Source organism: Chanodichthys erythropterus, chromosome 10 (assembly GCF_024489055.1).
Source record: "Chanodichthys erythropterus isolate Z2021 chromosome 10, ASM2448905v1, whole genome shotgun sequence".
NCBI lineage: Eukaryota > Metazoa > Chordata > Actinopteri > Cypriniformes > Xenocyprididae > Chanodichthys > Chanodichthys erythropterus.
Genome location: NC_090230.1, coordinates 55658358 through 55729223, shown reverse-complemented (window position 1 = coordinate 55729223; position 70866 = coordinate 55658358). Strand labels below are relative to the sequence as shown.

The following is a 70866-nucleotide window of genomic DNA, read 5'->3' as shown; positions in this document are numbered from 1 at the left end:
TCTCTGTATTCAAATTCCACAATAGCCCAAAGAGAGCATAAATCCCAGCATTAAAAGCAGTCCAAACTCTTAGGTTATACAGTAAATCCCTTTACAATCCATGGAATATCTTCTCTCATGCACCCAGAGAACCCTTTTGAGTGTAATGAACAGTCTTGTTCCTCAAAATAGGGCATTTTGCAGACATGGAAAGACTGCTTCTGCTAACACACCCTAATAACTACTTCTTTGCCTTAATATAGGGTAAAACTTTAGGGAAAACTCCCTTTCACCCTCTATTGGCTAGGATGAAAAGCATATCAGTTGGTTAAACTGTTACAACGGATAAGTCTTTCACAATGAAATCAATGAGATGCATTTAAAAATATATGGGGAGAATATTTGTTTCATACCAGATTTAAATCTAAGTGGCTAACAATGATTTCTGGGAGTTGAGCAGCAGAAGTTTTTACCATTCTAGTCTGAAGCAAGCTCTGAGCGCATATGTGGAGCAGTTTTGCCCATGCTATTGTACTGCAGAAATTTTGCAGTAATAAATTCCCTGAACTGTTTTTTTTTTTTTTTTTTTTTTTCCACTCTAGGTTTGCTGGTCAGTTGAAGGTATCACTGATTTCAGATTTTCCTGTCCAAACAAAATGTGGTTGCTTTAGGGGCCGTTTACAAGAGTCTTTTGCGGTCTTGTTCGTTATTTCAAATGTAGATGGCGACAAGCGCACTCTTAATAGGCCGGGGTTTTCCACACGTTTTTATACATGACTTGAACGGCCCCTTATGTCAGCTAGATGACCTTTTTCTGTCTTAAGTCTGTTGATCTAGACTAGAATTGCCTACAGTGGGAGTAGACCAAACTTTCTTTATTTTCCAACTTTTACTCTGTATTTACGGTCTTCTCCACTTTCTAAATACAGTGCCATTTTTCAGAGATTTATTCTATATCTGGTGTAAGAATGAAATGCTATCCATAACCTAACAAGACCCCACCTGCTCCATGTCTTGTGACAGCTATATCCAGACCAGCTCAGACAAGCTGTAAGAGTCCCTCTGTACTGTGTCTGGGAACGTCAGTATGCGTGTCTCAGGGGCAGCTGTGTGATGGCAGAAGAGACTGTCCTGATGGATCTGATGAAGCTTCTTGTATAGATGCATGTGATTCTCCAGGTAAAACACCTTGGGTGTTTTGATGTTCTTGAATGGTTTAAACTGGTTTAGTTTGTCTCCCAGCCTGATCACATAAGTGCCCCAAAGCCTTCTAAAACTACCAAACGGGTTCGGCATTAAAGGGTTAGTTCACCAAAAAATTAAATTTCTGTCATTAATTACTCTCCCTCATGTCGTCCTACACCTGTAAGACCTTTGTTCATCTTCGGAACACATTAAGATATTTTTGATAAAATACAATGGCTCAGTGAGTCCTGCATCGCCAGCAATAACACTCCCTTTTTCAATGCCCAGAAAGCTACTAAAAACATTTAAAACTATTCATGTGACTACAGTGGTTCGACCTTAACAGTATAAAGCAACAAATACTTTTTGACAAAATAGTGACTCTTAAATATATGATTTCTAAACACTGCTTCATGAAGCTTTGAAGCTTTACGAATCATTTGTTTTGAATCAGTGGTTCGGAGCACATATCAAACTGCCAAAGTTATGTGAACTAATGAAGTTTCAAAACACTTATGACTTAACAAAGCCTCGTTTACTGAAATCATTTGATTTTGGCACTCTGAACCACTGATTTGAAACAAATGATTTGTAAAGCATTGAAGCTTCATGAAGCAGTGTTTTGAAATTGCCCATCACTAGATATTGTTGAATAAAGTTATTTTGGTAAGGCGCACAAAAAGTATTTTCGTCACTTTATAATATTAAGGTTGAACCACTGTAGTCACATGAACTGTTTTAACTATGTTTTTAGTTGCTTTCTGGCCATTGATAAAGGGAGTGTTATTGCTGGTGATGCAGGCCTCACTGAGCCATTGGAATTAATCATTATAATCAAATAATATCTTAATTTGTGTTCTGAAGATGAACGAAGGTCCTTATGGGTGTGGAACGACATGAGGGTGAGTAATTAATGACAGAATTTTCATTTGAGTGAACTAACCTTTTAAGATCAGCAAACAACCTTAGGCTGATTTTAGTCCTTCTCTTTCTCCATCTCCTCATGTTCCTTCTTTCTTCTCCTTGTTCTCCTGCTTGTTTTCCTCTGCCGCCTCCTTCACTTTTTTTTTCTCCTTTCTCATACTCCTTATTCTGTGTCGTCCTCTGTCTCCTTATCCTTCTCCTGCTCCTCTTCTTCCTTCACCTTTTTCTCTTCTTTGTCTTTTGGCTTTTTCTCCTCCTCGTCTTCTGCTTCCTCATTCTCCCTTCTCATCGTCCTCCCTTTCTGCCTTCTACTTTTCCTCTTCCATATTTTTCTTCTCATCTTCTGCCGCCTCGTTCTTCTCCTTGTCCTTTGCCTCACTGTTTTCCTTCTCCTTCATATTTTGCCTGCTTGTTCTCCTCCTCCTCATCTTTTGCTTCCTTGTTCTTTTTTTTTCTCCTACTCTTCTGCCTCCTCATCCTAGTTCTTCTCATTGTCCTCTGCCGCCTCATGCTTTTCATCCTTCTCTTCCTTGTCCCCACCCTTCTCCTCCTTCCTTCACTTGTTTTTCTCACCATCCTCTTCCTCCTCTTCTACCTCCTCTTTCTCCTCCTCCTACTTGTTCTCCTTGTCCTGTGCCTCCTTCTCCTAGTTCTTCTTCCTCCTACTAAGCTTTTGCCTTCTCATTTTCTTCCTTTTTCCTCCTTTTGTGCCTCCTTGTTTTTTTTCCCATCCTCTGCCACCTCATCCACTTCATCCTTCTCTTCCTTCACCTTTTTCTCATCTTTGGCTTCTGCCTTTTACTTTTCCTCCTCATCTTCTGCCTCGTTCTTCTCCTGCTTGTTCTTCTCCTACTTGTTCTCCTTGTCCTTTGCCTCATTGTTCCCTTCTCCTTGGTATTTCACCTCCTTGTTCTCCTCCTGATCTACTGCCTCCTCATCCTAGTTCTTATCATTGTCCTCTGCCTCCTTATCCTTCTCATCCTCCTCTTCCTTCACCATTTTTTCCTCTGTCTTTGGCCTCCTTGTCCTCACCCTTCTCCTCCTCTTCCTTCACCTTTATGACCATCTTCCTCCTCCTCCTCTTCTACCTCCTTTCTCCTCCTCTTTGTTCTCCTCCTACTTGTTTTTCTTGTCCTTCTCCTCATACTCAGCTTCTGCCTCCTCATTTTCTTCCTTTTTCACCTCCCTTTCTGCCTCGTTTTTCTTCTCATCCTCTGCCACCTCATCCACTTCATCCTTCTCTTCCTTCACCTTTTTCTCATCTTTGGCATCCACCTTCTCATACTCCTCCAATGCCTTCTAGTTCTCCCTTTCTCCACATTTTTTTCTCCACTTTCTCTTCCTCCTCCTGCCTCCTCATTCACCTGTTTCTTTTTGTTCTTCTCCAACTTGTTCTTCTTCTCCTTCTTCATATTTTACCTCCTTGTTCTTACTTTTTTCCTCCTTTTTCTCCTCCCTCATCCTTTTCAGATTTTTTTTTTTTTTGTTATTCATACAGGTGAATTCCTGTGTAAGGACAGAAGGAAGTGTATTGAGGGAGCTCTGGTGTGTGATGGTCGCTCTCAATGCCTTGATGGTTCTGATGAGGTAAAATGTCCCACCATAGCGGCTAAAACTACAACAACAGCACCCTTCAAGTGTCGTGTGGGCTCTAAACCCTGTAAAGATGGACGTGAGTGTGTCCTGTACAGTCATGTATGTGATGGAGAGATGGACTGTAAAGATGGATCTGACGAAGAACATTGTGAACTTCAATGCAATCCTGGTGAGATGTTACCATGATTTCACAATATCAAGCCTAATTTAATTTTTGTCTTTACTTATATTTTCCTGGTATGCTGATTCATTCACAGGGATGTTTCAGTGTATTCAGGGAAAGAAGTGTATTGACTTCCGGCAAGTGTGTGATGGGACTCCTCAGTGTCCGGATAACTCGGATGAAGCAGGCTGCTGGAAACCCACCAAGAGCTGCAGCATCCGCTGTGATGGGAACACCCACTGTATCCCAGAGGTGTTCATCTGTAATGGTATGAGGGACTGTTGGGATGGCTCGGATGAAGCTGACTGTGGTGAGTCTGCTTTAGAAGCATCACAAATGTCACATTTGCTTCTACATATGGGATCTGAAAAGTAATTTTGCACCACTGGTCTCAACAAAAAAATGAAATGCAAAAAAAAAAAAAGTTTTGATTGAAGTAACAAGGAAAGTCTGATCTTTCCAATTATGATGTTTGTGCTCTAAACTGTAAGATATAATAATGCTGATTCATCAATAATAATAATAATAATAATATTTTATTTATTTATTTATTTATTTTTTAACAATTGCCAATGGTTGCAGCCATGCCAACTCCTCCATCACCGTGCAAAAGCCCTTATGTGGCTTGTCAGGGGACATCACTGTGCATTCTGCAGCGATATCTGTGTGATGGGAGACAGGACTGTCCTGATGGATCTGACGAGAGACCGTGCCTCCGCAACTGCCCATATCGCAGTAATAAACACATTATGTTTTTCTGGTAACATGTATTCATTGAGATAAAGTACTTGCTATCTTATAACTTCACAATCTTTTTTTTTTTTTTTTTTTTTTTTTTTGCTTGCCAGGTGATTTCATGTGTAATGACAGGAGGAAGTGTGTGGAGAGAGATCTGGTGTGTGATGGACGCTCTCACTGCCTTGACCGTTCAGATGAGATGGGATGTCCCACCATGGCTGCTAAAACCTCAGCCGCAGCATCATTAAAGTGTCGAGTTGGCTCTAAACCCTGTAAGGATGGACATGAGTGCGTCCTGTACAGTCATGTGTGTGATGGAGAAATGGACTGTAAGGATGGATCGGATGAAGCTGACTGTGATTTTAATTGCAAAACAGGTAGTCAAACCAGAGGTGATTTTATACAAACACTTCATGAATAATTCTGAATTGTGTACAGTTATTTATGGAGTATATATGCATTATGAAAATAATGTCTGTTTATGGTTATATATATTCTATATAGTTTGTTTGTTTGTTTACATTTGTTTATTTATATTCATCTATTTTATTTATTTTTGGTTTTATTTATATACAAACCTGCCTGAATGATCTTTATTATTAGGGGCCAAAGGGACCTATTGAATCTGTTAGTCGTCATATTCCTCTTCTTTCTCTTCCTCTTCCTCTTCAAGTCTATGGCAGCCTGTAGAACCGTAGGTTAAAGTTGTGAAATTTGGCACACAGAGGGACAGTCTGAACATTAACCACATAAAAAAATTCAAGTTTACTCTGACATCACTATATCCTCTCAACGCTTTAATGTATCCAGACCGAACTTGGTGTGTGTTATAACAACCATGACCTGAGGATACATGCAGTTTTGGCGCAGTGCCACCTAGTGGTCTGGAGATTCGAGATTTTTTTTTTTTTTTTTTTTTTTTTTTTCTTCTGAATGGTTTGGCCAAAAAAATTGCTCTCTTTAGATTTAGTACAGCAATCTGAGTCAAATGATGAGTTTTCCCATATCAGCCATTTTGGCCATCAGCCATGTTGAATTTTGTCGTAAAATGCTATATTTTTTGAATGCATTGGTGTATCGTTACGAAACTGTCATCGGTACCATGCCCTGAAGGTACTTAAGTTTTGAGATAGTGCCACCTTGTGGTCAAATTATGAAATATCCAAAAAATGCTAATAGCTTTTGAGTAATTTTGCCTGTTGTAATGAAATTGATTTTAATTCCTTGGGTCATGTTGAGAACATGAATACCAATTTTGCCTTAGTCAACTGATCTTCCTGTCCCCCATTTTTTACTTTCTTTACAAACGGTCTAGGAGGAGTTTTTGAAAGTAGGTTTTTATTTTCACCTAATTCACGTCAGATCATCTTCAGCCCATTACGGCAAAAAGTTATGGATTTTGTGTCAATAGACAAAAAATCTTTTTCTGAATACCACATCTATGAGTCTAAAGTAATAAGCAATTGTCACATTACAAGTGATTTGCATTTATTGGCTTTTAACCATTTGATTAAAATCGTCTCTATGTCCTTAGTCATTTTTGCAGATGGTCTGATGCTCACTACCTTGGCTTTTAGCTTTCCGTTCTGCTACTCTGGTGCTTGGCCCTTTAATTGCTGCTTCCAGCTATGTTATTATTTATTTATTTTTTATTTTAACAATTTGTTTTTTGACAGAAGTTACCTTTCACCTTTTAAATTGTTTGGTTTGATGCTTTTTTTGAAGAGACTTCTGACTTTGTAAAAACTATTTATTACTCATTCAAAAACTCTGAATTTGGTTTTGTTGCTTCTCAGGGGAGTTTCAGTGTGCCCATGGAAGAAAATGCATTGATGCAAAGCTTGTGTGCGATGGCAAACCACAATGTCAAGATTTGTCTGATGAGAGAGACTGCTTCACACGCAGCAAGAGCTGCAGCCATCGCTGTGACAACAAAACTCGCTGCATCCCAGAAAACTTCCTGTGTGATGGAGAGAAAGACTGTGTGGATGGCAGCGATGAATCTGACTGTGGTGGGTGTCTCTGATACTGAGATGTGATTTGTTTGTTTAGCTCTTGATTTAGTTGATCTAATCAGTAATTTCAATATCTTAATTGTTTTTTTTTTTTCTTCAGGGTACCCCACAAAGGTGGTGAAGTGCGAAAGTCCTTCTGTATTGTGTCGTGATGGGTCTCTGTGCATCCCTCACACTAGTCTCTGTGATGGCAAGAAAGATTGTCCTGATGGATATGATGAAACATTTTGCTTTGACAGTTGTCCCAACTCAGGTACTCAAAGGTTACTTCCTTAATTGCACAAGCTATGGCTTTATTACAAAAAAACTACATAAACTCACAATTCTTTCATTTTACTTTTAGGTGACTTTCTATGTAATGACAGGAGGAAGTGTGTGGAGAGAGATTTGGTGTGTGATGGCCGCTCTCACTGCATTGATGGTTCAGATGAGATGGGATGTCCCACTATGGCTGCTAAAACCTCAGCATCATTAAAGTGTCGCGTGGGCTCTAAACCCTGTGAGGATGGACGTGAGTGTGTCCTGTACAGTCATGTGTGTGATGGAGAGATGGACTGTAAAGACGGATCTGATGAACGAGGCTGTGAATATAAGTGTAAAGCAGGTAAAACGCATGAAATTGATTCCTAACTGCTTTCTGTAACAAAGACATGTGTAAGTGAAATATTTTTTCATAGATCAGTTCCAGTGCGCTCATGGGAGGATGTGTATCGACAAAAAGCAGGTGTGTGACGGCACACCTCAGTGTCAGGACCGCTCTGATGAAATGGACTGTTTCACTCGTTCACACGACTGCAAACACCAATGTGACAATAAAACTCGCTGCATCCCAGAAAGCTTCCTCTGTGATGGAGAGAAAGACTGTGTAGACGCCACTGATGAAGACAACTGCTGTGAGTTTTTTTTTGTGTGTTTGTTTTTTTTTAAACTGGTTGCTTAAAATGAAAATGCTTTATAATTTGTTTAAAACCAGCTTTTTGTTTTAAACATTTTTTTCTTGGATGTTTTTTTTTTTCTTGACCTTTTAGTGAAACTATTTCTTTTATAAAATGGTAAAAAAAAAATCTTCACATTCAAGTATATATTAAGTATGATGCAATGATGAAAAGTATACAATATGATGAAATTATAAAAGAAATCGGTAACACTTTACAATACGGTTCATTTGTTAAACATTAGTTAATGTATTAACTAACATGAACTAACAATGAGCAATACATTTGTTACTGTATTTACTAATCTTCGTTAGTGTTAGTTAATGAGAATAGTTGTTCATTGTTTGTTCATATTAGTTCACAGTGCATTAACTAATGTTAGCAAGCTTTTAATAATGTATTAGTAAATGTTGAAATTAACATTAACAAAGATTAATAAATGCTGTATAAGTGCAGTTCATTATTAGTTCATGTTAACTAATGAACCTTATTGTAAAGTGTTACCAAGAAATCTCTTGATTTCTATTTTTGATTTAATTTTTTTTAATGCAATTAAAAAAATGGTAACACTTTACAATAAGGTTCATTAGTTAACAATAGGTAACTACATTAGTTAACATGAACTAATAATGAACTGCACTAATACAGCATTTATTAATCTTTGTTCATGTTCATTTCCACATTTACTAATACATTATTAAAATCTTGTTAACATTAATGCACTGTGAACTAACAAACAATGAACTGTATTTTCATTAACATTAACGAAGATTAGTAAATATAGTAACAATTGTATTGCTCATGGTTAGTTCATGTTAGTTAATTAACTGTTTAACTAATGAATCTTAAAGTGTTACCAAAAAGAAATGCTTTATAAAAATGGGCTAAGACATTAAATGTACTCATTGGTTTTGTTTTTTAGCTCCCATTACTGGCCCGTCCATCAAAGACCCTTCTAAAATATCAACCCAGCCTGCTTGCACTAGCCCTTCTGTGTTTTGTCATGAAACCTCAAAATGCATCACACAATCCCAACTATGTGATGGGAAGACAGACTGTCCCAGTGGAGCTGATGAGCAGTTTTGCATATATTCATGTCCAGATCCAGGTAACGTGGAATTTGTTGTTTTCTTAAACGTTTTGTTTCAAAGTCCCATGTACATTTGAAATAAAGATTTTGTGCTCCCATCAGACCAGTTTCTGTGCAAGGACAGACGGAAGTGTGTTCGGAGAACCCTAGTGTGTGATGGTTACTCTCACTGCACTGATGGATCAGATGAGAAACAGTGTCCCACCTGTGCTTTACGTTGTGACCAAAATATGGTGTGCCTGACTAACAAGCAGCTCTGTGATGGAAAACCAGACTGTAGAGATGGTTCAGATGAGAGGAACTGTTGTAAGTACTCACGTGTAATCATTTACCTTTTTATTTAATCATTTGCATGTTGTTCGGAACCCATATAATTTTCTTTCTTTTGTGGAAAACAATGTTTAACAATGTCCTGGAAAAAAAAAAAAAAGAAAAAAAAAAAAAGTGCTATATTCAAAGTCTTCAGAAGCCATACTATAACTTGGAATGAGGAGCAGATAGAAATTGAAGTCATTTGTTAATTGAAAATTTGCGCAGGAGAAAGTCTGGAGCAACATGAAGATGAGTCTGATGACAGAATTTTCATATTTGGGTGACCTTTACCATTCAAATTTGTCAATCATCATGTTTTTTCTGTTTTTAGACACTGGTCGTGTGGCTGGAAGTGCTTCATTACCTCTGAAATGTCCCTTGGGATCCAAACCTTGTAGGGATGGGAAAGAGTGTGTCCTGTACAGCCATGTGTGTGATGGAGAGAAAGATTGCAAAGATGGATCTGATGAGAGGAACTGTGAGCGTAAATGTAAAAAAGGTACAATTTGCAGAAGAGTGAATTGTATTTCTAATGTAAAAGAGAATTAAACTGACCAAATTTACACATTTCAATAATTTAACCCTCCAGGCCAATTCCAATGCGCTCATGGCAGGAAGTGTATAGACATGAAGCTTGTATGTGACGGCACACCTCAGTGTCAGGACCGATCAGATGAAATCAACTGCATGAAGCACTCAGAGGAGTGCCGACACCCGTGTGACAATAAAACCCGCTGCATTCCTGAAACCTTCCTCTGTGATGGAGAGAGAGACTGTGTGGATGGCACTGATGAAGCCAACTGTGGTAGGTCAATGGTAGAAAGTGTTCATGGTAGTGAGGTAATGGGTAAAGATGTAGCTTCAGTCCCAAGGACTTACCCACAATCAATAATGAATTTGCCCTTAACCCTTATTATACACATACAGGTGCTGGTCATATAATTAGAATATCATCAAAAAGTTGATTTATTTGACTAATTCTATTCAAAAAATGCAAACTTGTATATTATATTCATTCATTACACACAGACTGATATATTTCAAATGTTTCTTTTATTTTTGATGATTATAACTGACAACTAAGGAAAATCCCAAATTCAGTATCTCAGAAAATTAGAATATTGTGAAAAGGTTCAATATTGAAGACACCTGGTGCCACACTCTAATCACCTAATTAACTCAAAACACCTGCAAAGGCCTTTAAATGGTCTCTCAGTCTAGTTCTGTAGGCTACACAATCATGGGGAAGACTGCTGACTTGACAGTTGTCCAAAAAACGACCATTGACACCTTGCACAAGTAATTGCAAAAGAGGCTGGCTGTTCACAGAGCTCTGTGTCCAAGCACATTAATAGAGAGGCGAAGGGAAGGAAAAGATGTGGTAGAAAAAAAGTGTACGAGCAATGGGGATAACCGCACCCTGGAGAGGATTGTGAAACAAAACCAATTCAAAATTGTGGGGGAGATTCACAAAGAGTGGACTGCAGTTGGAGTCAGTGCTTCAAGAACCACTACGCACAGACGTATGCAAGACATGGGTTTCAGCTGTCACATTCCTTGTGACAAGCCACTCTTGAACAACAGACAGCGTCAGAAGCGTCTTGCCTGGGCTAAAGACGAAAAGGATTGGACTGCTGCTGAGTGGTCCAAAGTTATGTTCTCTGATGAAAGTAAATTTTGCATTTCCTTTGGAAATCAGGGACCCAGAGTCTGGAGGAAGAGAGGAGAGGCACACAATCCACGTTGCTTGAGGTCCAGTGTAAAGTTTCCACAGTCAGTGATGGTTTGGGGTGCCATGTCATCTGCTGGTGTTGGTCCACTGTGTTTTCTGAGGTCCAAGGTCAACGCAGCCGTATACCAGGAAGTTTTAGAGCACTTCATGCTTCCTGCTGCTGACCAACTTTATGGAGATGCAGATTTCATTTTCAACAGGACTTGGCACCTGCACACAGTGCCAAAGCTACCAGTACCTGGTTTAAGGACCATGGTATCCCTGTTCTTAATTGGCCAGCAAACTCGCCTGACCTTAACCCAATAGAAAATCTATGAGGTATTGTGAAGAGGAAGATGCGATATGCCAGATCCAACAATGCAGAAGAGCTGAAGGCCACTATCAGAGCAACCTGGGCTCTCATAACACCTGAGCAGTGCCACAGACTGATCGACTCCATGCCACGCCGCATTGCTGCAGTAATTCAGGCAAAAGGAGCCCCAACTAAGTATTGAGTGCTGTACATGCTCATACTTTTCATGTTCATACTTTTCAGATGGCCAAGATTTCTAAAAATCCTTTCTTTGTATTGGTCTTAAGTAATATTCTAATTTTCTGAGATACTGAATTTGGGATTTTCCTTAGTTGTTAGTTATAATCATCGAAATTAAAAGAAATAAACATTTGAAATATATTATATTATATTATATTAGATTAGATTAGATTAGATTAGATTAGATTAGATTATTATATACACACAAAGCACTGCCCTGCTTTTTCCAAAGCATTATACTGTAAGTCTAAGTAGGTTGTAGAACTTTTACCACCAATGGACTCTACAATCATCTTCGCTTACAATGCTTTTGAGAAAAGCGGCCAAGGTCTGATTTTTATTAGTCTGGTAGTGTTAGTGTGGTATGTACATGTTTCCAACCGGTCAACATCCATATTCAACAATCCAACATATTGTGTAGGCTTTTATTTCTGCCTCATTTTTGTTCGTCCGAATAAATATGGCATCTACTCTGACAAAAGGCTTGTTTTAAGACCGTTGTTAGCTAAATAGTGCCCCTGGGACTTATCTTGTTTAAATCGCTAAAATAGCAAAAATGTCAAAAGTATTGATTCACTTTGTTCAGTGTTTGGACACATTTTTCCTTACACTTGGGCTTTGTTTGTCCTACAGTGGTAGAGCCGTGTTCAAGTGATCGGTTCCAGTGCAGTAATGGTCAGTGTGTGGCACTGGCCCTCCGTTGTGATGGGTACGCTGACTGTCGTGATCATTCTGATGAGAAGGGCTGTTCTCAGCCTCCGCACTGTCCTGTGGAGCAGCGCTGCCCCCACACTCATGAGTGTCTGCTGAAAGAATGGCTCTGTGATGGAGACAAGGACTGCAGTGATGGGTCTGATGAGAGGGTGAGGAACCGCAATTGTTCTAGGGCAACCTACTACTTTGTTTTATACCTTTCCTTAATGCCGTTGTGTGTAGTTATTGTTTATTTTTTGCTTTTGTTTTATGGTATTTTGTGTTTTGGTGTTTTTTGTTTGTTTGCTGATTTCTCCAAAATGTGTGCTTTTAACATTGCTTTGTTGGTTTGAGTAGCCAGTGGTGGGAGTTTAGGGCAGAATTAACTTTTGTTGTTGTTGAACAGTGGTGTTTGGGGAAACTTTTTGCAATTTTGTCTAGTACTTCTAGTCTAAATGTGTTTCAAACAAATGTGCAAGTTGTACTGAGTAGGAAGGTTTGTCACAATCGCAAGTTTTACCTCTGTGCCATACAAACAGACAAGCTCTTCTCTTCCTTTTTAGAACTGCAAGGTGACTCCGCTGAAGTGTGGCGAGTTCCAGTGGTCATGTGCATCTAAAACTCAGTGCATTGTGAAGACGTGGAGGTGTGACGGCGTGAAGGATTGCAAGGATGAAAGTGATGAATCGGGATGTGAGTGCATGTCTGAAATCATTTGTAAACTCCATACCAGAATGAGTTCAACAAAAGTGTGAACATTTGCTTGTTTTGTAGGTGGTCAAGTGAAATGCCCAACACACTTGTTCCCGTGTGGAAGTGGGGAGTGTGTGGATCCAGATCTGGTGTGCAACAGGGGATCTGACTGTGCAGACGGTTCTGATGAGGGTGTGGGCTGTCTGAAGAACAACTGCTCCAGTCCCAGCAGCCCATCATGTCAACACTACTGCTTCAACACTCCACATGGAGCGGTCAATATTTATTTATTTATTTATTTAATAATAATAATAATAATTAGTTATTTTATAATACATATAGTTTCATAATACCTAGGACCAGATTTAATAAACTCAAATTAGCATGAGACTGCAATCCCATAAAAGCGCTGATGTGAGTGGAAAGTTCTGTTTTCTTTAATTTGCGCATTGTCAGTAGATTACCCAAAGACGCAGCAGCTCATTTTCATAATGACCAACATAATATATCGAGGAGTGCAAATTAGCATAGGGTCGCAAACAAGCACAGCCGATGATAATCAGGTTTGGGTAATCTGCTAAACAACACGGGCACAGCAAATAAAAAAATATCATGTCTTGGCAAACTATATGTTTAGATAACGTCTTCCTCAGGAGGAATAAATTTGAGCGGAGAAAATTCTACCACACGCTCTCTGTTCTCTGCGGTGCATGTTAATTGCAAAATGGGTTAAAACGGGTTTCTGGGCTTTAAATAATAGTACAAATACCAGTAAATCAACTACAACAGTCCTTGGTAAATCATGTTGCATGATATCCTCCTATAAATTTTGCATCTGAAAGGGAAACGCCTATAAATGGATATGCAATAAGGTCATCTGCAGAAATAACTGTCCATGCCTTTTCATTGCTGTGTGTCTTTGGTAAATCTTGACAGTAGTTTGTTGGGGGGTTTTTTAAATGCCAAAAGAGGGTTTGCGTTGGCGCAAGCTGTTTGTAAATCTGGCCCCTTATGTATTATGCATTGATGGTTCAAAATTCAAATCATCATTCAAACAAATTAAAACGATAGATTTTGCACAATTTACAGTAGTATGATACCATACCTTAGACAAAGCAAGTCTGTAGATTGCTAATGTTTGGAAAAAAAAAACATGTAATGAGAGGATATAAATGCAATATGTTGAAAGATTTTCTTGTGTTTCCAGAGATGTGGCTGTAAGACTGGCTTCAGGCTTCAGTCAGACGGTTTAACCTGCAATGACATCGATGAATGCAAAGAGATACAGCCCGCTGCCTGTAGTCATAACTGTGTCAACACGCTAGGCTCCTACTGGTGTCAATGCCACCCTGAATTTATACTGGAGCCAGATGGTCACAACTGCAAGACAGCAGGTATTAATCTATTGCAGCTAGCTAGTCATGCATAGCAAAACATGAGATTATCAATGTAAAGTAGGAATCACTTTGCTGATTATTCTGGTCAGGTACTGCCAGGAAGTAAGCGTTTGTAAAGCAACCAACATCATTTCCCCTTCTGTGTGTTCTTAAGGGGTGAGCTCATCTGAAATGTCACAAAAATAGGCTAGTGTGGGGAAAAAGTGTCTTTTCACAACTGGAAAAATAGCAGAAGTGTACAAATAGTATTTTTTTTTTTTCTTAGTAGTGTTCTACTCTATTAATAGTATTGTACTCTGTGAATCATGTTTTTATTCAGAGGAGCCCAGTCTTTTGGTCTCTGAACAGTACGAGCTTATAAAGTTGGGTCTGCGAAGCTTCAATATTCAAGCTCTCGTCACACCAGGACGGAAGCCCATCTTCTCTCTTGACTATGACCGGAGAGAGCAGAGGGTTTACTGGGTTAGTCTGGAGGAAGAGAGCATCAAATATGCCTACCACGGAGAAAAGGATAACATTGGAACTATCGTCAAAGGTAAAGGTTATGTGCCAAGATACGAGAGGCCGTGCTGTATTGAGAATACAGTCATGGTCGAAGGCCGTTGTTAGGCACGATGACAAAGGTGTTTTCTAAAGGTGTTGTGCAGTGAGACATAGATATGTTCGGTAAAGCATCCAAAGCCATGCTTTATCATAAATAAAAGGCGCATATTGACCAATGTGCATCAGAGACAGGAGCTATACATTTTGTAAGTCGCATTCATAGACTTTAAAAGATGGACAGCGCATCTCTGCTTCCTTCCATTGTAGAAAAATGAAGCCAAAATATTTTTAATATCTCAGAAATGTGTTGGCTTCACTTTTCAGGAAGGCACACTTGGTCACAATGTAAAATTAGAGCACTTTTAGAATAAAAACACAAAAGATGCGTTTACATGCATGTGATGTGACAGATGTCCAACATCAGAGAAACCAAGCCTAAACAAATTTAATTTGAGTGAAACTAAAACTACTGATATTTGGGAAATGCTCTATACAAATAATCTTGGGGCTCACGTACATCTCAATTAGTACTAACCCAAATGTGTGTACTTTACACGTGTTTTTGCTTTGCTGTTAGTTGCATTACATAAATCATTTGGGAATATAAGTCACACCATGTTTCACATGATAAAAAAGGTATTCCAGAAATTATTTTTGGTTGAAGATGTTTGAAAATTTTGGCGAATCCCTTCTCTAACCAAAAAAATCTTGCATGTTAAGGTGTGAAGTCAGACTCCATTGCTATTGACTGGATGGGAAGGAACCTTTACTGGGTTGATGGTGTTGCTGGGCAGATTCTAGCTGTGAGATTGACCGGCAGTATTGTAAAGCCACAAAACTACATTGTAGTTGTGGATAAGGATTTGGAGCAGCCACGCTCACTTGTGCTGCTGCCGCAGAAAGGGTAAGAAGTACCTCCACAGGTTGGTGCTATTGTATGATTGTTCATCTGTATAGATGCATAATGTCTCCAGCCATTGCTTGCAGGATGATGTTCTGGTCAGAGATCGGAGGTCAAGCTCAGATCGAGCGCTCTAGCATGGACGGCTCAGACAGGAAGGTGGTGATCAGCCGTGGTCTCAACTGGCCTGTCAGTGTGACTGTGGACATTTTGACTGACAGACTATATTGGACTGACGAGAAGCTCAGATGTATAGGCTCAGCGACATTGGATGGAGAAAACATAAGGGTAATTTAAATGTATCATATTTACTGTGCTGCAAGTGGACAAGTAAAATACATCATGTCACAATTTATAATAATAATAATAGGTGATAATAATAACAATTTGTATTTATATAGCACCTTTCAGGGCTTCAAGGTCGCTTTACAAGAAATGGAAAGCAATAATATCAAGACTTTGTTAGTCTTCTGTTTTGGGGGTCTACTAGAATAGGTTTTCATGCTTGAATGTTAAAAAAAAAAAAAAAAAATCATATTTTTTTTATATTGTTGCAGCACCTCTCCTCTTAGTCTGTCAGTTATGCTCTGGGGTGCGTTTCCCAAAAGCATTGTTAGCCAACTAACATCGCAAGTTCCGTCATTACAGTTTGCGAATGTTTGTTTGAACTATGGTTTCGGGAAACACCAAATCGTTGAACTATGCATCACAAACTTGTGTGGTTGGAACGAATGACAGTTCTCGAGCTGTGGTTAGAAGCATAGTTTCCTGTTTTTATGACGTGGACTTAATAAATCGTTATCTTGAGCAAAATAAGCAAGCTGACATTAAAGTACAATGTATATATTTTATTTCGAATACAAATGTCATTTATATATTTTTAGTTTGTCAAGAGATTTAAAGCACCGTTTTTGAAGAGTGCGAGTTTAATCTGGAAATAAAGCAAAATGAGAATTAGTCCTCTAATGCCATGTCCGTAATTCATAGCAGAAATTCTAGCATTAATTCGATCTCAAACGGATTAATTTAAAGTTATTACTCCACCACCTGTGTGACGTAATTCACCAACGTGGTTGAACGACAAGTTTGCGACCATACGGTTTTGGGAAACAGTCGTGACTAGCTAGTTGATTTGTTCAACAATGCAATGTACTATGGAAGCGAAGCAGCGAGTTACATCGTTGTTCGGGAAACGCACCCCTGTTTAGTTCCTGTCTCTGAAAAGCACACTGTGCTTTGATTGGTCGGCTGGACCAGTGTGTTGTGATTGGTCAACGGCTTTTAGTGTTTTTTGGAAGCGTCATGCCCCTTACAATAATAACAGCCACACACTACTAACTCACTCAACCAGGCCTTGCCTCTTTATTTTTGCATATGCCTTGGGCAGGAATTATTTAAATAAAGAATATTGTGATGTGTTCATTCCCAGAAGAAATCTCAAGTCTACAATTGAGGTGTTTCAGGGTGTTCAGAAACAGTACACACTGATAGAGAATAACTCCCTTTGGAGTGACCTTTGTGTTTTGTAACAAACCTTTTTTTACTCAAACAGCAACATTACACACTAAAGAAAGTGGAACAAATAATAGGTATAAAGGTATAAAATGGGTATAAAGCATGATGGGTCCTCATCTATTTATTTACTTTTATTATTTTTTTTTTTTATATATATTTTTTTTATTATTATTATTATTATTATTATTGTTTTTTTTGCAGTTGCTACAGCTGTCTGAGATGCCCAGTCCTTTCTCCCTGGCTGTGTTTAATGACATGGTCTACTGGTCTGACACTCGTAGAAGATCCATTCAAGGTGCCAATAAACTGACTGGCAAGAACCGCAAAGTTTTTCTCAAGAGACCTGGACAGCCGTTCGACCTCAAAGTGAGAATACATACTGTAGACATTTAGTAATGTCATCAAAATTGTCTTAAACACCAATATATCCTTGCATTACTATAGTAACACCATGAGTCTCTCCTCTGTCTGTCTTGGTGTAGGTTGTCCACCCTCTTTTACAGCCCAGTGTGTCCAACCCCTGTGAGAAGCTCAAGTGCTCCCACATGTGTTTGCTGGCTCTGGGGCTCAAAGCAGTGTGTCGCTGCCCGGCAGGACTTCTCTTGGCTGTGGACAGATTAACTTGCACCCCATCTGTCGATTCCACCTCCTCTTTCCTTATGCTACTGTCATCTACCATGATTACACAGGTACTCCACTAAATGGCTTGTGAAAGTTTTTGTTGGTTTTAAAGTTGACATGGAAAATTTACCTTATTTAGTTTAATGCACATTCCTTGTCTTATTTTGCACATTTCTATTGGTTCATCAGTTTGTTCATTACTTTTCATTAAAATATAATGGCATCCTTTTGGCTGACATCACCTAGGCCACACAGGCTACTGGTTAGTGTTAACCAACAGCCAAATAGCCATATTAACTTTTCCTTTTAAGGAATATTGAGCCATTGTTAATTCACTGACCTCACTTCTCCTGCTCAGATCTTCACCAAGAACCTTCAAGGAGAGGTTGGGCTGAAGACATGGCCAGAGCATCGTGCCTTGACTCTCCCTGACGTGAATGAGGCTTCAGACTTTGATCTGCTCCTCAAAGACCGCACCATTTCCCTTGCTGATGCAGGACAGGGCTCTGTAGTTCAGCTCAAACTAAGCAGCTCTGGCTTCATACCAGTGGGTCACATGCTTCAGCTCAAAGGGGACCTGGTGACCGCTCTAGCTGTGGACTGGGTCACGCGTAACTTGTACTGGAGCAGCGTCAAGAGCCCCCAGCTTTACGTCACTTCCCCTGGAGGGAAGTACACCAGCCTGGTGCTGCAAGCTGAAATCGAGGGTACGATCTCCATCGCCCTACACCCTCCCACGGGCAGGTTGTGCTTTACCGCAGTGGGGCGGAGGGGGTCCGAGTCGCTGCCCCAGGTCGACTGCGCTCACATGGATGGGAAGAATCGCACGCTGCTGTGGAGCAAAGCAAAGATGCCTGCTTCTCTCGCATTTTCTGAGAAAGGAACACTGCTTTATTGGGCAGATATTGGTGCGTTAAAAACAAATTAAAATCGCCCTTTCCACAAATAGGGTACAGATTTGTGTCCCATTATTAAAAGAAAATATTTATTTATATTATAAATTAAAAAGGCCTTTTTTTTGACAATTCCATACACTTAAACTATCGAACAAAAAATCAACATAGAACATGGAGCAGTTAACTTTTGAGAATACACGAACGATTTTATGTCCGAGTCTCAAATGAAACTTGGACAGTTTGTTATAACTTGGACAGTACTTGTATAAACTTTTTTTTTTTTTGTTATCTCTGGTCTTATGGAGTGTCTATTTAACACTAAAGTGCAAACTTTATTTATATGTGTGGCCCAACCAGACATTGGTGTGTGGAGCTAAAATTAAAAAAAAGACACAAAGAATTCAATGTCTTCAATGTCGCTGAATAATAATACATAATAATAATTATAATATAATAAATTACACTCTCTAATGTTATTGCATCCTGTTAATGTACAAAAATCCTGAGGTGCAAATAGTATCTGCCAGTATAAAGTGTAAATAGCATCTTTACTCTTATTGCAAAGAACTGATACTTTTACATGGTGTAAATACAATCTATCGCCATTTTCACCTAGTGTAAATAGCATATTGCTACGAAAATGCCACTATTGTCAATAGTGTAAATAGAATATATTGTTATTTTCACTTAGTGCAAATGGCCACTGCTCTGGTCTTCAAAATAAAAAAAAATTAAAGTGTACATACAACTTCTTTACTTTGAATGCGTTTTGCACACAACCATGTTACTGCAATAACCCAACCCACCCCAGGCAAGTGTATCTAACGTTATTACTATTATTATTCAACTAATACATTTAAATGTTTATTTAAATAAAAAAAAAATTGTATTTATTTAAACAAGTTTATCAATAATAATAATAATAATTTATTATAATTTATTACTTTTTAGAAATAAGTTGTTGTTGTCGTTGTTGTTGTCTATGACTACAAACCAGCATCTGGTCCTAAACTAGCTTGATTCTTAATTTAGGCTAAAACTAGTTAAACTAGCATACTTAATTTTAAACTCCATTTGTTTTCAACATGAATGTTTATGTATTTGTTTAAATGAAAATGTAATGGCTTATTTTGTTCTGTGAAAAATCTCTTCCAAACCAATCAATAATGCCAACTGTTTTTTGTTTTTGTTTATTTTTCGTTTGTTTGTTTGTTTGTTTTTGTTTTGTTTCCCCCAGGCAGTGAACTGATTAGCTCTATTAATATCGACGGCTCTAATTATAAGGAGTACAACACCGGACAGGCCTTCATTGTGTCTTTTGCCCGTATTGAGAACATCTACTTCTGGATCACCCTGGATAATGGTAATAATTCAAGACCTCCAGAAATCCAGTTTCCATAGTATGCAGTTCTCTGTAGATGCCACTAGATGGCATGAAGCCATTAACTTCCTGTCTTTAATCTTAAAATTTATACAAAATATAAATCTTCAAAATATAATATATATTTATTAAAATACAGTATTTCAAGGTTTTTGTGACCAAGTCTAAAGTGAGTCTCAAATAAAACTTGGACAGTAATTTATGGGAACTAAAATTAATGGTTATAAATTCTACAAAATGTTACAAAGAGTTACAAATTCATTCATTGTAATTAAATTTCATGATATGCTGATTAATCAAACTCTTATAAATATCAGTATTTGTTGAGAAAAGCTTCCAAACAAAGGTTGTTCAGGTAATAAAGACATTGCATTATTCTAGCAAAGCATTTAATAGTTAATTTCATGTGCATTGCATGTATTAATTGCATTAATACAACATGTTAAACAGAAAATCAGAATTGCAATCCAGCCGTCAAAGTTTGTACTTTTATCTTGAAACAGGTACAACTAAAGTGTGGTACACCGATGGCTTCCAGCCCAAGCAAATGTGGTTTGAGGTGAAGATGAGCATTATAGAGTTGAAGGCTTACAGCAAATCCAGTCAGAAAGGTACTTCTCTGATCCTTTTCCCCCTCCGTGAGACCGAGAGTGATCTGAGCTGCATTCAGGGGCATGTCACGTGTGTTCAGGGAGCTTGGCCACACAAAAGACACATTTAGAGTTCTCCTTTTACGGTCACCACACCCCTCTCTGAAGAACCTGTCCAGTCACTATGTACATACTCACTCCACGCTCTTTTTAGCTTGGCTGTGTTCAGAATTTCATACAGTTCTTACTATTATTGCAGAGTACATAGTATGTACTGTAACTGTATACTGTGCATACATTTTCTGTATACTTGAAATGCCCGGATGATCCAATATATTTGCCAAAATCCATAGTATATAACAGAGCACACTGTAGTTAGTACTTTATCACACAATGCACTTGATTTGGCTGTACATTTCTAGTGTGACAAATAAACCATAGTGATATTTTTTATTGGTCTGAAATGTTTGAAATTTTAGTTTTTTTTTTTTGTTTTTGTTTTTGTTTTTTACGTTGTATAATTTTATTTTTCTTTATATATTTGTTTATTTTACTTATCTTTTTAAATTGTTTATTTTTATCAATTTAATCTTTTTGTATCTAATGTTTTTTTTCATTTCATTTAGATATTTCTATTTTAGTTTTAAAAAAACAATCTATATTTAGATAGATTTATTTTTTATACATTTTATCTTTATTTTACCTTTTTAATAAGATAAAGCTAAAAATAAAATGTATTTTTATTTCAAAATAAGAAATACAGATGGTACATCTATTTATCTTACATTTATTTTTCAGTAAGCTAGTATTTCAGTCTGAACACTACAGTACTGTATGAGCTGTAACCCTCCCTAAAGTCAGTCATGTGACATGTGGTTTTGACTTTTTAACCTACCAGGAACCAACGTCTGTTCTGAAAACAATGGGGGCTGCAGTCACCTGTGCCTGCCATTTCCAGGCGGACGCTCATGTCGCTGTGCGCAGGGCTACCTTACTGTGAACAAGACTAAATGTGTTTCCAATCTCAAGTGTCCTGTGGGCAGTAAAGCCTGCAGTGACGGCCTCGAGTGCATCCCTGTGTCCAAGTTCTGCAACCAGGTCCCAGACTGCCAGGACGGCTCGGACGAGTACTGTGAGTGATTCTAAGTTCTTCTAAACAACAACATGTATATCACGTTTATATTAGGGTGAGCAGTCCTGGGGACAGTCCTGGTTTCTGTTTAGTCAGTACAGCTTTTCAGCCATGCTTAAATACACAATATTACCCACTATCATGTGAATTGGCTCCAATTGCAGATTGTTAGTTTTGTTTTATTGTAACAGTCTATTTGTGTGTGTAAAAAAAAATAAAATAAAATTCTCAGTATCTTAAAGGGTTAGTTCACCCAAAAATGAAAATTCTGTCATTTATTACTCACCCTCATGTCGTTACACATCCGTAAGACCTTCGTTCAGGTTCAGAACACAAATTTATGATGAAATCCAAGACATATAAGACTCGTTCATAGACGGCAATATAATCGCCACTTTCAAGGACCAGAAAGGTACTAAAGACATTGTTAAAACAAGTCGATGTGACTACAGTGGTTCAACCTTAAAATTATGAAGAGACGAGAACACTTTTTGTGTGCAAAAACAAAACAAAATACCGACTTTATTCAACATGTCATTTTATGTCATTTTCATACGTTCTACGTCAGAACGTCGACTCATTATTGGCCGGCACCTGCGTCAGTATCACACGCATGCGCCATTCTGCTCATGTGATCAGCTCTGGCCAATACCGAGCCGGCATTCTGACGTAAACGCGGAAGCCTACACTGTGCTTACTGCGTCAACTGCATAAGGATAATGACATGAAAGAGATTGTTGAACAAGTTTTTTTGTTTTTTGTAACATATTACATCTTTTTTTTTTAAAGTTCTAGGACACCTTTAAATATAAGTATAATGTGTCCCCTGAATGTGTCTGTGAAGTTTCAGCTCAAAATACCCCATAGATTTTTTTATTTTTTTATTTATTTTTTTTTACTGCCTCTTGGGGCATAATTAGAAATGAGCTGATTAAGGGTGTGTGGCCCTCTAAATCCCGTGCTCCATGCCTCGAGAGCTTGCGCTTGCCTTAAACAAAAAAGTTCAAACAGCTAATATAACCCTCAAAATGGATCTTTACAAAATGTTCGTCATGCAGCATGTCTAATTGTGTAAGTACAGTGTTTATTTTGATGTTTGTAAATATGTAAACATTGATTCTGAATGAGTTTGAGGCTATGCTCCGTGGCTAACAGCTAATGCTACACTGTTGGAGAGATTTATGAAGAATGAAGTTGTTTATGAATTATACAGACTACAAGTGTTTAAAAATGAAAATAGCGACGGCTCTTGTCTCTGTGAATACAGTAAGAAACGATGGTAACTTTAACCACATTTAACAGTACATTAGCAACATGGTAACGAAACATTTAGAAAGACAATTTAGAAATATCACTAAAAATATCATGTTATCATGAATCATTGTATGTTATTATTGCTACATCTGTCATTTTTTTTGCTATTGTCCTTGCTTGCTTACCTAGTCTGATGATTCAGCTGTGCACAGATCCAGACATTAATACTGGCTGCCCTTGTGTAATGCCTTGAACATGGGCTGACATATGCAAATATTGGGGCGTACACCCCTACTGTTGCGTAACAGTTGGTGTTATGTTGAGATTCGCCTGTTCTTCGGGGGTCTTTTAAGCAAATGAGATTTATATAAAGAAGAGGAAACAATGGAGTTTGAGATTCACTGTATGTCATTTCCATGTACTGAACTTTTGTTGTTCAACTATGCCAAGGTAAATTCAATTATTGAATCTAGGGCACCTTTAACAATGTCTTTAGTACCTTTCTGGACCTTGAAAGTGGTGGTTAAATTGCTGTCGAGTCATATACCTCTTGGATTTCATCAAAAATATCTTAATTTGTTTTCTGAAGATGAACGAAGGTCTTAGGGGTATAAAACAACATGAGGGTGAGTAATGAATGACAGATTTTTTTTTTTTTTGGTGAACTAACACTTTAAGTGTTTAAAATCACATTTTATAGAAGCAGTAAGGCACTTGAGACAGTGGGCGTTTGTCATCTTGTAGAAGATTATTTTTACTTTAATATAAAAGATTTTTAACCTGGTATTAATGTTCAAAATTGACACAAACCAGACTGTTGCACTTAAACAATTTCCTGCTTGTTGACAGGTGACCTTGTGAAAACCAAACCAGGTGTCAAATCCAAATCTGGGCCTTACTCTCTTGACCCGGCTGTTGGACACTATCCATCTAGAGACAACAAGGTGGAGCAGAGTTTGGGCAGTCAGTCATGTGATGAACGATGCGGCAGTCATGGGAAGTGTGTGAGCGTGAAGGGTGAGCCGGTGTGTGAGTGTGAGGAAGGCTACACCGGGGATCTCTGTCAGAACGCCAACTCCAGCTCCACTGCCCTCGCTCTCACACTCACCTTTCTCTTCGGAGGAGCTCTGGTGGCCGCCATCATCCTCAAGAGGAGGTTTACCATTTTAGTATAATTAGATACAGATTTTAAAAGCCACACTTGGATATCATACTATCCCAATATGATTTTATTTGCAGAAGAGTGCAAGCAGCAAGGGAAGAGGCTACTGAAAAAGAGAGCCTTGTGACTACTGACATGGAAGAACAAACGACCTTCTCTCAAAACTTTGCTAATGAGTTGTACGATCCAGAAGAGGTACAATGAGGTTTCTATTTTATTTTTTTATTATTTTTTTTCTGTCTTTCTCTTTCTTTCTGTCTTTTTCGGACTTTGTCTCCTGTTTTGTTTTTGTTTTTTGTTTTTGGAGATCTAAAACCCAAGTTGATTCAAATTCAAACTTATGACTTTTTTTTTTTTTTTTTTCCTCTTTCCTGTAGGCTCCGATTAGTCCAGCTTTCACCACCCCTGTTGTCAGCTAATTTTTTCTTTTTTTTTTTAAATGTCTAATAAAACAATTGACACTGCAAGAAATATGGTGTGGTTTGCTTCTTATTTCAATAAAAAAGCTTTAATATAAAAAAGGACTGTAGTGTAAACCATTGCGAAGTCTAATATCAAGAAAAGTGCTATCATGTGTGAACTTGCAACAGATATCAAACGGCAGGTTAAATATTTACACAGCACTTCAAAAGAAACCACACATTCTTAATGCCAGAACAGAAATGTGATGGGGTTGTGAAATTTATTAATTAAAAAATTTAATAATTAATTCTAGCTTAAACTACTTTTATATGTAATAAGCAAAGTAGACATCGCTGCCAAGGAGGCTCTCAACTCAGACCAGTAATAAACTCCTATATTAATAAGTGTGTCGGATGGAATGGGATAAATGCAAAGGAAATAAGTTACACAAAATAAGTCCTAGTATAAGAATGTTTTACTAATTTCAAGTCTAGGTATGATCAAGTTGTTTTTACTAGATGCCGTTTAGGTCAAACAAGACTTACACGTGGTTATTAAAAGGTGAACAACTATCCTGCCTTCCATGTCAAACTACAATGACTATTAAACACATTTTACTGGACTGAAATGTTTTAATGTAAATGGACAATGGTTTTATTCAGAGATGTTTAACTGTTTTTTTTAAGTGCCACCTGAATGTATTTTAGAATTTCTAGCTTGTATTAATATGAAATGTCTTATATATAAGACATATATAGTTTTTTTTAATTGTATGAATTTTGTTTTGTTCTGTTTTCACCTTGAAAATAGCCTTGTTGATGACATGGCATAAATAAATGTAAGAAGCCGATGTATGACAAGGAGTTGATCTGCTGTTGTGTTCAATATTGTGGTGTCTCTATCACACACAACAGTTGTAATTCTACCCTTATTTTATGGTTGTGTATTTTCATATAGCTCTCAAGTTCAAAGCTTTGAGGATTTATTGCTTGGTTAGAGTTGCTTTTTTATAAATGGTGTGTTCCTCCTTTGGCTGGAGTCACTCCAGTCTGCCTCTATGCACAACACAAAAGGCTTATTTGGTTATGCAAAACCAGGCCTACTTTCAGTACTCTGTTACTCCACCCAGTCCCCCTTAGTGAAACCTAAACCAGTATCTGAACAAGAGGAAGAGGCTCTCTGGTGTGAATCAGGACTGAGGGCTGACTGTGTTATCACCGTTTGGGAGACAAAATGCTTTGTTCATGTAAAAGGTTAAACTCAGGTTTTTAATTTCCTTTCATAAGGTGTTTTGTACCGTTTTGATCAGGGAACCAGTTTTTTTTTTTTTTTTAATGGATTGTTTGTTTTCACTTGTTGTTGGCCCGCATTAGATTTGCTCATTATATGCTATAATATGCTAAAGTTGAAAGGACCACAATGTCAAATAATTGAATAAATGCTGCAACATGCCAGGGATGTGTATATCGTTGATTAATGGGTTTTTAAATTCTGAATTAAGCAAAATCTGTATTTTTCTGTGGAATTCCACACAGGACTCTATGATATGTTGATCTCAACAGTTCAGATTATTTAAGGTTTTCTTGCAATACTGTAAGATTGGAGCTTTGCCACATTAAGTTACTGTTAATTTATAATGGAGATTTAAAAAAAAAAAAATTGTACAATCGCATAAAGCAAGAACCTAAGTAGGCTACATCAAATAGGCCTACTCAATATAATTTGTGTTAAGATAATTTTAAAACCAATATATTTATTTTTTGTCTTTTTATTTTATTTATTCAAACACAAAAGTTGACGACATTCGATCCTGTGGCAGTGTGATTCAACAGATTCCCCTTTAGCGAGGCAGAATGTGAATCGGTTCTACTGAATGAGTGGTTCGTCTTCACGAATCGGACATTGTACTACAGCAGGACACCAGCCGAGATCAGTTAATTCACATATTGTATATTTTACATTATTCCAGAAACGTAACACGTTTTAAGACGATGTTGTAACACTATTGTAGATTCACCATAAAAATCGAGTTCATTTTTAATTATCTCTTTTGAATCTGGAACTGTCAAGACACTGACACTCTGAACAGACTCTGTTTAGCATTTCTTTTCCTGTAGTCTTCTCCAATTTTACAATTGTAATTCTAATTAATTTTATGGTTGTTAATATCAGTTAATCCATCAGATCACATATTGTATGACTTAATTTTATTTAACCATAAAACATATCTTCACTAAAATAGGGAACTTACAGCAATGAGAGTAAAGCCAGTATTCTCTTATTAGTAACCATAACGACAGTGACCCACGTAGCCTAATATTAAAGATGGCGACGTCCATAAAACTGAAAAGTCTCATCACTTTGACATGACAAGAGTCTAATTGAACCGCGAGTGTATCCATTCAAATTTCATTAACCAACATGCGCTAGCCGGAGTGTTTAACCGCTGCGCTGCACTCGTGTTTTACGTACTTTACGACGTCTCGCGCATGACACGGCATTTGAATTTGTAAAAGAAACACAAAAATGACGGGAGCCACTCCGGTGGAGAACAGACAACACCGGCTCTCTCGCACTGTATGACGTGACAGACAGTTGTCCAGTGCAGTTCCGTTCACACAGCGCGAATGCATTTGTGAGTCCTGAAAATGTACAGGTGTGAGTTCGGTTATAGAATGCGGTTGCGATTCCTGAAAATAACCGTAGCCTACTGTGTGTGAACATAACCAAATTAAGGACTCAAATACAGGACTCTTGTGGTGAACAATCCATGCAAGATTTTCTGTCTTAATACACAGAAAAAAAATTGTTTGTCATGGTAATCTTTAATCAAAATCTGAAAAGTTACTTCCGGTCTGGAATGGCGTACTTCTCTGATGACGTCAGTTTGATGGCTTGGGTTGAAATCGCTTAAACCACTCCCCTGCAACCGATAGTCTGCTATGAGTGAGAGATTGAGAGGAGGGGCGCTAAAGTAAAACTCTGCCCTCTATAGAGTGCCCCAGGGATGACGCGTTTTTGTAGGCCAACCCGGAAGTTAGCGGTGCACGGGTTCCCTCGATCGAAAGCCTAAGCATTTTTCCCATAGACTTTTGGAAAATCGCAGAAAATAAGCTCTGTGTTTAACAAAGGGTTATGACACTTACACGTTTTTTCTATCAAGATAATCTTTACAAGTTAACACAACATTTATAGATTTTGAAGCCTAAATAAAGTCGTCAGATATAAAAGGCTAACAGTAGGCTATAAACGGACTACAAAACACCATGGTCACGGATCAACGTCGTCACCACCAAGCTTCCTCAAACTGTATTTAAAAAACTCTATTTAAAAACATGCTCACTGATTATGATCTGTGCTGTTATGAATACTTTTCCACTTTTTCATGAGAAATGCTGTCCAAAAGTCCCCGCCAAAGGAAGTAGTCCCTTTTAGCAATAGACCTTTTTCACAAGAATCGGAAATCACGTGACGCAGGGTAAAGTTAGTTCCGCTATGCGTCTACGGCTATTACATTGATATGCTCTTTTCTCAAATATCGCTTCTTACCTTTTCTGTTTTGTCTGTTTTCCAAATAGCTTTTGTATAATCTACAAATAAATTATTTTCTACTTGTTTGTAGCTTATACAGCCACTCAGACCGTTGATCGAATTTACCGGAAGATGGATTTATATCACCAGCTGTCATACAGCAAAGGCTATGCAGCTACGCATTCAGCAATTTCCCAGATCGTATTACGTACTACGAGTACGAACATTTATATAATTTATTAATTAAAAAAATTAACTCCCAATATATACTTTAATGTGGGATATAAAGTCGTGAGATACATAATATTGTCGTGAGTTTAATAGCTACGTTTTAAAAAAATATATAGCATGTCTCATATGGCATCACATCCCACATTCAAGCATATGTTATAATTAATCCTGATCGATTAAAATGATTAAACTAAGACATCATTTCCAAAACCACACTGTACACAACTATCAGTCTTTGCATGTTGCAATAGCACAACAGTGCTGCGCATAATACACACTTTAAGATGATGATGACAGGAAAATGAGTGAGAGATGACTGAAGTGTTTATATCCAGAAATATCATGGTGCGAGCAGTCCTGCTTCACGAAATCAGAGGATCAGGCTTGTGTGATAATTAAGGGATCTACCAGTCGATCATTTCCCCAGCACGTCGCTAAAAACACTCTATACATCTCATTATGTGCATACTATCCACCCTAAATAGTACTGAATATTAATAATGTCACATAGTATGCACGTTTAGACACAGACACCGTCTTTACAGCACATGGAGCGCGATAATGCACAGCCGCGCCAAACAGACACGAAGAATATAACCAGTTTAACCGCCATCACTTCAAATTATTTATTAAATTTAGCTCTTAACGCGAGCTCTGTAGTCTCACCAATAATTCACCAAGACCGTTCAAACATTTTCAAGACATTTAATTCGTAAAACGACTTTGATTCCCGAACTGGTTCTGATCGAGGCTATCTATCACTGTAACCAGAAAATCTTTTACACTGCGTGGCTCATTCCGGAAGCCAAAAACCCGGAAGTGTGAAAAAGGTCTATTTGTTAGCAACCGCCGATTTTAAGACACAGTAAAAGTTTAAAAATCACAAGTGGGTTATATCTGGTGTGTTTTATGTCATAGATCAAAACGTGAAAGTATTTAGAGGCTTTGTTAACCACAGACCTTATTTCAGGCGATTTAGCAAAAACCCATTCTAAAAACCCATAGACTTGACGGCGTTGGAACCGGAACTCCTAAAATGCTAACTCGCTTCCGGGTTTTGCCTACAAAAACGCGTCATCCCTGGGGCACTCTATTCAATTGCCTTATCCAAATACCCACACTTGCGGTATTGGCTACTTGAGAGCTCGTGCACGCGACAGGAAGTAAGTGCACAAGACTGTCCAATGTCTTAAAAAAGCCCAAGTGCAGTGCCCTTAGTGCACACTAAACCCACACTATATTTGAATACCGCTTGAGCAGTATTCGAGGCCAAGTGTATCCCATCATGCATCCCAGCAAACACAGTACGTTGTGACGACGTCGTCAGTTAGTCGTCATTTGGTCAGCGTGACATTACTTTATGACAACGTTGTGAGGACGTCGTGGTAATGTTCCATTTTTTAGAATCGTGGCTAACGTTCTAGAAACGTCGCGGGCACGTCCTCAAAAGACGTCTCTGGTTAATACCACGGAGAACGTTGTAGCGACGTGGTCCATAGGTCTCCTGATAACTTTCCAGATATTGCATTAAGCCAACATTATGTTTGTTAATATGGCATTTGGATATTATGAAATAATATCTTTTAAATTTAATTGATTCAAGCTTTTAAATGAATCGACATAGTTTTATTTATATTTAAGATATACTTACATATTCATAAAATATTTGCCAGCAAAACTACTTAACATTTTACTTAATAAATTGTGATTATTCATATGTTTGTGAACAAGAGGTTTACTGAATGACAACGTTGTGAGGACGTCGTGGTAAAGTTCCTTTTTTTTTTTTTTTTTTTTTTTTTTTTTTAAGAATCTTTGCTAACGTTCCAGAAACGTCGCGGGCACGTTTTCAAAAGACGTCGCTGGTTAATCCCACGGAGAACGTTGTAGCGACGTGGTCCATTGGTCTCCTGATAACTTTCCAGATATGTAACTTGTTGTGTTCAAAATTTACAAAAGTTATACAATGGGAATGTACAACATAAACCGTGTTTTTGTTGGACCCTGAATCATTATGGTACACCTAGATAGTGTTTATATTCGGACTATTTTAGACCAGTCTGGTATGAACCGCTGCGGAGTAGCACAAATACCTGCGTGACTCGTCATCGACATAAACAGAGAAGTAGCTCCGGCTACAATGTTCTTCCGCAAGATGCATGCCGTTCTGTGTAACCGTTAGAGCGCCACAAGTTATGGACATGTTTATATTATACGTTGTGTTTGTGAATGTAGGAGATTTATTGGATGGGGCACGCGCGAGACAAATTCGAAATTTTAAACGAGCAAGTCAAACGGACTTTTGTAACGGTCGACTTCCAGCAGACGGACACGGAGTAAAAGGTAAGCCCTACAAATGTACTTTTATTCATCGTTTTTGCCCATGTGACACTAAATATAACTTGTGATGAGTAATGTTAGTGCAGTGTTTTTGGTTTTCTAAATGTATTTCATAAATAAATTACGTTTGGTTAATGTGCGCACGAGCGCTGTCCCCGTGAGGCGGTCTGAGGTAACGTTAAAATCTGATATATATATATATATATATATATATATATATATATATATATATATATATATATATATATATATATATAATATATAATTTTTTTTTTTTTTTTAGTTATTTTAAGTGTAACGTTCACTGTTTAATGCTATAAACGGCAGAATAATCACTTATATTAGTTAAATGGCATCTGTAGTAACGTAGAGTGTTTGTTAATTTTAGACCCTGCCTGGCCTCCCTGAAGCTCATATGAACCATATTGAAAATCCAATAAAATCTGTATAAAACGATTAATCAGACACGGTTAATTACTTCACGATTTGTTTATTTAAATTCTTTGTAATGACAATGAACCAGACAAATCAATGATTTAGAGTTGTTTATAACAAAATATTCTCGTTTGTCGCCACTTACTGGTTTAACGATAACGTTATGTGTGGGTCTATTCATTCTAATAAATCTAACATACTTTTTATTTTCAGCAGCTGGAGGAGAGACAGCCTGTGCAGCAACAACAAGACAACAATGAGCATGCTGGGTATTAAATTAATTTCTGACTTATTCAGTACCAATAGATATAAGGTCCTGGACTAATATTGCCGCTATCGGTATGTATGTAACGTTCAGTCATTAATTACCCTTTATATACAACCACATATCATTCAGATAATCTCCAGGTGGACTGCATGGATCCAGGATCAAGAGATCATTCATCATGCAGACCATGTTCCAGGAGAAGCAGCGTATACTGGGTAACAACTATGCCTCATTTTTCCAATATCCAATATCACTTAGGTAAGACTAAATGGATTTAAAGTGATTTCAATCATGGGTCATTTGTTTCAGGTCTGCTTGATCCTTTTGTTGTCCTGGATGTGAGAATATGGTCAAAATATGTGCCAATCAGCATCCAGCCATAAAAGCAGCCTTCTCGTTAAAAGGCTCAGGAGGACAAACAGGTAATTCACAGGGTTGAATTTCACAAATCAATTACTCACAGAGACAAGGAGATGTTAATAATTCTGAATTTGAGGGGTCAGCAATTTTACTATTTGATACATTTACACTTTTCATTTAATTCAGAATGAAATCATTGTGACTGATGAATCTGAATATAGTTGATGTGTACATTTATTTAGAAATCGGATTTGATATTTTAAAATGCACTGTCTGTCCAGAATTATAGACTTTCCAGCTTGTTCCAAAGCTGTATACATTTCTTCTGTTAAAAACCACCATTGACTTCTATAGTTTTTTTGTTTTTTTTTTTCTACTATGGAAGTCAATGTTGGCCCAAAGCAGCCTGGTAACAAACTTTCTTTAAAATATTTTATATAGCTTTGGAACAAGCTGAGGGTGAGTAAATGATGATAGAATTTTCTTTTTTTTTTTTTTGGTGAACTATCCCTTTAATTCGACTGTGCAACTAGTTCGATTACAAATTAATTATTAGGGTCCATGTAAATGTAGCTATTGTATAGTCCCAAATTATACACAATCACATTACATAGGCTGCTTGGCAACCCTATAACTTTTTAAAATCTGAAGCTATAGCAGCAACATTAGCTGTGTTTACATGGGCTCTAATAATCAGACTTTAATCAGACTAGTAGCACAGATGGAATAAAAAGTCACATGTAACCACATTAGTTGAAATGAATTGGCCGATTGGCATTTCATTCGGATTCAAAGGGCATGATTAAAGCTTTTTTAAAATCTGTTCGATTAAAACTGTTCGAATCAATTCAACTATCATATACAATCCAAAATCTTCTTCCTCTCATCATCTCATCCGCAAGCTTCTTGTTTTGGGCGTTGAAAGGAGCATTTTTACTGCTTGATAAATATAAACCGCATGGCACAAAGCTTAATGTGCTCATCGTCTCCTAATTAGGACCCATAATACATAAATGTTAAGTCTGTTTTTAAAACAAAGAAAAGCTGTGTAGTGCAGTCGTGCAATGTACCAACTGCTTTGACATGATTATCGGGTTAACTAACTTGTATGCAAAGGCTCACAAACTACTGAGTGTTCGAACTTACAAAGTGTACGCCTGCCTAAAGGGTTAGTTCACACAAAAATGGAAAAAAAAAAAAAAAGACTCGCCCTTATGTCATTCCGAACATGCAAGAATGTGTTGTTCATCTTCGAAACATAAGTGAAGATATTTTTTTATGAAATCTGAGAGTTATCTCCCTCAATTTACTGACCATGCAACTAACACTTTGACACTTCAAAAAGTTCATAAAGACATTGTAAAAGTGATCCATATGAATGGAGCAGTTTAGTCCAAACTTGAACTTCAAAGAGACTTGTTCGCTTAATGCAATATACAGTATGAGTTTAGACTTTTATTCACATATAAACATTAATTAGCGAACATAAATGGAAGCTCAACTGTACTTGTTTGTATATGCACTTGTGTATTAAATTTGTTCATTATATAAAGTGATCAAGTTTATTCAGAAAATTTGGACTAAACCCCTCAATATTCATTAGATTAGATTTACGGTCTGTATGAACTTTTGTTTTAAACATCAAAGTGGCAGTTGTGTAGACTGTCAATGGAGGGACAGAAAGCTCTCAGATTTCATTAAATTATCTTTGTTTGTGTTTTGAAGATGAACGAAAGTCTTAACAGGTTTGGAACGACATTAATTCATGTCATGATAAAAACAAATAATGTTGTAACTTACAATATATACATGATATTTTAATGATTTCAAAATATCAAATATCAAAAATAAAAAAAAAAACAAAAAAAAAACGTCATAATCACAATTCATTTAGGCTACATGAAATATGCCCTTACTGTATTTTTTCTTAAAATACTTTTTTCTTGCTTTCGTGTACAGAAAGATGTATTTTTGAGGAGGCTACAACAACGATTAAAGCCAGGGCACACTTAATGACTGTAAGGCCGGTTATAAATGTAATTTGATACTTTCAACTGATCTTGCCCAAACACGTGGAGTCAGAGCAAGTTGTGTTCAGTCTGTTTATAATCTGTAAGTATTTAAATCCACTTCAGTCGAAGGAAACAGTTTTTAAGTGTGTTGATTTCAGTCTTAGAATGTTTTTTCTAGTCGTTCAGTGTGTCCCCAGCTTGAAGGAGTCAGCAGTGAGGGAAGTAATCGTTAAAATGTAAGTTCTCTGAGAATTTGTGCACTGATTATTATCTAAATGTAATAATGTACACTGCCAGTCAAAGATATTGAGATTTGGAAGATGTTGCAAAATTTAATTTATTCCATTGACGGAAAATTTTCGGCATATTTTTTCTAGTCTTCTGTGCCACTTGATCTTTCATCATTCTAATATGCTGAATTGATGCTTGGACATTTCTTTTGAAATGTGCTGCTTCATTTTTTTTGTGTTCTTGAGCATCAAATCAGCATATTAGAATGATTTCTGAAGGATCATGTGACACTGACTGAAGACTGGAGTTAATGATGCTGAAAATTCAGCTTTGATCACAGGAATAACTTACTTTTAAAAATAGATTAAAATAGAAAACAGTTAATAGTAAAACTATTTTAGAATATTAAAGTAAAACTACTTCACAGTATTATTATTTTACTGTATTTTTTTTTTCATCAAATGCTGCCTTGGTAAGTAGAAGAGACTGCTTTCAAAAGTAAAAATGCAACTTGTAACAATGTAATTCAACCTTTCAGCTGCCAGAGGAGGATGATGATGGCAGTGGTGACCGAGGTGACAGTGCAGCTCAGGATGAAGAAGAGGAGGAACATGTAAGTTAAACATGGAATACCCTTCTAACAAACAATAAACCTTATTACAATAAGTACTACAATTTTTTTTTTTTTAGCTTTCAGTTTGCCAAAATCCAAAGTGAATATATAGAGACCATCCTCATATCCTTGCCTCAGAAGAACCTGAGAAAGACACTCTTCCTCTTCTCTCACAGCTCTCCATCTACCTCTGCAACACTGTTGGCAAGAGTGTTCTACACAGCTGAGGACACGGTAATGAGAGATCTCAAATTCTTCCTGAGAAAGTCCACATGTTCATTTTCTTGAACAAAAACTGTACATGTATTTTTGGGTGGGCCAAACTATTATTTGAAGGAATGCTAAAAATCTCTATATTGTTCTTTATACATATCTTTTACTCTTTATGAATGTCGTCTTCTGGATTTTTTTTAGCTTTTGAGAAGCTCAAGGACTGTATATCTTTGGTAATTGTGATATTGTCTGGCAGTAAAGCAGTATTAAAGCAAATTACCAAATTAATTATTATTTGTAGCAGCTGCCTCATACAGGACACTTGGGAAATGGTTTAAAATATATTATTTGCAAATAAAGCAATAAAATATCTGCTGAATCTTTTTCATATCTTTGTCATTTTTGTGCCAAATTATGGATAGTAGTAATCATAACAGTATCTATAAATATAATTGATAAAATCATTATTTAAAGGAACACTCCACTTTTTTTGAAAATAGGCTCATTTTCCAACTCCCCTAGAGTTAAACAGTTGAGTTTTACCGTTTCCGAATCCATTCAGCCGATCTCCGGGTCTGGCGGTACCACTTTTAGCATAGCTTAGCATAGTTCATTGAATCTGATTAGACCGTTAGCATCGCGCTTAAAAATGACCAAAGAGTTTTGATATTTTTCCTATTTAAAACTTGACTCTTCTGTATAAATCGTGTAGTAAGACCAACGGAAAATGTTGTGATTTTCTAGGCTGATATGGCTAGGAACTATACTCTCATTCAGGCGTAATAATCAAGGAACTTTGCTGCCGTATCATGGCTGCAGCAGTGCAATGATATTACGCAGCGTCTCTCACAAACGTCTCCATGGTTGCAAGGCACGTTCCCTGTGCAAGCAGGGGCTCACGGGCGCTGCGTAATATCATTGCACTGCTGCAGCCATGGAACGGCAGCAAAGTTCCTTGATTATTACGTCTGAATGAGAGTATAGTTCCTAGCCATATCAGCCTAGAAAATCACAACTTTTCATTTTCTGTCGGTCTTAATACACGATTTAACTACAGGAAAGTCAAGTTTTAAATAGGAAAAATATCAAAACTCTTTGGTCATTTTTAAGCGCGATGCTAACGGTCTAATCAGATTCAATGAACTATGCTAAGCTATGCTAAAAGTGGTACCGCCAGAACCGGAGATCGGCTGAATGGATTCGAAAACGGTAAAACTCAACTGTTTAACTCTAGGGGAGTTGGACAATGAGCCTATTTTCAAAAAAAGTGGAGTGTTCCTTTAACTATACCTATATAATGATAAAACACTTTGTCAATTAAAAGAATAAAACATTAATTACTGGTTACATTTATTTATTGATTGTATTGTTTGATCTATGAATGTGTTCAATTTATGAATTCATGTGTTAACACTTTACATGGTTAAAACATGGTTACATGGTAATGTTCAAATGTATTGGCTTAGTAATTGTGCAAAGTAACAATGCTGATGATTTCGTGGATGCAGTGTGTTTCTAGCCATTTTCTATCATAATTTAATGAGGGTTTATATTGGTTTCCACTACATATTTTGATCTGCAAATGTATTAACCAAAGCAACACAATTCCCTATAACAATTAGAATTTATTAGGTTTTATAGCAGAGAATGAAGTGTTTATCAGTTCTGCATGGATTTCAAGGTTATGGACGGTGCACATCTCCATTTCCCGGAGTAAAGGTGAGAAGCAGATTTTAAGATAAAGGTCGAGGTGGTATTTTGGTCTTTAGGATGTACCTGTCACGTTCCAGCAACGTACCACTATAACGTCGCCACGACGAATATGGGAATCACAAATTTACGTCGCTGGAATGTTATTCGGGACGTCATTGCAACTAATATGAGCCGATCCAGTTACGTTTTCACAACGTGCCAGTTTGGTCGTTGAGACGTACCTGTCACGTTCCAGCGACGTACCGTTATAACGTCGCCACGACGAATATGGGAATCACAAAGTTACGTCGCTGGAACGTTATTCGGGACGTCGTTGCAACTAATATGAGCCAATCTGGTTACGTTTTTACAATGTGCCAGTTTGGTCGTTGAGACGTACTCCTCACGTTACAGAGACGTACCACTATAACGTCGCCACGACGAATATGGGAATCACAAAGTTACGTCCCTAGAACGTTATTTGGTACGTCGCTACAACGAATATGGTCCGGTCCAGTTACGTCGTCACAACGTAACTGTTAGCTGGGATTATGTTCAGGAACTCACATGCCCCGAAATCGCGAGATGTCAAGGAAAACATACAACTGTAAGTTAATTAATTATATAATATAATTTGGTAGTAAAATATAAAGTGTTATTCAATTTATTGGTGCAGTAAGTAGGCTGTATTTTGTACAACATTTGCAACTGCTTTTATCACTCAAAAAAGCACCACAATTTTAAAATTGTGTCTTCTGTTAGTTATATAGAGACCACTGAACAGACATTTAGAAGTGAATTTAAAAATGCAGAGTATTGAAAATAATAATTAAAAAAGAAAAAAAGCTGTAAACGCTTGCTTTTTTACAAGACTGTGTGTCGGGTAATCAAAAGTCTGGGCCAAATACAGGAAATACGTCAAGTAAGTAGACAAGTGGTCAAGTGCAAAGACTGCAAGTGTGGGTATGTGGACAAGGCTAATATTCCATTTCACTTGGAAATACGTCACAACACTGGAGAAAATTTGGATCAACGTCGTCACCACAAAGCTTCCTCAAACTGTATTTAAATAACAAGGAAGTAGTCCCTTTTAGCAATTTGTTAGCAACTGCCGATTTTAAGACACGGTAAAAGTTTTAAAAAATCAGTGGGTTAATTATAACTGGTGTGTTTTATGTCATAGATCAAAACGTGAAAGTATTTAGAGGCTTTGTTAACCACAGACCTTATTTCAGGCGATTTAGCAAAAACACATTAAAAAAAACCATAGGCTTTACTGCATTGGAACCGGAAGTCCTAAAATGCTAACTCGCTTCCGGGTTTTGCCTACAAAAATGCGTCATCCCTGACTCTATTATTTTTAGGGAAACGCATGGCTAAAGTAGTTCTAGCAGGTCTGGACCGGATTGCAGTTCCATATCACTTCGCCAAAAAAAAAAAAAAAACACAATGCCACTAACCAAGCAAATATTGTAAACAATAGGATGAAAACGAGAAATTGTCATGGTTTTTGCCGCAAACTACGTCTCTCTTTCAAAAGTACACTTCTACAGAAGAATTTTTTTTTAGCGCTGCTCCGACGAATTAATCAGTAAAATAGTTTAGGAACTTAAAAGCTACATGACATTTCTCAGCGAGGGGTGGGGCCTAATAGGAGGATCTTTGTTGACATCTTTGTACGCATGCGCGAGTGGTTGTGTGGCAACAAAACAAACAGTATGGCGGGCTGTAAAGGCGCGACGGGCACTTTCAAGAGAGTTAGCGGGCGAAATCCACAATATATAAGCACTTTAACATCTGAAGACCGGAGGAGGTTTGGAGAGAAGCTCAAAATTTGTATTGGTGACAAAATTGAAGTTATTCAAAGCCCATATGAGATCTGGGATGACAAAAAACGTTGGTCCGACTCGCCCGTGTCTTGGCCACCAATCTGCTGGGGAGACATTTATTCTTATTTAATAGAAACCCCTGGACCCTTCACTCATGAAAGATTAAAGGCTTTCAAAAGTCTGGAGGCCTATGATTATTTTGTTTCTCGCAAAGTTGGGCCGATCTTTTCTGCCAAACAGAAAGCAGTGATCGTGCTAAAAGCAGAGGTTAGACCTGGCCAAGCAGAGTCACAGCGTGATTCGCATCTCCCGTGGGTGATCGCCAAAGAGAACGGCGAAATAATCACTGCTCACTGCGACTGCAAAGCCGGGTAAGTCTTCATTGATCAGTGTTCTTATTTACTTATTTATTGAAAATGTAGTGACTGTTGTACCAATTCAATTGTGTTGTTTAGTTTTGATCCAATTCAGTGTGAGACTTTCAATGGCGTCTGTACTAATGGTGAAAAATTGTATATCACAGCTTACACATTTCTCCTTCTTTCAAATCCAGTCTTGGAGAAACATGCAGTCATGTAGCAGCTTTAATGTTTAAAGTAGAAGCAGCTGTCAGGATAGGACTTACAAATGCTGCATGTACTAGTGAGGCTTGCAGGTATCAAAGCACAGCTACAGAATGTAATATTTTGTCATTCTGATAAGATTAACTAGATATGGACACTCTTGTCAATATGAATTAGGTAAAAAAAAAAAAAATTATTATTTTGTAAAAATTGCGTCTAATATTATATGAATCCAGAAATAAACAGCCTATTCTGCTTTTCAATGTTTCAGATGGAATCAAGTTTTTGGAAACAACTCCCTGACAGCACCTGCAGATGAAATCAACTTCCATCCCAGTAAGAAAAAAGAGACTGCTCCACGGCCAGCATGTGAGAAGAAGGGTAGAATTCCGCTGGCTTGTACCAGAGGGGATGAGGGATACATGGAGACATATAGGGGTTTTATCAGCGAGTTGAAAGAAATTTGTCCCACTGCTTGCGTATTTAAGTCCTTGCCAAGATTGGACCCAGAAGAGACTGATACAGCAAACAGCGAGACAAATGACACTGAAGATGAAGGTAAAAATTGGCGCTTGACATTTACCAATTAGTTTCAATAATGAGAAAAATGAGAATCTGAGGCATATCTGGATTTAATAGAGGCCTATGCATTTTGACTTGCATCTTCATCAGGGCAGTATGACATGCATGTGTAAAGCATGGCATTTAAATACAGGTCATTGTGTTATCAGTCATATGATAGCTATGCATGCAGTAGAATTAACAATGCAAAACAGCACTAATATTTATATATACATACGATATATTCAGGAGGATAAGAATGCAGCAAGAACATGGCATCAGATATTGGCTATATACAAAATAGGGTTGCACTACTACAGAATAGCATAATACATATGGGAGACAGTCTTCCATGTTCCAGCTGCATTGCATGCATTGCATTGTAAACTATATTGCATGCATAGCTGATTGTGACTGATCACACCTGTGTCATACTGCCCTCATGAAGATTAATGTCGAAGCGCATTGGTATCTGTTAAATCCAGATGTGACTTAAGATTTTATTTTTGGTATATGTTGCGCCTAGCACGTCCTGCCTTTCCTCTTTTCATAAATATTCATTATTCTGTTTTACAGATATGGACGTTCCAGCACACGTGGAGAATGCTGGTGAACCCTACCAGGTGTCCGTAACACCACATCAGGAACCACTGCTCGACCATCTACTTGCCAAGGAGTCTCCTGGTCCACCACCTTTCCCATTTAGTGGCACTAGGCTCCAAAGGTGGGGAGAGACTCCACAAGAGATCTCAGCTCAGCATAAAGTTTACATAGATTCACTCTCTGTGACATATGATCAGGCAAATAAATTTCAGAATGAAACAAAACAACAGGCTGATTGTCCCAAATGGTTTCTTCTGAAGTACTCAAGACTCACTGCTTCAAATTTTGGAAAAATTTGCAAGAAAATGAGCAGTAAAAAAGCCAAACCAGAACTTGTTGCACGTGACATGCTTCATCCAAAGCCCCCCACTGATTTCCAAAAAAAAATGCTCTCTTGGGGAAAAGAAAATGAAAGCGTCGCCATTCAAGTTTACAAAGGACTAGCACAGAGAAGACATGTCATAGTACATGAATGTGGCTTGTACATCAGCCCAGAAGAACCCATTCTAGCCGCCACTCCTGACAGAGTTTGTTATGACAGCACAGAGGTCAGCAAGTGGGGAATCATTGAGGTGAAATGTCCATACAGTGTGCGAGACAAACCCCCAAGTGAGGCAGCAAAATCTGACAACTTCATGAGCAAATTGCATGATGGGGCCCTAGAACTCAAACACGACCATGAGTACTACCACCAAGTACAAGGACAAATGGCCATTACTGGTGCTCAGTGGTGCGATTTTGTCATTTACACAAAAGCTGGCATTTCTATTCAGAGAATTCCATTTAACCCCCAGTTTTGGATGTCAGCTGCTTGCAGATTACATAGCTTCTTCTATTCCTACTTTCTACCCATGTTCATTGTATCACAAGAGTCTGCGAAGTAATGTAAACAAAACAGTGATATGCAAGGATACTGGAGGAAAACCTTTATTTCACTAGTGGAGGTAGCAGATTAACAAGTGCAGCGATTATTGTTACTATGTTGTCTGCACTCTTGACCAGTCCGAGTTCCCATGTTGTGTTCAGAATCCGGAATTTTTTCATCCGACCAATGGCCCGTTCTACCTGTTAAAAGAAAGGAATATAGTAGAATATATATTTTAATCAGCTGATGTGTACATTTGAAGTACTTTGCATTTTATTTGTGTTGGCTATTTTCAACAGAGCACTTTGGCAAAAGCAATACACTTTTTTTATTTTATTTAAGAATGTCTATTTTTCGAGGCAAGACTGAATGTTCTTAAATTATTAATGGATTTCTGCCTTAAAATGTTATTAAAATAATTGCTGGTTATAATTGCAAGCGTATGTTTGTGTAAGTTTGAAGCATAGTTTGTATTCTTCAGATCATAGGTTTATGAATCTAGACTGAATATTACAAAAGTTAATAGAAGACATCTTAAATACATTTTAGTTATTCTTTCTTTATCCCCCTCAAGTCAAATGTTTTGGAAATAAGTATTCATAAAACAGGAAACTTGACTATAAATTGAATGTAGAGTAACAGTTTCAACTTACGTGAATTCTGACATTGGCAGTTTTCCTTGAGTCGATGACTTCCTTGTGGCTAAGCTGATTTTTGCCCTTTGTGAATGCAGGGATGACGAGGCTTGCTCCTCTGCAGAGAAGTTCTTCTCGAATGAGGAATCCTCGATCTGCCATAACCTTCAACACAATCATAAAAAAAAATATATATATATGTTACAACTATTTTATTTATTTGAGAGGGAGGGTTTGGAGGGGGATAGATTTACATGTTATAAAAAGAAGCAATTTACCTGGTCCCCATGCTCCAGCTGTTCCAGGAATCCACTGTTGATTGTCAGCTCCTTGTCTGATACCCGGCCACCCCAGCACTTCGACAGAAAGCAAACTGCTCCTGTTGGAGTAATTCCCACCAACAGCTTCAACGTGTTGTGATGTTTGTATGTGGAGTATGTAACATTTCGAGCTAGTAAATTAGATGGCCGCTGTATGAAGATCTCACTGCAGTCAATTATGACACAAGTCTTTTTGTATCTTCTAGTTTTCTTAAAAGCTTTAGGCAGGTTTCTTATTATCGCCCCTTTTTCTGGCCACACTATCAGGAACTTCAGGGCATCAGCCATTACAGAGCTTCCGATGTTCACTATCTTTGTTACTTGGTCAGCACTTATCTTGAACCTGAAGAAAGATAAGAAAACATTAATGAATAGAAATCATGATTAATTATTTTTCCAATGTTACAAAAACTTCTAAATGGTTTATTTTTGTGATGACAATCAAACACCACAGTTACAGGCAATGAATCTCACCTGTATGCTAGGTCCTTGTTCTGCAGTCCCAGCCTCAGCTTCATTAAAAGAAGAAGGACCTTGTCTGTGATGCTTAATTTCTCACAGAAGTAGGGCAGTTGACGAGCAGACACCACTTTAACTATCCAATCAAATAGTTTCCGACTTCTGAGGCCTTCAACAAAAAGTGGTAGTAATTAGGATTGTCACCTACATCGGGTGTAGATTGGATGCTGATAGACATATTTATTAACCAGTCCAAGTGAATGCGCTGCAAAAAGTGATGAAAACATGTACAATTTTAATAATATATATCATTGCATTATAAATCTCAATTTCATTCATTTGCATTTATTTTATCTGCTCAAATCAAGGTCAAATAAACTTAAAAATAAAATTGTACTTATTTTTACATCATATATTGCAGTGTTCAGTCATATTGAACTAAAAAGCACATACCTGTGTAATACTTGAGTTGTTTTTCGCTCAGGTTGTTTACAGTGAATTCTTCTTTATTTAGAGCTTCTTGGAGTTTCGTGCTCTTCTCATTGTAGTACACAGCTGCTCGTTGCTGTGCCAGAAGTTCTTCTGCCAGTCTCTTGGTCTCTGCCTCGAGCTGCTGTATTTTCACTGCCTGGTCAGAGCAACTGGCGCTTGTTTCTGTGGTCATTTCGTTGTCAGCAGAAGTGGGATCGGGGTCAACACTGACGGTCACTTCACAGTCCATGCTAACATCATCATGACCACCCAGATCCGGAACCGTAGCGGAAGTAGAAGTGGAAGGCATTGCGGATGGAAGGCGTTGCCTCTTGATCCTCCGTTCGTATCGCTGAATAGCCTTTTCTTTTGCTTTTAAGTTTTGCGATCCATAATAGCCCATTTTGATGTGAGGAACATAGTCTGGGTGCTGTGGATCGCGGTTTGGGACACCTGAATCAGAACGCGAAAACATATGACGTGGTTGATTTGACTCAGTTTTATTTATTTTTTATTTAATCTTCTATAAATACATAGTCACTAAGACTTACCATGAACAAAATGTGCCTCACAAACTCGATCAGAAGCTGCAGGAATCCAGGCTTTCTTTGGAGCGTCCAGGTTCAATCGCCTAATTGCACGCAACCATTTCTTTCGTTTTTCGCTATCCTTTTCGGAGGGAATTCGAAAAAACTTTTTATCAGGCCCCCAACGAGCCGTACAATCGACCACACAGCAAGAGTGAACCATCCTCTTCTCTAAATCCTCCTCCAAACGTGCAAAACAATCAAATTACAGGTATCTAGCGGTGTTTCTTGCCACACGACTCCCATGATGCAACGCGACAAACATAAACAATGACGTCACAAAAGATCCGCCTATAACTGCGTTTCTTGAGGAAGATAAATTAGTTTGAGACACTGCTGCCGTAGGCTAATTCACATATTCTCTCTCTCTCTCTTTCTCTCTCTCTCTCTCTCTCAACTGTGTTAATAACTTTATCGACTATTCTACTATCAAGGCTCAATCCTCCTTTCTTAAATGACATTTTGGAATTAGCATTGGAGGCTTGGGATGAAATGCGCAAGAAATTAGTCCCACACACAAGTGTTTTAAGGACAAAAACCTGACAAATATCTTGAATTACAACATCGGAACAGTGTCTTGATGTGTGGTAACAGTGGTAAGCAGAGACGTGGCAGTAATGGACTGGCAGATATGCAAGCAATAATTGACGACGGGCCGACCGTTACATTCTTAGAAAATAATACACACCCGAAAACAACGGACCTCGAGGTGTTACCACCTCGGGTGTGCATTATTTTCTAAGAATGTTTCGGTCGGCCCGTCGTCAATTATTGCTTGCATATCTGCCAGTCGTCCTCACGTGACCTTATTAGTGGCCGTTGGAGCGTGGTGAGGGTGGAGAAAGGGACGCACGCTGAGAACATTATGATTGTTTACAGGCTGTCGGCGCCCGCATGGTACACGAGACAACACTGATTTAAATGTTGTTAAACTGTTGTTGCACTGATATCTTCATCTGGCCCTTATTTGTCCTGAAGTTCACTCCTCCTCCCTTGCACAAATGGTAGGCGACCAGAAAGGAATCTTGTTTCACTGACTAACCTGATGTTGTGAATGGGTGGATCTCTTTTCTGCTCGGGAACATTGCTTTATTCTTATTGTGTAAAGCCATTCAGCTCCTCTAAAGGCATTTCTATCACCGGTTTCGCTTTCACGTTTGTATACAGCCAAACTCCTAGCGTTTTGCATTCCTGTCTTAGTTTTAATTGTGTTGTCCACCTTTGACTTGGAAAATGGTGAGTATGTGTACTCTCTTGCTGTAGTTATTTTGCTTTTGGGAGTCTAGGGCTAGAACGCTTTCTAAATGCTTCCATTGCCACTTAACTGTTTTATTTAGGCTAGTGTTTCAGATGTTTTCATATGTTAATTTGCTAATAACTATATATTTGCTTCTGGATAAGTGATCAAGTTTGCACACTGAGTATTTTTTACATTATGTAGGGTATTTCTAAAGAATAGTTTGCATTTCATAGTAATTAAGAATTAATATGTTTTAAGATTACATGCATCGCCTTTCACCTCGCAGTTGTTCTTAGTTATTCCTTTGTCAGAAAAGAAAGGCTCAAATATGAATTGAATAAGATCGCCCTGGTTAAATAAAAAAAAAAAAAAAAAAGGGAATTGCACCATGTAACCAAGTCTGTTAGGATTTGAAATTGTGTTAGAAATTCAATTCACATTTATTTAGCATGAATTTGCTAAATCATTCGCTAACTTAGTGTCTCAGTCCACTGGAAAATTATTAAAAACCATGAACTTAAAATATATATTTAAGGGTCAACAGCACTGATGCATCTTAAAGTCCATCACATGCAACTGTGACAAAGACATGCGTATGAGAAAAATGCTACATTTTAAACAGCACAACTGTTTTCAACAATAATAAGGTTTTTTTTTTTTTTTTTTTTTTCATCAAGTCAGCGTATTAGAATGATTTCTGGAGGATCATGTGACACTGAAAACTGGAGTAATGATGCTGAAAATTCAGCTTTGATCACAGGATTAAATTCCATTGTAAAACATATTAAAATAGAAAAGTTATTTTAAATTGCAATATTTCACCACATGTTTTTTCTCCATTTATGATCAATAAGAAATCTAATACATATATTTAATATACTTAAGTATATTTCCATTGTGTCCATAAATTTCCTTTAATTCAATTTATCCATTAAACCCTAAAGTGGGGTATGTTGTGCCACTGCACCACTTTTTTCTGAAATCTTATTTTCATGAGCTTTTGATATTTCTGCTGTGTTATAATTACATTTTAAAGAGAGATCCTGAAAAACAACTAGGCGTAGTTGCCTTGGGCAATGTTTCTCAACTCCAGCTCTGGGGACACACCTACTTTACATACCTGTTTTAATGAAAACATATGATTCAACTCATCGGGGGGAGGGGGGGTGCTGGATATGAGAAACACTGGCTTAGAGCCCAAATTTATAGGAGGTGGCAGTTCTTACCCCACTCTCCACAACCTTGTTGGCACTGAGGTGTAATTCTGTGTTCTTGATTTTTGCAGCAATGGTTTATGCAGTTTGTGTGTGTTTTACTTTAGAGCTTCGGCATGTCTGCCCCTGCCACCAGCCCTCTGGATGAAGAAGGTGGCATGTCTCGTCAACTGATTGGATGTGACCATGTCATATGCCAGTATGGTAGATGTGTGCTGGTGAACGGGGAGCCCAGCTGTGAATGTAATCTGGGATACACGGGAGACACCTGTAATGAAACCATCAATGAGGCTGTGTCTGTACCACTCACCATCGGTGTCTTGGTGTTCATCATCGCCTTTATCATCCTGTTCTTTGGGATGGCATTTTTCCGACAAAGGCAAAAGGCAAAGAAGAGGTGAGAGTTTACCTGGATTCCTTCCTTTTTTTGTTTATTCGTTCATTTTTTTTTTTTAAATTAATGTATTCAAGAATGCTGTTAATGCATACAATGGCATGAATTCTAAAGGATTAGTTCACTTTAAAATGAAAATTACTCCAAGCTTTACTCCCCCTCACAGGGTCACCGTGATTTTGCCAAGTAAGACATGTTCCTGGATCAACATATTTCGTTGATCCTGCAACAACATTTCTATCCAAAAATTTAGTCCTAACCTATTCCCAACCCCCAAACCTAACCCTACCCATAACTTATCCCTAAAATCAGAGAGAAATTATAGTTGAATAACACTGTTGTGGAAGCACCTAACCCAGGTTGTAAGCCTAAACTTGACATAAATGGTAAACTTGTCCCTCAAATCTGATTGGTTGATTGAAATGTTGTTCCAGGATCAACAAAGATGTTGATCATGTTGTACTTGGTAAAATCACGTTCACCCTCACAGTCAAGCCATCCAAGGTGTATATGACTGTCTCATTGCTGATGAACACAATTGGAGTATTATTAATAAATATCCTGATGCATCCAAGCTTTTTAATGGCAGTGAAGGGGACCAACGAGTATAAACTACACAAACGCATCGCTTCGCTTCAGAAGGCCTTTATTAATCCCCCACAGCCATGTGGAGTATGTTTATGATGGATGGATGTGGATGGATGCAGTTTCTTCAGCTTCACGCTCGTTGGTCCGCTTCACTGCCTTTATAAAGCCTGGACACATCAGGATATTTATTAATATTTCTCCAATTGTGTTCATCAGAAAGAAGAAAGTCCTATACACCTAGGATGGCTTGAGGGTGAGTAAAGCCTGGGGTAATTTTCATTTGAAAGTGAACTAATCCTTTAAGTAGTTTGACCATCTTTTATTAAAAACTGCTTCACTGCTTATTAATATTTGGACAATGTTTGTCTGCTGAATCAGAGTCATGTGGTACAACTAAATAATGCAGGAAAAAATCAAAGAGGAGGCCAGCCGTCCTACATGACATGATAATTTCAACTTATAACCACAATCTTAAAGATTTCAAAAGGATTTTTTTTATAGCAGCAATGCCATAGAATAACCATTTTTGGTTCCTCAAAGGAACTTTCAGTGAAGAGTTCTTAAAAGAACTATACAACAATAAAGAAGCTTCATTTTAAGAGTGACGGTAAAGGTTGGTTAGTTTTGTAAAATGTTACATGGTGCAACTCCTCAACTTCATGAATACATGTATAAATCATTATTTTACATCAGAAAATATATTTAAAAACTTCTTGAAAATGATAATTAATGTGTGTACACTCACATGTATTCAAAATGTAAGGAAAATAAGTTATTACTTTTTGCTTGATGGTTACAGCACATTTACAGTACAGTGGCATGAAATGCTGTAAAGGTTTTTAAAATATACTAAATATACTGATCAAAATCTTATTTCCCTGTATAAGAAATTGTATTCCAAGATAACGACATATAACTCAATATAGCTACTTTTATTTTATTTTTCTTATTAAAAACAAAAAGCGTGAGAGGAGAAGGGCATATGGGCAGTTGCCCGGGCAACCTGAGCAACCCCCCTGTGCACGTCCCTGCATCTGAATATGTTCTATCAGCATTTGTCTGTCCGTTGGGGCAGTATGAACATAATTCTAAATCCAACGACCAACTTGTTCGCAGGCATTTGTCTATGCAGTGTAAATTGGCCTGAAGAGGCAGCTTTCTGTGTTTTTGTGATATCAACTTGAGACACAACTTGGTTAGACATGTGGCTTTGATTTTATAGCAGTTTTAAAGTCCACATTATTTTCTATTTCTTTTTTAATCTAATGAGTGCCTTCATTAAAAAGAGACCAAGCTTTTAAATTATTTATGAAGTCTGTTACCTGATTTTATCACTTTGTCAACAGAAAAAGGCAGCTGACGAATCCTTCAAAAGAAATGGAGAGCATCTTTAACACGTGCAGCATGTCATAAAACAGGTTTGTCATTCTACAACACAGACAATGACTAAGATGAAATCTATAGTCATAAATAGTAAACTCACTCTGTTTCTCTCTTTTTGTTTCCCTCTTCAAACAGTACAATCAACGCATAAAGCACTTATACGTCCAATAAATCAACTTTTCAACATGACACTTAAATCACACTTAAAGTTGCACGAATATATTCATATGTTATTGATGTACATTTGTAGGTATTAAAGTAGCTCTGCATGCAGCGTTCAACATTTAACTGAAAAGTACTGGATGTGAAATACATGTACAAGTTTGCAGCACTTTTAGATGATTTCGAAATGGTTTGAGTTGGCGTTCCTGCAGGGGGAGATGCATGTATATCATATTAAACATGCTTTGACTAGTTTCTGAAACATGCCAGGTATTTCAGTGCTGTTTTTCTGCTGTTATATTTAGCTCAGGCCTGACTGGTGAGTTTCATTGACTGAAAGCTGATTAGTTTCATGGACTGGTGAGCCACAGATGAGTATCTCTTTCAGACATTTTTGTAAAACAGTAACGACATTTTTATGGGTCTTAGTTTTATTTTGTTTTACTTTTAGTGTTTTATTGAACCCTTCTTTTACTTTATTTTATAATAAAGATTTTTTTGTTGTTTATATAATTACTGCTTCTATTTCTCAGTCATATTTTTTGCATTGTTTCCACATGAAATAAAAGGTCTTTCCATTTGATAATATTATTATCCTTTAATAATATGAATTAAATTTCACATTTAGTTTGCTATATTTAGTTTGTTTCCATCTGTTATCAATACATATGCAATAATAAACATTACGTTTATGCTCAATTCTATATTTAGTATGATTATAAATTACAATGGTTGCCCCATACATTTCTATAAAGTGCATTTTTGTATAAGTTTTGGGTTTTTACAAAAGTCCAAAATATATTATATACTATATTGTGGTTATTCATTTTAAACCACTGTTAAAAGGTTTTGCTGTAGTGATAGTAATTTCTTTAATTGTTTTGATTAGGGACTGGTTATTTGTATAATAGTAGTTATCGATACACATGGATGGACAACACTGTTGGTTTGTTTTTAATAAATAATACTTTAATAGCAAAAACTGTTACAAAGAGATTTAAAAGATGATGTATTGCTATTTAGAAACCACACATATACCTTGAACCCTGGGCAATGGGAAATATAACATGATCTGATGAGTTACAGCAAAATAAAGTCAGAAAGATCTTATTTACACTTTACTTCCTTATTCTGTATGGTTTTATTACTATTTAACCTTGCCACTCTTAAACGCATCTGGTTTTACAGTTTATAATTAATAAACCTTATTAATTTATTGTTTTAATATATTTCATGTTTTGTTCTACAGTCATTTGTGTAACAGGTAAGTTTTCTTTTATGCTTCCAAAGAGAAGGTAAGTTATCTGCTCACTGACCTTCATTAAACAACTGATCACTTATTAAGAATTAGCAGAAAGTATTTATACTGGAAATTAATTAACTATATGTATAGCTACAGTTTAAAAAAAAAAAAAAAAGATTTTATGGATATACATTATACTTATACTTCATGACTATCGCTGCATTGTTCACAAGACTCGTGGATCTCGTGACAGTTCAGACAAGACCCACATGCTGCAAAGCATGCAGAGGAGTTAAAACTGAAACAACCAGTATTACTAGTTATACTGCATCACAGACAGCCCCGATTAACCCTTTTGACTAAGCTTAGGTTGTATTGACACAGCAAAAGAAAATATTGCACAATTAATTTTTCTCAAATCCTTCAGTATTAATATATTTTCCATTAAGATGCGATTTTAACCTGCATTACAAACCTTCAACAGGAAGTTACATTTTGGCTGTTTACAACTAAATTAAAGCCCTCATTTTACTTAACCTCAGAGTGCAAATGGCAAGCACAATCAGTGATTGTTGTAAACAACGCTTGAAAAAGTAAGAAAAAGACTGGCGTAACACGTGTACGCTCCAGTTGAAGACAGCTTGCATGAATTTAACAGTTGTCAATGTTCACAAAGTAGTAAAATAATATTCACACTTCACAGTATGTAGTAACTAAGCTAATCATTTTACAGATCAGCATCGTAAGGTCTTCCAGTGTAGGAAGTGTTGACGGATCCCATGTCCCGGGTTTTGGCTCTTGGGAAGTCCAGGTCGTCATCCAGTGACTTTTGTGAGTAAGGTACGCTGCTTCTGCTGCTGTTGCTTCTCGGCATGTTGACCCTCGGCAGAGGCGTCGGTCTCTCCGTTGGCCTGGCCGTCTGCCTTTCTGTTTTGGCTTGAGGCTTTTCTCCACGGTTCCGTCCACCGCAGCAGGAGCAGATCCCGATGAACATCACAATACCACCGAGGACCTCCATGATGCCTCCAATGTAGCCCAAAACGATGCAATATCCAACACGAATGTCATCCGCTCTCGCTGGGTCTCGTTTGACCGAGGTGGAGTTGAGGCTGTTGAGCAGATGAGTGTACCATGCAATGGGAATAATGGTCAGGACTCCGGAGCAGAAGATGAGGAGGCCACCCAGAGAAGCCAGGATCCACCTTGGTCTTTCCTTCCAGCATCTGACTCCAGGTGTTGCCACCACCAGGCCTAGTATGGTCAAGATCAAAGACGCAACCATCATTCCTTGAGCGATCGGAATAATCTGGTTGTTAAAGTACGTTTGGTCATTGGTACGTTGGTTGCACAGTTGCGATCTAGATGTTGTGGAGGTCCTGCAGATGTCCCAGATTCCTTGTTCCACCACCAGATCCACAGCTTCGCCTGCCAGGTTGTTGACTGTGCGCCAGTTGGGCGCAACCGTGCTGGTCAGGTCTAGGATCCATCCACAGGGTGCCAGGACCATGCCGAATATCAAGATCCCTGGAGTGCGCATGGTTGAAGGTCGAGCTGCTGTCCCCGTCTAAAGTGAGTCAAATATGTCTGGCGCTTAAGATGAAACATACTGAAACCTGGAGGAGGTGGATCCGTCTGATTAGCATCTGATGGGTGTGGTGTTGAATGCCTGGTTCAAACTCAGACAAAACTGGTTTTTACTGCATGCCATGTTGCAGCTAATACCTTGAATACCAGTATGCAAGAGCTAAGGGATAAATGGGGTAAACAGGGGCAAGTTGTCACAGAGAAAAGCTGTTTACAGTGATTATACCCGAGTACCAGTGAGGTTTCGGGTCAAAAGGTTGTCTTTGTTTGTCACCTAGTTCAAAATTGTCTTTAAATAGATGTTATCACTTAATGCTTCACCTTTTATCTATATTCATACCTTCTAATTTTTGCTGTTTTACATGCTGTAAATTTATACAGTTCATTAATTTTTATTAACTAAATATTTAATCTTTATGCATTAAATACATTTTTGTCCATTTTTTTTTTCTGTTTCATGATGGCGTTTGTTTAACAACTGCTTTACAGTTTGTTTGTTTTTTGTTTTGTTTTTTTCATTTTTGTCATGCAGAGGTTAATGACTTTTAATATACTTATAATAATGAACATATCCCATTTCTGCCACATAACTATCTTATGCATGCAGGTAATGCAGTGAAATAGCATGTTTTTGTTGTGATTTACAAAAACATATTTATGAGATGGAAAGTTTAGACATACTAAGTTGGAATTGACTTAAAAAGTTGATATAATAATTATGACATTAAAAAGTTGTAAGTCAGTAAATATGCCATAATTTCAACTGTGTATCATAAATGATTTATTGTCATGAGACCTATTAAGTTAATGACTTAATGTCATATAATTATGAATTTTTATGACTTAGTATGTGGCAAAATGGGCTTCCATAAAGTCACATTTAAAATAGCTTATTAATGGAAATACAAGAAGAGGATGATATTTATTAGTAGCATGCATAAAGTTGTACTTGAAGTTGTTCAAGATGTGCAATTTTTAGCTTCATAATTTCTTAATTTATTACATTCATGTAGCCTTCATACAAACAGCCTTCAACAATTTGCATTAAAATTGATGGATGGAAGTAAATTACAACATTACTGTGAAAAAAAAAAAAAACCTTCCACAAAACATTTTACATATCATTCTTCCTACAGCAAAGACACACACTTCTGTCCCGTGTGCAGTGGTAGTGCAAAGATTAGCTTACTTCAGAAGAATGTGTTTGCTTTTTGTAGTTGGTTAAACTGTACAAACTTAAGAGGTTCCTGATAAGTTACTGTATTTACACATTAGAGTGTGCTACAAAAAGACAGTGAAGGTACTGCCAACAAAATTATAAGGGCTTTACATTATAAAGTGCCAAGTAAAACCAAACTAATGGTGTTAGTGCTCCTCAATATAACCTCAAAACCTCAATTACCTTGACAAGCAGAAAATGTAGGCCTATAATAGTAACTATGATTTCTGCCAAAATACCAAGGTGAGTAGTTAATATGACCTTAAAATATATGATACATCAAAGATAATACAGGTGGTAAAACAGATGGTCACATTATGAATTATTGATAATCAAAAAAGGCCTTTCGATGCACAACCGCATTTAAAATAATGTTCAACATGAACTAAAACCTAAACAAAACATAACTGGCAATAAAAATAAAAACTATTTAAACATTGGGCCACTTCCTTTTACTGTAAATTTTACAGTGACTTGAGTTTTACTAGAAAATCATTATAATGTATTTTACAAAGCCATTGTAAAATATTGCCTAAGGCATTTATGAGATTTTTTTTTTTTTTTTACAATATTGTCCTGTTATGTGTAAAATAAATTTTCACAATATAGCTGGGCATTAGACCACTCAAAAAACGAAATGAAACGTACATTGGAAAGACTGATTTGATCAATCTGGTTGATAAACTACGGAATTTTCACGCGGAAACGATGGTTACCACGGTGATTTTCATAAGCATCTTGCGTTCACAAGGTTAAAAGGTTGTCTTTTACAAATCTGAGTCGTAAGGTTGTCCTTTATAGGCCGTGTTCACTGGTCTGTCCTGTTGCGTCTTCGCTCGTGTGAAGTCCATCTCACTTTGTTTGGAGTAATACGGGACACTACTGGCGCTGCTCACGCTGATTACACTGGGCACTATGACTCTGTGTGGTGGAGACGGATCGCGCGCGGACTTCACCGCATTTGTCCTCGGCCTTTGATCGCGCTTCCGACCGTCACAGCGCCGACACAACCCGATGGACATCACCAAACCTCCGAGCACCTCCATGATCCCACCGATGAAGCCCAGAACCAGGCAGTATCCTACACGAATATCGGTGGATGTGGAGAAGATGGAGGTCATGATGTGAGTGTACCACGCCACTGGTATGATGGTGAGGACCCCTGAGATGAAGATGAGAAGACCACCGATCCCAGCGACAGTCCACTGTGGGGTATCAGTCCAGCATCTGACTCCGGCTGATGCCACGCCGATGGCAATGACATTGAGAATGAGTGACGCCAGCATCAATCCTCGCGCGATCTGGATGATCTGAGCGCTGAAGTACTGCGTGTCCTGTTGGTTGCAAAGAATATCCCGGGATGATGTGAAAGTCCTGCAGATGTCCCATAATCCTTGTTGGAGGACCAGATCGGAAGATTCTCCAGGGATGTTGTTAATCGTGCGCCAGCCTGGTGCCACGGTGCTGGTCAGCTCCAGAATCCACCCGCAAGGTGCGAGCACCATCCCGAAAATAAAAATTCCAGGAGTTCGCATGATAGATTTGGGAGATCACACACAAACACACAAAAACGTCCAGCTGGGAATTAATTACTTGTTTCCGGTGTTTAAAGAGTAGAAGGGCAGCAGAAACTTCTAGTGAGAGGACCCCATAAAATCTGGCTATTGTTGAAAGTCACGTGACTGTCGGGCTAGGCAACATCAAAACTGCTTTAAGTTTCGACAGTCTGTTCTGGGCACACCTGTAGGGCCCCGCCCACTTGGCATTACGTCACTTGCGATACAAAAAAAAATGTAGGGGAGACTTTGGTGTTGATCATGGTGGTCATTTCAAATAAATGATTTGTTATTAAAGTTTGTTAATACAGTTGGTAAATACTAATCGGAATAGGCTTTATTGTCAATTTCTTAATTTTATATGGTAGCCTATATTTTGTATTGAAGACAACAAGACGAAACGAAACCAACTAACTTATTTTGATTATACCAAAAATCTTTATATATTCTTTTTTTTATGCACAATCTTTAAACGTTTCATCTGTACTCTGCTTTCCTCTTATATGCTTAGGAAACTATAGCTTTAATTATCAAATATTATTCTGAACTCTTCAATTTAACAAAAATAAAATAAAGGCAGAAAAAAACTGGGGAAAAAAACTTTGATATTTTATTATTTTAGGCTTTTTGGGTTATTTATAGATCTCTTATTTTACCGTTTTGCTTTCTTTCAATCAAAAAATCTTTCAATCTTTCTATCAAAAAATTTGCTATTGTCAATCAGTGCTTGTCTTGTTTTCTGGCCGCTTCCCAAATAGCAAATTGATTCTGGGCCAAATCAATGTTGAATTATGGCCCATGATTGGCCCAAATGCTGCTTGCTGAAAAACCAGTAAACCAGATCTAGAATCATTCAGCTTTTGAGTGCATTCTGTCCTTAATTTATGCTGCATCACGACTCTGTAACAGGGACCATCAAAGACATTTTTATTACTTGAAATAAAATAAACACTAATTCAAAATATTAATAAAAACTGTAGCACTACCTAAATAACACTGCTCTGTTAAGAGTTCTTGCTGCTTAAAATGCATTGAGAACATTTCAGTGTTGGCACATTGTGATATTCAGTACATTTAAGGTTGTTGCATCATTTAGCATATATGTTGAAACACTCGAAACCATGAAAACAAGTTTGAAACGTCACTCTGAAACTACAGCTGAACCCAGGACACACCCCTCAATGACTGTCACATTGCTTTGATTAAATCTTGAAGTAAATCTTTCCACTGTAAACTACTAATGTGCTGATATGTTTCTTTCCCCTGCCCAAAATACCAGCTTAATCTAGCTTAAGCTGGTTTGCTGCTCTTGGCGTGTTTAAGATTCAGAAGTTTATGGTTGCCCAGTCTGGCCTAGTCCAGTGTTAAACTGGGTGGAAGCAGTCTGGCCAGCTTAGACCAGCAAACCACCTTATGCTGCACTTTCAGCAGGTTTCTTATTCTGTTTTCTGACACTGACACTGATATCATCACCATAACACCATGGTACAGTTGTGAGTTGCAAAACAAAGTCAACATGCCCTTTGTTCCTATACTGAGCTCCACCTATGACTATACATATTGTGACAGATCACCATGGAATGTGGTTTGGAATGAGGATAAACCTGACTCAAGTAGTCTCAGCATATGTGATGATGATATGATAACAAGACTGCAAAACACGTTGTTTCCGCCTGAAGTCTTGCTATATCTGTCATTTGTACCTAGAGCTGATGCATTATCTTACAGTTAGCTTAATGGAGAAACAATACCTTCTTCAAAAGCACAATGGGGACAAGAAGGATCTGTAATGGTATTGTGATCAATGCAGTTGCAATATGCAACCCCTCTACCCAGATCCTACTCACCCTGCTCTGTGCGGGCCTCGAACCTGGGTCTCGGCGTGGGAGCCGGACACGCTAACAAAAAGGCTAAAAGATGCAACTTCTTTACTTGCACAGCAACTACTTGCTGGCCTCCGTTACAAATATGTATGTAAAAATACACAAATGTTTGTGGAATAAAAAGCTGAGTAATAATCACAGTCATCCTATCATTGCATTCAGGCCATATATTTTGGTCATATAGTATTGAAACATATACTTTAATTTCCATTAAAGAATAGCCTAGGCTTTATGTCGACCATCACATGAACAAACAGGAAAACAGGTCTACTCATATCCACTTGTCGGAGAAAGTGTTAGCATATGAACTAACGGGAATATCTATGGAGGTAATCAGCTAACCTATTGTTGCTGCTTTTTTCTCCCCACCTGGCAGTTCAGGGCTTCCATACTAATAAAATAAATTGCATTTAAATAAATGTTTCTCTGAAAGTTTAAAGTCGACATGAAACAGAAGTTGTGATAGTGTTTTCCCTATTGTGACACGTTAAAGGGATAGTTCACCCAAAAATGAAAATTTGATGTTTATCTGCTTACCCCCAGTGCATCCAAGATGTAGGTGAATTTTTTTCTTCAGTCGAACGCAAATTATGATTTTTAACTGCAACCGCTGCCGTCTGTCAGTCAAATAATAGCAGTAGATGGGAACTTCAACTATAACAGTAAATAAAACTTGCTTAGACAAATCAAAATTAAATCCTGCAGCTCGTGACGACACATTAATGTCCTAAGACACAAAACGATCGGTTTGTGCGAGAAACCGAACAGTATTTATATAATTTTTTACCTCTAATACACCACTATGTCCAACTTCGTTCAGCTTCCTGTTAGTGAGGTCAAAAAACGCGTTGTGATGACGGAAGTGATGTCTCGCCCATATACTTCAATGAGCGCGAGACATCACTTCCATTGTCAGAGCGCCATCAGACCTTTTTCGACTCTTATTGTTCAAGTTCCCAATCACTGCTATTATTTGACTGACAGACGACAGCGGTTGCAGTTAAAAATCATAATTTGCGTTCGACTGAAGAAAAAAAGTCCTCTACATCTTGGATGCACTGGGGGTAAGCAGATAAACATCAAATTTTCATTTTTGGGTGAACTATCCCTTTAAACGGGTTCTCAAATAAGAGTTGTAGCGCAGGACTTGATTTTGTCCATGGGGATTGATTGATTGTTTGAATGGTTGGGTTGTTGTGATTTGCTATTGGTCGATCTCAAGTGAGTGACAGGTTATTGTCCCGCCCATGTGCCAGTAAACACGTCATTAGAGAAGAGAAAAGATGTCGCTGAAAGAGGGAGGGGAAGTTATTTTGATTAAAGATTAAGAGGTGCATGAATTTTTATATAGAATTAAAAAATAGTGGTGTGCACAGATAAACAATTTTATAATAAACACTGCGGTATTCCATAAAAATATGAATTGTCAATTTTGAATTCATGGTGATTTTAAAGGGTTAGTTCACCCAAAAATGAAATTTCTGTCATTAATTACTCACCCTCATGTTGTTCCACACCCGTAAGACCTTTGTTCACCTTCAGAACACAAATTATGATAGTTTTGATGAAATCCAAGAGTTTTTTTTTTTATCCTCAATAGAAAGCAATGAAATTACCACATTCAAGGTCCAGAAAAGTCGTAAAAAAAATGGTTAAAATAGTCAACGTGACTACAGTGGTTAAACTTTAATGTAATAAAGCGACGAGAATACTTTTTTGTGTGCAAAAACAAAACAAAAATAATGACTTTATTCAACAAATTTTTTTCTCCCCTGAGAGTGAATGCAGTTCAACGCTTCCATGTTTACGTCTGAATGCCGGCTCAGTATTGGCCGGCTCCTGCATCACACCATGCGTTGTGCTGCTGACGTGAACAGCGTCTGCCAATACAGAGCCAGCGTTCTGACGTAATACCTGAAAGCACTGCAACGTAAATAGCGTAGGAGAATGACAGGGGAGACACAAATTCACTGAATAAAGTCGTTATTTTTGTTTTGTTTTTGCAAACAAAAAGTATTCTCTTCGTCACTTCATAACACTAAAGGGATAACTCACCTAAAAATGAAAATAATCCCATGATTTACTCACCCTCAAGCCATAGGTGTATATAACTATCTTCTTTCAGACGAACAGAATCTGAGATATATTTAAAAAATATTCTTAGTCCTCCAAGGTTTATAATGGTTGTGAATGGTAGGCCAAATTCTGAAGACAGAAAAATTCATCAAAAATGAATCCATACGACTCAGGAGGGATAATTTAAAGTGAAGGGATGCGTTTTTGTTTTGTTTAGAAAAATATCCATATTTAAAACTTTATAAATTCAAATAACGAGCTTCCAGCGGTCGACTGCACGCAGAATGTGCAAGTCAATTTGGGCGAAGAGCAACCTTTGAACTGATGCAATGACGCACGTGGAGGCACAGAGGAGAGAGCAAAACAAAACACTGGTCACGAATTAGCAGTTTAAAAATTAGAATTTTTAAAAAAGAAATGTTGGAGGATTTAGATATAAGAGAAGAGGAGCTTGAGTTTGTTGATCAGCCGTATTTGTTTGAACCGCGAGATGTGTCTAAGCTTACGATACTCCTACATCCTGCGTCATACATCACGTCAGATGATTTCTCATTTGGCGCAAGCCGACTTGCGCATTCTGCATGTGATCTTTCGCTGGAAGCTAGTTGTTTGAATATATAAAGTTTTAAATATGGATATTCTTCTAACAAAAATGCATCCCTTCGCTTCGAAAAGCCTTTATTAACCCACGGGAGTTGAGTGGATTAATTTTTTTTCATGGATGGATGCATTTTTTTTTGTCTTCAGAATTTGGCCTACCATTCACAACCATTATAAACCTTGGAGGACTAAAGTTTATTTAAATATATCTCGGATTGTGTTCATCTGAAAGAAGATGGTCACACCTATGGTTTGAGGGTGAGTAAATAATTTTTGGGTGAACTATCCCTTTAAGGTTGAACCACTGTAGTCACGTTGACTATTTTAATTATGTTTTTACTAATTTTCTGGACCTTGAATGTGGTAATTTTGTTGCTTTCTATTGAGCATAAAAAGAAAAACTCTTGGATTTCATCAAAAAATATCTTAATTTGCGTTCCGAAGATGAACGAAGGTCTTACGAGTGTAGAACAACATGAGGGTGAGTAATTAATTAAAGGAAGTTCATCTCAGTGAATCCACTAGGATATGCATTACCTTAGATTTGCTTCTACCTAGTGGTGAGGTTTGGACATAACACACACACACACACACACACACACGGTCTCTTACGATAAATCGTTTATAATCCGTGCCACTGACCTACACTCTATATAGGCTACAATACATAATTTTAACTGCCTCGAAAGCACATTTGCCTGCCTGTTTATCTGTTCATCTGACCTGGTAGAAGAGGTCACACTCGCAGTAAACCGGAGGCGTGCACGCCTGCGCGCTCACGACCTGTGCGTGTGAATTTCCTTCTTGTCACTCACATGTGCTACAGAGCGATAGAGAAACTGTTAAACAGTCGCAGCGTTAACAGCGAAAGAGGAAGGAAAATGAAGATGTACTTTTCAGCGGTGGTGATATTTACAGGTATATTTATAATGTTTACTGGTCACACATTATAGTGTTCACTTAGGAGGATATATACTGTTAAAGCTAGCTACTTATTATAAATTATATACAATATATAAGTAGCCTACGATTATTAGCCAATAATTATTTTATGAACCTTTAAATTGAAATGACATTGCTGTCGTAAGCAATTGTGTTATATTTACATGTGACATGTGTAATGGACATTGTTATATTAAATATTAGGCTACCAATTCATTCAAAACATAGCCTAAAATTGCTCTTTGACGTCACTAGGTATGTGTAGCTCGTGAGTGAAGCCTACTGTACGTGTTACTTTAGTTTTTATAAGGTGTATGATTTGAATTTAAACAATGTTCAACTACTGAAAGCGACTTCACGTAAGTTTTTTTTTTTTTTTGTGTTTCCTGTTTAGAAGATGTAGTCTCAGTTTTGGTGTTTATTGACATTGTTAATGTATTGTGCGTAAGTTAATGAAGACTTTTTTTGTGGCTTTTTCGTTGTTTTTGTTTGTTGTGACATGAAGGTTGGATGATATTTGTTGGTAGCACAACTGGCACATCGACAATAGCAGCAACTACAACATCTAGTCCATCGACATTGCCTTCTACGAACGCATCATCAGCAAATGTCACTGAGGGACTAAAAACGGATCATTCTTCCCCAACGGTCAGTACAAAACAAACAATACCTGTGATTACCACGAGCACTAAGAACGACTCTACATCAGCTCAGACAACATCAAATACAACCTCTAGCGTTAATACTACCTCTTCAGCAACTGAGCTCACCAGCGTAGTCAACAATGCGACTAACGCGTCGACCACAATCTCAACGAGTTTGGTGACTGAAACTCCTGCTACATCCTCTCCAGCGAGTCTTACCTCAAAGAAAACAACTCCTGCAACATCATCTTCAGCGAGTCTTTCCTCAAAGAAAACAACTCCTGCAACATCATCTTCAGCGAGTCTTACCTCAAAGAAAACAACGCTGGGGAGCACGACAAATACCAAAATTACATCTACGGTAACTATTACAACTAAACCGGTATCCTCTTCTACTAGTGTAACAACCGAGGAAAAGAAAACCATCTCAACACAAGACAAAAACAGTGCTGAACAAGAAAAGAAGAACCCAGAGGCCTTGAGCTCAGGTATGAGTTCATATTTTTTGCAACTTGTGTAGGCTACATATTTCATTTTATCACAAATCATTTTAATACAGTGTTTCAGTTCCTGCTGACCACTTTAACTAGTTGAATGAACACAAAGTTTTGATTGTTTCCTGACCTTCTGCTCCAGTTCTTAAGTAGGTCAAAGGTGTATTTTATTTCCTTAAAAGACTTTATCTATAGTTTCGTTTATGGTTTTCATAAACCGGGTCAGTTCATGTAAATTAAAATTCAAACTAATTTATTGAAGTTAACAAATAAAGTATCCCTAAAAGATGAAATTTTAGTATGAACATTTAACAATGTAAGATGACTTTCTCTAGCCAAATCATAAAACCATAATTGTCATCTTTTATTATATTGCCAAATAAAAAAAAATTCTTAGATATTGATCAAGGTCAGAGGCAGTTCTCAAACATTTTAGTGTTTTTAGCAACTGAATTTATTATTTTGTAGCCTACATAATCCAAACCACTGATTCCCAAACACTTAAAGAGGGTTCTTCCGAGTTAATATTTAATACAGTAACTGAGTGATTGAACAGTTAGACATTTTTAGAAAACAGAACAGTTACCTAGCCTTTTCTTGTAAGTGACCCTTTTTATAGAATCTAAGTAGGTGTTATTTGTACTTTACACTCAAATAGTGTCATTCAGCCTCACTTAAAACTGTCTGAATGTCATTGCACTGAATAACGAAACAAGTGTCATCTGCAAACAAACGCTACGAGAGATTTTCTCAGAACTTACTTTTGACATTTAGCTGGTATTGCAGTGATTTTGAGTGGATGTATGAAGTCAAGTTCACACATACTCTGTAGTAGAGGAACCACAGGTGTAGTTCATCACATTAACTGGACATAATCCAATAGTGTGTGATAACCACAAAATGGAATAATACTTCTTGTTTTCATTTTGAACACTATAACATTTGTGTAATTTCAAACCTGACACTTCTTTTTTGAAACATTTTGCTTGAAAAGAGTGTGTGCATGTGTGTGTGTGTGTGTGCGTGTGTGTGTGTGTGTGTGTAGTGCAAATCACATTTTTAAGTGTGCCTGAAGTATCTAAATTCATTTTAGGGACACTGTATGTGAAAAGAAAGAGTGTAAGAAAATTAAACTCAGCCTCAGATTTTGTTTTAGGGTCTTTTAACTAGTTGCTTATTAGCATTACTAGAATATTGTCTGTTTATTAAGCACATAATATGCCTTATTCTGCATGACCTTATTTCACATTGTTAATCCTACCCAATACCTAAACTTAACAACTGACTAACTAACTATTAATAAGCAATAAATTAGGAGTTTATTGAGGGAGAAGTCGTAGTTAATAGTTTATATGTGTTCCCATACTAAAGTGTTTATCTTTTCAGTATACTTATTTTTGCACATGATTTTAATGTTTTGTTTGATATGAATTGTAAATAATATAGTAATTATTCTAAATATGCCTAAAATAGCTTTCACTATATGTCATATGATTGAGCAAACTAAATCTTGTCCTTACTTCCTTTTCAGCAAGTGTTGCTGCCATCGTAATTGGCTTCCTTGTCATTGTATTAATCTTACTTGGTGGGGCGTATTACTTCAAGATGCGGTGAGTCAAGCAGCAAATGCAGTTATTTGTAGTCATCTTCTTTTATTTTTTTATTTTTTTGCCAAGGCATTTTAGGGTGAATTCCACAGAGCTGTTCATTTTTATATATTAAAAGGAAATATATTGTGCAAAGATAAAATAATGTTTGTTTGGTTTTTAGGATAATTAGGTTTTTAATTATAAATGATATAAAATATATATTTTTAATTATTACATTTCATTATGAAAAACAATGTGATAAAATAAATTAAAAATGTTATTTTCTTGCATTATACTTAAATTGTGAAGTATTTATAAATTACATCATTGTAGTATTTATTGTAGTGAGTTTATTATTTGCTGATTGTAATAAATTATGAATGAGAAGGACAATACTTTGCATTACAGTAGCTGGCAGGGAATGTGCTTGAATCGCATGAAAATAATGTCACAAAAATGTATAAAAATGTTAATGAAAAATATAATTGCATATTTTTGTCTGTAAATTTTGGGCTGAATATTATGAATTTAACCCTTTATTTTAAGCTATAAAAGGAAGAGTAAATTCACATTTTATTTTTGCAGTTATTGCTAAATGAATTGTCGATGGCCTTATGGTTTGATTGTGTGTTACAGACGTTCTTCTTACGGACGCCTTTTGGACGATACTGATCACAGCACTGTGGGGAATTTTCTCAACCCAATGTTTGATGGTTAAAAAGGGAAGTGTTCATGAAGAAACATTCATTTCTGAGGAACAACCTACACACATTTCTTTAGCAACGAATACAGTGGCATCAGATTCTTTGTCAATCTTCATCTAAATCGTCTAAACATAGATCATACACTGAAGAGAATCATCAAGAAGTTTTTCGAATGTACACTCTTAAGAATAAAGGTTCCAAAAGCGGGTTCTCACAGTGATGCCATAGAAGAGCCAGTTTTGTTTCCTCAAAGAATCCTTCAAGATGTTTAGAACCTTTTTTTCCACTACAAACAATCTTTTGTGGAATGGAAAGGTTCCATAGATGGTTCTACATGAAACCATCAATGCCAATACGGAACCTTTATTTTTAAGAGTGGCGAGACTTGCTGAAAGATTTACTATGAAAGATTTACTATGAAGTGATGTCTTGGAAATTGAATTTGTGTTTGTTTGTGAAATGTATTTTCTTAATGTACTGGGTATATTTTCTGACTAACTAGTTTGCTCTGATTAAATGCGCACACTGTTCGTCTCATGATCGTTTTTTTTTTTTTTTTTTTTAAGTGTAAATAAACCACATTAATAACATTAGCTGTAATCAAAGCCTCACATGTCAAACAGGCCACTTGTGTTCATTATTGGTTTCTCAGAGTGACCTTATCATTTAGTGTAATTACAGCTCTGCCCTCAGCTGTGGCCTCCACTATTTATCTGAAGACAGTTTCTTGTTTTAACACGAAGACCGTTTAACATTTCTGTTGCTTTAACAATAACAGATTTTTCCTCTTGTCATTGTAATGGCAGGGATCCACAATCAGTGTGCAATTAAGCATTTAAACAGTCAAGACTGTTATTAGAGACTTAAAAATAAGCCATCGAGCAAATGGAGGCACTTTAACAAAACATCTGGTGTTCTGTTCTGTTTGAGATTGGGTTTCAGTAAGTAGTGCTGCAGTTTATTTATCTGCATCCATGAATTTATTTTTGAATGTTTAAAACCATGTTTCCACCCCTACTTTTTCTTACCTGTTCAAGAGCAACCACTGTTTCCTGTTTTTGCACAAGCACTAGTTTCAAGAATTGCACAAACCACAGCAGGATTGTCTAATTCATTGGTCTCGAGCTGCAGCAATTGATTGTAAAACTGTCAGTGTGTATAAAAAATAATTTATGACTTTATCAGAAATCTTGTTTCAAATCAAGTTCCTGTGTTATATACTTTTTCTTGTGTGATTAATATTTCATGTCACTACCCATGAATTGTTTGTTTATGAGACATACATATAGATATGTTTTTAAACTAATACCTTGCAAAAAAATGTTCTAAATTTTAGTCACAAAAATGGCAAACTCAGATAAAAGAAATTAAAACAAAACAGCTCATATAAATGTATTTGTCCTCCTGAGGTTTCTAAAAAAGGATGCACCTGCTTTCACAAAAGCAAAAAAAGGATTAACTACTACCTATTTTGTTCTGAGAAAATCAAGAGTTTCGAATCGAGCATTTCAAAGAGCATGCAGCTCATACAGTCTCAAATTTGGCTGTGACCTCGATTATCTGAAACCTGACCTCATTTTACTGGAGGACAAACAATCATTGTGCTCTGAACACACATTCACATATTAAACCTATAAATAACCTATTCAAATAACTGATTCTAAATCTGAAGAAAATAAAACGTACTGGCAAACGTAAGCATGGAATGCATTGTAAAAGCGATTCCAGCAAATAATAAATAGAGAGGAAACTGCAAACTTTTCAGATCAATGATCTAGCTTTTTTAACATTATAAGCCAAATCTCATTTGAACCTAATTTGCCTTTCATTTCAGCAATCTGTTGAGATGAGCAGACAGGTTGCTCTCGTGCTGTTCTCATTCAGCTGCACAGTGTTTGTGACGCTCACAAAGTGTTGTCGTGAGTGTTTTTCAGTGTGCTCTTGTTATAGGCTGTTAATGAGCGGGCCTGTCATTAACACACAGCTGAGAGCTAATTGCTGTGATGATTGAATATCAAACTGTTCTCACAAAGCCTCATCATTCTCTCTACTTCAACACCTCTTAACATTGAGGTTATTTTAGCCTTCACGATGCCTCATAATACTATTGTTATTTTAAAATGATTTTCGAATATTTACATTTTTAACTATTTAAACTTGATCTTACTTTTTCATAATTTACACAATTATTACATTTACATACACAATCATCTTATATAACAGTGTTCGGTCTCTATTAAGTAACACTCATTTAGTCAGATTTATTTATAATATTTCAGCTGGGGAAGTTGAGTTGGGGAAGTGAGTAGTCCTCATGTCAACTGCTTTGCTGTAATGTCGTGGGTCAAGAGGACCAAATTAACCCTGACCAAACAACATATTCAACCAAACCTCTACTTAGTTGGCAATTTTTAATTATTTGCTGAATATAGTACTGAAGGAACAATAATTTCAGTGTAACTGTTACACCAGAACTGACCCCAGCACTGAGCCCTGAGGAACACCACAAGTGATTAATGAATATTTATTTTTTTATTTATTTTTTTTTTTTACATAAAACATAAAAATGAGTAGTCCTCATGTAAACTGGTTTCACTGTTTTAAAGGTACCCTCGAATGAAAAATTTAATTTATCTTGGCATGGTTAAATAACAAGAGTTCAGTACATGGAAATGACATACAGTGAGTTTCAAACTCCATTGTTTCCTCCTACTTATGTAAATCTCATTTGTTTAAAAGACTTCCGGAAAACACTCGGATCTCAACATAACACCGACTATTACGTAACAGTCGGGGGCTCCGCCCCAATATTTGCATAATGCCAGCCCCTGTTCGACGCATTAGACAAGGAAAGGCAGTATTAATGTCTGGATCTGTGCACAGACGAGGTAAGCAAGCGAGAACAACAGCGAAAAATGGCAGATGGAGCAATAATAACTGACATGATCCATGATATCATGATATTTTTAGTGATATTTGTAAATTGTCTTTCTAAATGTTTCATTAGCATGTTGCTATCGTTTCTTACTGTATTCACGGAGACAAGAGCCGTTGCTATTTTCATTTTTAGACATGTGCAGTCTGTATAATGCATAAACACAACTTCATTCTTTATAAATCTCTCCAACAGTGTGTAATGTTAGCTTTAGCCGCAGAGCATAGCCTCAAACTCACACAGAATCAAACGTAACCGTCTAAATAAATACTTTACTCACATAATTCGAAGCATGCATACAGCATGCATGACGAACATCTTGTAAAGATCCATTTGAGGGTTATATTAGCTGTGTGAACTTTGTTTATGCGATGAATATAGAGTCCAGAGCTGGTGTGGCAGAGGTAGCGCATCTCTTAAAGGGGCCACGCTGAAAAAATCCGTGCATAGTTAATGATGCCCCAAAATAGGCAGTTAAAAAAATTAATTAAAAAGAATCTATGGGGTATTTTGAGCTGAAACTTCACAGACATATTCAGGGGACACCTAGGACTTATATTACATCTTGTAAAAAAACAATCTAGGGCACCTTTAATGTAATGTGGGTTAAGAGGACGAAATTAAAGTGATAGTTCACCCAAAAATGAAAATACTATCATCATTTACTCACCCTCAAGTTGTTTCAAATCTGTATAATTTTCTTTGTTCTTTTGAACACAAAGGAAGATATTTTGAAGAATGTGTTAAACTGAACTGAACCATTTTGGGTCACCATTGACTTCAATAGTAGTTTTTTTTTTCCTACTATGGAAGTCAATGGTGCCCCAAAGTGCCCTGGTTATAAACTTTCTTCAAAATATCTTCCTTTGTGTTCAACAGAACAAAGAAATGTTTACAGGTTTGGAACTACTTGAGGGTGAGTAAATTATAGAATTTTCATTTTTGGGTGAACTATCCTTTTAACCCTGCAAAACCATATAAAGCAAAATCCAATATTCTCTATTTAGTTGGCACATTTATTTATTTATTTAGTACAGAAGGAACAATTATTTCACTACAGTGCAATGTTACACCTTTTATACTGTAAAACAATTAGACAAGTATAGACAAAATAACTGGATGAAGCGCTCTCTTGCTCATGTGATATAGCTTAATTAAACCTTTTTAGATACACACATACAGCAAGTTGAAAACAGATCACATTATTGCACACTAAAGGTATTTATTTAATAAATGAAAGAACATTATTTGTCAAGCATCAGCCTGAAATATACATAATGCAAAGCTTTCATAATCTGCCGGTGAAGCTGCTGAAGTTTCAGGCAGTTTCAGGGATTTCTCTGAGGCAGACTGATAACAACAGGGGGCAGAGAGTAGTACGGGTAGGATGGGTACAATGGGTATTGGTATTGTTGGTATTGGTACTGGCAGTTAAAATAAGGGTTTGTAAGGACGTTATCAGCTCTAGGAACAGGGATGAAGATATGCCTGGTGATGGGGTCTGTCTGAGCAAGTGGAGAACCAATGAGCTGCTGACCCTAGATCAGTAAACACAGCATTCACAGAAAGATGTAGACAGACTTGTAAATACATTGTTTTGCGATGTTATGCAGAAGTTTTCTCACCTCACCAATTAGTGGCCCATTATCTCCGCCTGTGTCTTGCTCCACCTGTGTAAAGACAGACACGTTGTTCAGAATGATTCTATTTTAACTGAATCTATAATATAAATATTTGAATGTTTAGTCTATTTAACCTATTTATTTTTTTGTGGAACTTACTGGAGCGCTGAGACAAAGACCCAGGACGGACAACACTATAATGACTGTCTTCATCTTTAAGTTTTACCCTAAAATGCACCAAAACACTTTTAAAGCTTCAAAAAGCACATAAAAAAAAACAACAACAACAAGAGTTATTATAATAATATCTTTGCAAAGTGCTTCACAAAGCATAAAGAAATGTGTAAAAAATAATAATAATAAAAAACTGAAATAAAATCATCAGGGCAATGGTTTGGCAGATTTAGTCATGTGCCTACCTCAAAGACTATTACTCAATAGCAGCAGTTTATCAAAAAAAGACCTAAAAGTTATCTAAAGCTATCTTAAAGTATAACTGAATATATTTTGATCACTTTAAGGCTAAATAATATCTGTTTTATCTGCATTTAGCAGGAGAAAGTGGTATCTGTGAAAATAGTATCGTTCAGCTATTGCAAATGTGCCGTCCCAGTTAGTTTGACACATTGCCTGTCTGTCAATTGGAAATGTGTAATCAGTTGTGCCAAAAACTGCACTCAGATCAAATTGGCAAACACTAAGATTATACATATTATACATCTTTAAAAACCACAACAACCATAATCCCTAGGCATACTAAGATAATACTGACATGTTTACATTTCAGAGTTAGCACCAGTGTTATTTTAGTATCATTGAGACTTTATTATAGTTTTTATTAATATTTTAAATTAGTAATATATAAAGTTTTAGTAATTTGTTCTAGTAAAAACTAGATGGAAATGAGCTATAAGTGTGTTTGCTGCTCAAATTGAGGCCATCTAAACATTATATCATGCATGCCTGATAAGCCAATCATTGAGTGTTATGCAGTTCTTATCTGAATGTCAGACATAATAATTCATAGTCCTTTGCAGATATCACATGAATCAAAGTTACAAAGTCCTGAATATCTGACTGTTGAAGAGAAAGGATTGTAAACTTACCATCAAGTGAGAAACAATCAGTTCTGCTTTAATGTTGAAATAGGTACATTTAAATACCTTATGGGTACTACGTCAAAAATCTGTCCAATCAGATTTTTACCACACATGTGACCACAGTGAAGTCATAGCAGGTATAATTAAATTACTGTATACTACAGTGAAAACACAAAATTCAGACATTGTTCAGATAATATCATATTGTCCAGAATCAGGTAAGTAAAAATTGTTACTAAAATGATTTCCTGAAGTAGTAATTTTTTAAAAATCTTGTTCTTGCGCCTGTCTCAGAGTAAGAAGATTGTGACCACATCTTGTCAAGTCTAGACATCATTATGGTTTTGTTTATGTCTCCATAAACTGCAGGTGTAGTTTTCAGGACTTTCCTCAGTAATTATGGAAAACCACTGGGTCCAAATGTAATAGGTTTAAATCACTTGATGAAAATGCACACTTGTCTTTCACATTATACTTAAAATAGCATTCAGTATTTTTTATTTTGTTGTCAATTATGAGGTTTGTGATGATTTTTCTGAGTGGCTATGGCAAGCACAAGTATCACAACATTTACTTGCAGGGATTAAGATTACTTGGTTAATTATTATTCTAATTAGCAGATGCTTTATATCTGAAGTAGCTAACTAGTAAGCCTACACCAACCCACAAAGTGTATCATATTTTCCCTCTTCTTTAAAATGTCACGAATGTAGAAACAAGCATACATTATCTTTTCAAATCTATCCTGTTTGCACAACAATTCTGAAATCATAAGTTCAGAATTCATTTCTTTTCAATGATCCAGAAAACCTTTTTCAGTGATGTGGTACAAAATACATTGCATTGTACACTGCAGATTTGAGAATTCCATTGATATATTTCCTTCTGTCACTTCTGAAGGATTATTTGAATAATTTAGCTATGTTTTGAGATTTATATATCTGTGTGAATTATTACACTGTACAAGTGTTTTCACATAATATCAAATGTATTTCAATGGTAACATCTATATTAGGCTAACTGTCATTTTTCATTTTTAGAAATCAATATAGCAAGCCCAGTTTACAGTGCAGAAAATAAATTTTAATGACAGATTTGAACCAGTAGAGGTCAGCATTTCTCTCTCTCTGAGAGTTTTCACCTCTGACTCCATCGATCACATACAATGTTCATATATATTTAGCTGTTAACTCATAGTTGCATATACACAAAACAATAGATTACAGACACCAAATTATTCGATACAAGTCAGTACAAAGTATTCATAATTGACAATTTATATTCAATATCAAGTCTTAAAGAAGTAAAGAAAATATTCACGGCATGGTGCTGTTTCCATATGAGCTAATGGAGGACCATCGAAGCCTCTATAGGCTGACAAGGCTTTTCTTGTATTCAGAAAGGATAAACTATGCACACTTCACCAAAGACTGACTCTTTATCACTCATCTGTTTGAAGAAAGAGATCTTTGGTCAATAGTGTATTGTATTTTACTCAGTGAAACTGATGGTTTTAGTGGGAAAAATCAGTGACAACACTGCAAACGAATGTCTATATCTTTCATTTCTACCCTAAAAAGACTAAAATGATACACTTGTTTCCATCGCATATACAGTATTGGATTATCACAAGTAATTGCATAAATGCTACAAATAATCAGGTCTTGTGCAATCCTGCTATATGCAAATTTCATGTTTTCATTCTGAAAAACATACCATTAATTATCTGATCAGACGGTGTGACCACAGTTTGTGAAATAATCATACAACTATTAAAATTGCAACATCAATTCCCAATAAAAAACATAATAAAAAGTGTGGAATAAACCTCAGACTTTTGGTAAACCCAGATATAGCTGTTACACCCAACAAAATATGACAAGACACGTTTGCAAATGTCTGTAAGGTTTCTATAATGTGGTACATTAATTATCATTGTGGATCATGTTGAGTAACATGTCCTTGCGTTAATATTATGAGTTCTTTTAGATCTTATCATGAGGAATGGTTAAGGAATATTGAAACCACATCTGATCTGGTTTGGGCAATTAATGTGTCATTTATGGCTGCAGGTATGTTTCAGAAATTTCCTATAAACTGAGAGAAAACCACTTTTGTAATAGGACTAAACTGATAATTGCATTCCTAAGGTGTTATTTGGTCTTTAATTAACATAATGAAAGCATAATTCATCATTTTTTATTATGTTTTGTTCATTAAAGACATGATGGCAAAGACCTCGTCTGATTGGTTGGACAAATAGTTTATATGCACTCAAAGAGATGGTTACTTGTCATTTACATGCTTCCAAAGAAACTAGTACACTAAGGTTTATCGTCTTTTACAGTTTTCCATAACTCAGTTTTTCAATTTAGTTATAAAGGTGAGTTATTTTATTTTAATTTCACTAATGCATGTGCTATTTTTGCATGTACTGTATATTGGCAATGAGTTCAAAAACCTGGAATATGGATGAGAAATAGAATGAAAAAAC

At 37.0% G+C, this 70866-nt stretch overlaps 7 protein-coding genes and 1 long non-coding RNA gene across 11 annotated transcripts; 4 read left to right on the top strand and 4 right to left on the bottom strand.

Moving 5' to 3' along the window:
- Nucleotides 1-20280: 20280 nt before the first annotated feature.
- Nucleotides 20281-24447, top strand: si:dkey-88l16.3 (nephronectin). The gene is made up of 5 exons (XM_067397161.1): nt 20281-20452; nt 21330-21563; nt 23667-23973; nt 24057-24174; nt 24357-24447. Exons 1-5 carry the CDS (start codon nt 20281-20283, stop codon nt 24396-24398), a joined length of 873 nt encoding a protein of 290 aa, XP_067253262.1. The 3' UTR covers nt 24399-24447.
- A 6695-nt stretch (nt 24448-31142) lies between these two features.
- Nucleotides 31143-34396, top strand: LOC137028915 (uncharacterized). The gene is made up of 4 exons (XR_010896215.1): nt 31143-31187; nt 31316-31401; nt 31496-31608; nt 34328-34396. It is a non-coding gene; the product is annotated as an uncharacterized lncRNA (long non-coding RNA).
- Nucleotides 34397-38025: 3629 nt separating this feature from the next.
- LOC137028403 (uncharacterized) lies at nt 38026-40747 on the top strand. The gene is made up of 4 exons (XM_067397160.1): nt 38026-38507; nt 38690-38791; nt 38971-39257; nt 39837-40747. Exons 1-4 carry the CDS (start codon nt 38026-38028, stop codon nt 40745-40747), a joined length of 1782 nt encoding a protein of 593 aa, XP_067253261.1.
- LOC137028907 (uncharacterized) lies at nt 39914-43406 on the bottom strand. Of its 3 annotated transcripts, none has more exons than XM_067398305.1 (7): nt 43165-43406; nt 42596-43066; nt 42158-42311; nt 41642-42026; nt 41382-41528; nt 40778-40928; nt 39914-40043 (listed from the first exon to the last, which is right to left on the bottom strand). In XM_067398305.1, exons 1-6 carry the CDS (start codon nt 43361-43363, stop codon nt 40791-40793), a joined length of 1494 nt encoding a protein of 497 aa, XP_067254406.1. In that variant the 5' UTR covers nt 43364-43406; the 3' UTR covers nt 39914-40043; nt 40778-40790. The 3 variants fall into 3 exon arrangements, with proteins under 3 accessions (XP_067254406.1, XP_067254407.1, XP_067254405.1); XM_067398306.1 differs by lacking the exon at nt 39914-40043 and having other exon boundaries at nt 40672-40928; nt 41642-41742; nt 41851-42026; XM_067398304.1 differs by lacking the exon at nt 39914-40043 and having other exon boundaries at nt 40672-40928.
- Nucleotides 43407-48932: 5526 nt separating this feature from the next.
- On the bottom strand, nt 48933-50982 carry cldn23.1 (claudin 23.1). Its single transcript, XM_067398312.1, has one exon. It carries the CDS (start codon nt 50959-50961, stop codon nt 50152-50154), a length of 810 nt encoding a protein of 269 aa, XP_067254413.1. The 5' UTR covers nt 50962-50982; the 3' UTR covers nt 48933-50151.
- A 967-nt stretch (nt 50983-51949) lies between these two features.
- Nucleotides 51950-53765, bottom strand: cldn23.2 (claudin 23.2). Its single transcript, XM_067398313.1, has one exon. It carries the CDS (start codon nt 53760-53762, stop codon nt 52995-52997), a length of 768 nt encoding a protein of 255 aa, XP_067254414.1. The 5' UTR covers nt 53763-53765; the 3' UTR covers nt 51950-52994.
- A 5349-nt stretch (nt 53766-59114) lies between these two features.
- parm1 (prostate androgen-regulated mucin-like protein 1) lies at nt 59115-63287 on the top strand. Its single transcript, XM_067398309.1, has 4 exons — nt 59115-59260; nt 59790-60416; nt 61954-62032; nt 62648-63287. Exons 1-4 carry the CDS (start codon nt 59158-59160, stop codon nt 62727-62729), a joined length of 891 nt encoding a protein of 296 aa, XP_067254410.1. The 5' UTR covers nt 59115-59157; the 3' UTR covers nt 62730-63287.
- Nucleotides 63288-66769: 3482 nt separating this feature from the next.
- Nucleotides 66770-68473, bottom strand: wu:fk95d07 (uncharacterized). Of its 2 annotated transcripts, none has more exons than XM_067398310.1 (4): nt 68379-68473; nt 67432-67499; nt 67276-67320; nt 66770-67188 (listed from the first exon to the last, which is right to left on the bottom strand). In XM_067398310.1, exons 2-4 carry the CDS (start codon nt 67483-67485, stop codon nt 66979-66981), a joined length of 309 nt encoding a protein of 102 aa, XP_067254411.1. In that variant the 5' UTR covers nt 67486-67499; nt 68379-68473; the 3' UTR covers nt 66770-66978. The 2 variants fall into 2 exon arrangements, with proteins under 2 accessions (XP_067254411.1, XP_067254412.1); XM_067398311.1 differs by having other exon boundaries at nt 66770-67155.
- Between the last annotated feature and the right edge of the window lie 2393 nt (nt 68474-70866).

Coding starts and splice junctions, on each gene's coding strand:
- si:dkey-88l16.3 (XM_067397161.1), top strand. CDS start 20,281: ATGTTAAACAGAAAATCAGAATTGCAATCCAGCCGTCAAAGTTTGTAC. Junction 23,974..24,056: donor GCCATCATCCTCAAGAGGAG/GTTTACCATTTT, acceptor TTTTATTTGCAG/AAGAGTGCAAGCAGCAAGGG. Junction 24,175..24,356: donor AGTTGTACGATCCAGAAGAG/GTACAATGAGGT, acceptor TCTTTCCTGTAG/GCTCCGATTAGTCCAGCTTT.
- LOC137028403 (XM_067397160.1), top strand. CDS start 38,026: ATGGCGGGCTGTAAAGGCGCGACGGGCACTTTCAAGAGAGTTAGCGGG. Junction 38,508..38,689: donor CACTGCGACTGCAAAGCCGG/GTAAGTCTTCAT, acceptor TTTCAAATCCAG/TCTTGGAGAAACATGCAGTC. Junction 39,258..39,836: donor AAATGACACTGAAGATGAAG/GTAAAAATTGGC, acceptor TCTGTTTTACAG/ATATGGACGTTCCAGCACAC.
- LOC137028907 (XM_067398305.1), bottom strand. CDS start 43,363: ATGGTTCACTCTTGCTGTGTGGTCGATTGTACGGCTCGTTGGGGGCCT. Junction 42,312..42,595: donor ACAACTCAAGTATTACACAG/GTATGTGCTTTT, acceptor TTTTTGTTGAAG/GCCTCAGAAGTCGGAAACTA. Junction 40,929..41,381: donor CTGCCAATGTCAGAATTCAC/GTAAGTTGAAAC, acceptor TTCTTTTAACAG/GTAGAACGGGCCATTGGTCG.
- cldn23.1 (XM_067398312.1), bottom strand. CDS start 50,961: ATGCGCACTCCAGGGATCTTGATATTCGGCATGGTCCTGGCACCCTGT.
- cldn23.2 (XM_067398313.1), bottom strand. CDS start 53,762: ATGCGAACTCCTGGAATTTTTATTTTCGGGATGGTGCTCGCACCTTGC.
- parm1 (XM_067398309.1), top strand. CDS start 59,158: ATGTGCTACAGAGCGATAGAGAAACTGTTAAACAGTCGCAGCGTTAAC. Junction 59,261..59,789: donor AGCGGTGGTGATATTTACAG/GTATATTTATAA, acceptor TGTGACATGAAG/GTTGGATGATATTTGTTGGT. Junction 62,033..62,647: donor GCGTATTACTTCAAGATGCG/GTGAGTCAAGCA, acceptor TGTGTGTTACAG/ACGTTCTTCTTACGGACGCC.
- wu:fk95d07 (XM_067398310.1), bottom strand. CDS start 67,485: ATGAAGACAGTCATTATAGTGTTGTCCGTCCTGGGTCTTTGTCTCAGC. Junction 67,321..67,431: donor GTCTTTGTCTCAGCGCTCCA/GTAAGTTCCACA, acceptor GTCTTTACACAG/GTGGAGCAAGACACAGGCGG. Junction 67,189..67,275: donor ATGGGCCACTAATTGGTGAG/GTGAGAAAACTT, acceptor TTACTGATCTAG/GGTCAGCAGCTCATTGGTTC.